At 48.2% G+C, this 72,089-nt stretch overlaps 1 protein-coding gene across 1 annotated transcript; it reads right to left on the bottom strand.

Annotated features, from left to right (window-relative positions):
- Positions 1-13,876: 13,876 nt before the first annotated feature.
- LOC136587444 (zinc finger protein 665-like) lies at positions 13,877-62,918 on the bottom strand. The gene is made up of 17 exons (XM_066586013.1): positions 62,643-62,918; positions 60,995-61,057; positions 54,395-54,495; positions 53,862-53,964; positions 53,645-53,671; positions 49,611-50,407; positions 37,024-37,050; positions 36,834-36,927; positions 34,407-34,477; positions 34,245-34,323; positions 34,096-34,172; positions 32,011-32,128; positions 30,259-30,341; positions 29,597-29,666; positions 28,442-28,512; positions 20,235-20,343; positions 13,877-16,205 (listed from the first exon to the last, which is right to left on the bottom strand). The coding sequence occupies exons 2-17, from the start codon at positions 61,017-61,019 to the stop codon at positions 15,394-15,396; spliced, it is 2,664 nt and encodes an 887-aa protein (XP_066442110.1). The 5' UTR covers positions 61,020-61,057; positions 62,643-62,918; the 3' UTR covers positions 13,877-15,393.
- Positions 62,919-72,089: the final 9,171 nt, after the last annotated feature.

Raw genomic sequence — 72,089 nt, 5'->3', positions numbered from 1 at the left:
GATGAGCGAGCGTACCTGGCCACGCCCCTTTTTCGCCCGAGTACCGCGATTTTCGAGTACTTCCGTACTCGGGGGGCGCCGTGGGTGAGTGGAGGGTTGCAGCGGAGAGTGGGGGGGGAGAGGGAGAGAGAGAGGGCTCCCCCCTGTTCCCTGCTGCTACCCGCCGCGCCGCCACACCTCCCCCGCCCCCCGGCGACCCCCGAATCTTTTCACCCGAGTACTGAAGTACTGGAAGATCGCGGTGCTCGATCGAGTAATTACTCGAAACGAGTACGTTCGCTCATCTCTAGCAAGGAACCATACAAAATGGTGAACATATGTTTTTCCTCGGTATCTCTAAAGTAACCACGACTTCATAAGATTTTCCGTGCGAACACCAGATAAACCCCAGTACCAAATTAACTCGGGCGAAGCCGGGTATATCATCTAGTATAGATATATTACTATCACCTTTGAACAATAACAGGTGTAGTAGGTCCGGGGCCTCATTGTGCTCACATCGCCGCCATAGTGGTCACCGGACATCCGCGTCACACGGGTAATAAAGGGAAGGTCCTTACTAGAACTTATTTTAAAGCAGTAGATGCTAACAGCTACTTAAACTTTGGTAGCTGCCATGAAAAAAAAGTGGAAATGAAATATACCATTCAGCCAGTTTGTTAGGATTAGACGGAGCTGTTCTTCTATTGATGATTTTAGGGAACAATCTAAAATATTAAAGGAGAGGTTCCGCAAAAATGGCTATCCACCAACACTGATAAAAGGAACCTATCAGAAAGCGCTAAATTATAATAGAAAAGGACAACTATAAGAAGCATATAATGATACATCGGATTTTATTACCAACTCTAGTACACAATCTAGTGAGATGAGGAGAAATTTTAGGAAAGCATTGGGGGATAATAAAGAGTGATCCGTTTTTACAATCTAAGATTGCAAAAAAAACCAAATCTGATCTTTTGTCGAACAAAAACTTTGAAGAACACCCCATCACCGTCCCGTCTCCACAAACAGTCTGCATTAATAACAAAAAAGCCAATAGGTAGCTATAAATGCAACTCTAGAGGGTGCAGATGTTGTGCACGGATTAATTATGGAAGAACAGATAACAAATCTAGATAAAAACAATTAAACTGAGGCACAATGTGACATGGAGTTCGACTTCTGTGCTATATTTGTTGGAATGCCCATGTGGTTTAAAACAGGGGTCCCCAACACCAGTCCTCAGGGACCACCAACAGGTCATGTTTTCAGGATATCCTATAGTAAGAACACCTGTGGTAATATCTGAGGCACCGACAATAATTACATCACCTGTGCAACACTGAGGAAATCCTGAAAACATGACCTGTTGGCGGTCCCTGAGGACTGGAGTTGGGGAACACTGGTTGAAAAGATGTGTGTCGTACCACAAATAAGCTAAAAACTCGATTGAACCAACACAGGTTTAACCCTTTCCAATCCACTGTCTGACCTCTGAAGACATTATGACTTAAGGCTGTACAGCTCCGATGTTGGAAGACGTCCATCAGGATTCTCTTACTGTATATTGCCAGCCTCTCTGCTGTCGGAGCCTATCCAACGTGTCACCTCATGCAGTACTGGCTTTAGCCAGCAGATAGCGCTGTTGTATAAGAGCAGAAAAAGAGTAAGCCCCTTAGGAAAACCGGCATACAAATTGGATTGGAAAGGGTTAATGTAAAGAACGGTTTTGCGACGCACAGTGTGTCCCTGCATTTCTTACAAGCTCACGGAACAGACCCATTTGCCCGTTACTTCCCTGAAGCTAGTGCAATCCAAGTCTTTTAATAAATTGAAAACGAAAGATGTACCGGATTTTTAGATTGGACACTCTGGCACCTAATGGAGTAAAGGAGGTTTTGCAAAAATTTTAGACATTTTTTTTTCATATTAATAATGATGCAGCTTTCTGATATTTATAGTATAGTAATTAATGGTTGTCATCACATGGAATGGTCAGAATTTATTGCCCTCGCCCCGGTTTGTCCCTTTGCTTAAATAAATTTTTTTCTTTTTTTTATTATTAATTCAAGAGAAAGTTTTATATGAATTTATGCTGACTCTATTAAAAGTTTTTATATATATACAAGTTGCCAAAGGTGCCGCTTTGAGTAAATTTAGTTATAGAGTAATAACAAGAATAGTAAAAAATATAACTGCGCGGTGTGAAGCTAATGATGCCACAACATAGTATATGAGAACACTTTACCGCATAACACATGATGCATTCCAGATGACACCACGCCGGCACATAAAGACCAGTCCCAGAGGAGTGCGCGCTGCGTTCCACGGAGTAGCCGCAATGACGCAGAATGGGCCACGTCCGTGTTGATGTCCTGTGACCACTATGGCGGCGATGAGAGCACAATGAGTCCCCGGACCTACTACACCTGTTATTGTTCAGAGGGGATAATTAAAAAAATATATATAAATATGGAAAGCTGTATATTTGTTTTATGATTTTACACTTGTTTTTGATAAAGGCGCTATAGGCACAGAAACGCGTTGCACAGACGTTACTGATTATTTTATGTGACTGTTTTATGTTTTAAATGTATTTTTACCCCTGCTGGTGGGGATACTAAATAATATAGATATCAATTACTTTCAGCGTGGGAGTTTTTTAACGCTGCTGAGGCAGTGTCCTTTTGCTCTAAGCTTTCTGGTTTTAAAACTCCTTCACTTGGTAGTGTTGGGGTCTCCCTGCTGCCACCCTGGACCGCTGGACAATGGAGGGTCAGGGACAACTATTGATATCGATAAGCACACCTGGACTACAGGTGCTGAGCGGGTAGTTCCCTTACCAGGGGTCCCCACTCGGTGCCAGGTAAGTCACCTATTGAATTTTCAGCAAACCCTGCTATATAAATAATCAAGGAATGTCTCACCTTCTCAATTGCCCGCTGTGTTTGCAGTCTGTGCCTGTGAACAAGGCATCACGCCGAAACGTGTTCTTGTTTGGATTATGTACCTGATCATACGAGCATGAAAGGAAAATAAAAGCAAAGACAAATCATCCTATGTGTCCGCATTCCCATGTATCCACTATCATATATAAATAATCCACTTGGTGCTTTCCCATTCATTTTATCTTCTACCCATCAAGAAGTCAAGCATTTGGTCCCCTGGCAGGGTAACTTACCATGGGCCCCGGCTCCTACAGATTGAAGGATGGTGACCACACATATGTCAGCTACTGGGTTGCTAATGCCCAGTCGGGCATCAGCTGGCGTCTGGGAGGTGCTAGGCATGGTTTGGGGAGGAGATCTTCATCTACATCTTCGATGTCCTGACCTACCACCGTTGTGGCATGTAATTGCTCCCAGTCGCCCCCTTACCCGCGCTTTGCTGGTGTTGGGCTGAAAATTCATGTTTCTAGGGTGGGGGTTGGACTTCAGCTCTTGTTCCACACCCGCATCCAATAGCTAGAAATATGGTCGTTTACGCCATCTGGAGTGTGCCTTCAGTAGTCCTTCACGAAGAGGCTTGAGCAAGCTCTCTACAATGGCTGAAGAGAATAGTTGCGAGCCTATATAATTGTCAGGACTATAACCCATATCTTGCCATGTCTCTTATACGCTAACATGATACTTTTCTACAGTCGCGCCCTTTTCCTGGGAAATGTCTGTCAAAAGTCAATTGCTCTTGTAACTTTTTCCTCACCCAGTCTTCTAGCCCCGCCCTGTAATGTCCTAAGGTGTCAGATTTTTCATATCGTTGGTCAGTGATTTCCTCTGGTTTCACATAGAAGTGACATACAGCGGTGTGAATATCTGCTGCTTGAGTAAAGGCCCATTTAGATACAATGATAATCGCTCAAACGCCATCTAAACGGACGGCCATCGCGCACTGTTCGTTCACTATTTGTTCATCGTAGACTTTCAGCAAGCTAAAAGTCAGTGATTACTCTTATCAGCGCCGCTGGCTGAGTTCTTAGCGGGATACCAGCTGATAGCATTCTTTCAGCTAGAATCTCGCTTGGAGCTCTCAGCAATAGCTCTGAGAATAAAGCAGCTCCTGCTGTTCTCGGTGCTATAAGCTCAGCGGGATACCAGCTGACAGCTCCAAGAACAAAAGCAGCTGATTGCATATACAAAGCAGCTGCTGTTCTGGGAACTTTCAGCAGTATCCTGCTCTGCCTGCATTTAACTCTTAAGTAGCGAATAGAGATGAGCGAGCACCAAAATGCTCGGGTGCTCGTTACTCGGGCCGAAATTATCGCGATGCTCGAGGGTTCGTTTCGAGTAACGAACCCCATTGAAGTCAACGGGCGACCCGAGCATTTTTGTATATCGCCGATGCTCGCTAAGGTTTTCATTGGTGAAAATCTGGGCAATTCAAGAAAGTGATGGGAACGACACAGCAACGGATAGGGCAGGCGAGGGGCTACGTGTTGGGCTGCATCTCAAGTTCACAGGTCCCACTATTAAGCCACAATAGCGGCAAGAGTGCCCCCCCCCGCACTGTCAGCGTAAAGATCGTTCTCCTCTGCCACAGCAGTAACCGCTGTGGCAGAGAAGAACGATGTTAGCCCATTGAATTCAATGGAGCCGGCAATACAGCAGGTTCCACTGAATGCAATGGGCTGCCGGCGATCGCAGGATGAATTGTCGGGAAGGGCTTAAATATAGAAGCCCTTCCCTGCAATTCATCCAGAAATGTGTAAAAATAAAAAAAAATATACCGTATATACCGGCGTATAAGGCGACGGGGCGTATAAGACGACCCCCCAACTGTCACCTTATACGCCGGGAATACAGCGGAGCAAAAAATAGAAATCATTACTCACTTACCCCGGCGTTCTGCGGCGCTGCTGCAGGATGTCGCTCCCTCCTGGTCCCCGGCAGAGCATTGCTTTCTGGACGCAGGGCTTGAAATCCCCGCCTCCAGAAAACACACGTGCCTTCAGCCAATCACAGCCAATGACAATGATGTCATTGAATGGCTGTGATTGGCTGACGGCGTGTGTTAGCTAATCACAGTAGCTTTCTGCAGGCGGGGATTTCAAGCCCTGCGTCCAGAAAGCAATGCTCTGCCAGGGACCAGGAGGGAGCAACAGCCTGCAGCAGCGCCGCAGAACGCCGGGGGAGGTGAGTAATGAAATTTTTTTTTGACACTTTATTTTTTTTTGTATTACCGGCGTATAAGATTACCCCCGACTTCAGAGCAGATTTTTCGGGGTTCAAAAGTCGTCTTATACGCCAGTATATACGGTATATACTTACCTTGTCCCGGCAGACAGAGTTCAGCGCGGCTGGCCTACAGTGGGTGTGAAGGGGGTGTGAGTCAGACCTGCCCCCTGATTGGCTCAGCGCTGAGTCTGACTCACACCCCCTTCACACCCACTGCCGGCCGCCGCGGCTGAACTCCGTCTGCCGGGACAAGGTAAGTAATAGTATATATATATCTATATATATGTATATTTTTATTTTAACACATTTCTGGATGAATTGCAGGGAAGGGCTTATATATTTAAGCCCTTCCCGACAATTCATCCCGCGCTCGCCCGCAGTGCATTGCTTTCAGTGGAACCTGCTGTATTGCCGGCTCCATTGAATTCAATCGGCAAACGTCGTTCTTCTCTGCCACAGCTGTTACAGCTGTGGCAGAGAAGAATGATTTGTCTTCTATATGTTCTCAATGGGGTCGGCGCTGCTGCCGCCGGCCCCATTGAGCGCATATAGAGAGAACAGGAATCGCAGATCGCGCATAGGTGCGATCTGCGATTTCTATGGCCTTAAGAAGGACCGTTGCGGTTCTTGAAGCCTAAAATCACTCCTAACGCTCTCCCTATAGCAGCTCTGGCATCAACAGCACTTTGCCTGAACTATGTCAGAATGCATCTGAGGCGAGCCGCGGGAGGGGCAGATTTTAATACTCAGGTGACACCTGATCTCGCCAGCCACTCACTGCAGGGGGGTGGGATAGGGCTTGAACGTCGCAGGGGGAAGTTGTAATGCCTTCCCTGTCTTTCTATTGGCCAGAAAAGCGCGCTAACGTCTCAGAGATGAAAGTAAAAGTAACCCGAACACCGCGTGGTACTCGTTACGAGTAACGAGCATCTCAAACACCCTAATACTCGGACGAGTATCAAGCTCGGACGAGTACGTTCGCTCATCTCTAGTAGCGAATTCGCTACTTAAACATTTATGCAAAGAGGATCTTTCAAAACGGTCACTCAAACTATCATTTGAACGATCATTCAGTGTAAATGGGCCTTAAGGTTGGACAGATCTATGCACTGACAATTAGAAGTTGCTTGTATAGTATGCATACTATGAGCAAGAGGAGCAGGGCATTGTTCTGGGTCTGGTAGTTGCTTACACATGGACACCTGCTCTGTAGGAGACAACGGCTTATATTTGTATGTTCGATATTGGATAGTAGCTGGTGGCAGATCAGATCATCCACCTACCACATTTGTTTTAGTGGGTGAGGCAGACGCAGTTGGATTAGGGAATACATGATCCCAAGCTAGAATTGGGTACAATCCAGGACTCATAGGGTGTAGTCCAGGTGCTCCACATGCGAGACAGGTCTTTTGCTGGTCAGGATTTTGCTGACCACATAACTTACAGGTCCACACGACGGCATTGGTGCCACAGGCTTTTTGTTCACATCATTAGAAACTTGATCTTAGAGAGTTCGGCCACCTTAGTCTTAGAACCATCGTTAAAACACTCAGTATCACATTTATACATTAAATGACCATTTTGTTCAAACTCCTTACAGCCTCCTCCAGTCATTTCTTCTGAGACCTTTCTCCACCTGCTGGCCAGATTTGTGAGACCATTGCTGAGATCTACGCTGCTTACTTTTAAACCATTCACATCGATCAACATCCAAACAGCCTTCTGAAATCATTCCTGCATGCTTTAACATTCTCTGACACCCCTTGACTGAATCCTTTCCTTCTGTCTCTTTTACAATTTGCTTGGCCGTTTTTCTCCGAGAGACTTCACCCCCACTTCCAAGTGGGCTTCCCATAACTCACTCTTACCCTTCCATGCTTACACAAACCCCACTTTGGTTTACCTAATTAGGTCATGAACAGGATAGTAACATAGTATGTTAGGCGGAATGAGGACCGTGTCCATCTAGTTCAGCCTGTTTCAACCTCCTTGCTGATCCAGAGGAAGGCAAAAGACCACAAGAGACAGAAGCCAATTAGCCCTTCCGGGGAAAAAATTCCTTCCTGACTCCATAATGGCAGTCATATAGAGAAACTAAATGCTGGCACACTATTTTCTAAAATTATACAGGTCTAGGCGTTGCTCGTCTGCAACCTGCATAAACACAACCTAGGAACTATACGAGTCTAGACATTACAGCTCAGCAAACTTTATAGTGTGTCCTAGATGAAGTGGGCAGTCAGGTTCCCTCGCCTCTGGTAGCAACAAACTGAATGGCCAATATTATTATGAGAGCAATTTCTGTCTCTATTTGCTAAGTGTTCCCTCACCATCTCTCTGCTTACAGATAGGCTGCATTCTTTTATTCCCCCAACAGCACAGGGAAGATCAGCTGATGTTTCATCTATTTTCTGAGAGAAAACAGATACAAAATAGGGATTTAAAAGTTTGGCCTTCTCCACATTATTCTTAACCAATTCACCATTTTCATCTTGTAAACATCCTTGACTTTTCTTTTGCTTTTGACATACCCAGAAATCATTTTTTATTGCTTTTGGCCTCTGTTGCAAGCCTCAATTCATTATTAGCTTTTCTGACACTGGCCCTACAGTTTCTGCAGCTTTAGATATTCCCCCCTCTTTCCATTAGATAAACATATTTTTCTTTGTTTTAACATTTGTGCACGTTCTGTGTTCATCCATCCTGGTCTCTTTAAATGCTTCCCATTCTTCCTTCTTTTAGGGATTGTTAACGATTGTGCTTTGAGAATCTCATTTCACAATATTTCCCAACCTTCTTGGACATTTCTGTCCTTAAGAACATCCAGCCATTGGATTCTTCCTCTTTCTGAGGTCATTGAAATCTGCCTTTCTGAAATCCAACCTTGAGGTCTGAGTTTTCTCAGGTCTTCCTCCCCTTTTTATCCAACATCCAAGGATAGCATGATGACTGCCTCCTAAGGTCCCAACCACTCTTACTTCCTCAACCATTCCTTCCATGTTGGTAAGAATTAGGTCCAAGATAGCAGATCCCCTTGTTTTCTCTTCGACCTTTTGGAAGATAAAGTTGTCTGCAACAGCGGATAAGAATTTGTTGGATCCATTACTTTTACCTGAGAGAGATTCCCAACAAATGTCTGGATGGGTAAAATCTCCCATAATCACTATGTTGGGCTTCTTTGAGAGCTTGGCCATCTGATGTAGAAAGAGTTCATCCATATCTTCTGCTTGTTCAGGTGGCCTATAGTAAATGCCTACAATGGTGTCCTTTCTGTTGTTCTCTCCTTATATTCTCACCAAAACAGTTTCTACAGAATGACCATGCTCTGAAGCTTGAATCTCTGTGGAGATGAATGTTTTCCTAACATACAACGCAACACCTCCTCCCCCTTTTTTAGGTCTATTTCTTATAAATAAGTTGTATCCTTCAAGCCTTGTATTCCAATCATGTGTATCATTGCACCAAGTTTCCGTGATGCCTATGCCATCATATTTCTCTTCCTGTGTTAGGAGCTCCAATTCTCCTTGTTTGTTTCCCATGCGCATTTGTGTAAAAACATTTTAGTTTGTGATCGGTGTCTCTTGCTCCTCCACTCGCCTTCTGAATTTTTTGTTTTTGTTCTTCCCTTCCACTTCTAATAGCAAGGTTCTCAAATGTATTAATTAGCTGTATATTTTTACCTGGCCTTTCACTTCCCTTCCCATATTGTTCTAGTTTAAAGGTCTCCTAATGAGTGAAGCAAGGCGCCCACCAAATATATGCTTACCTGTTTTTGTAAAGTGCAACCTGTAATGTATAGAGATGAATAAGGTGTCCCCCCAGCTGTCCAGTATCAATCAGCTGCCGTTCAGGACTCTATTAAAGTTGAGTTGACATCCTATCCCTTTACTAGGTAGATATTAGATAAATTATTATATATACGATAGATATATCAATAGATAAAAGAGTTAAATGCTTCTCAGCTTCCAGATAATTTTTATAATGCCATTATACCAAGCATATACTATGAGCTTTTGTTCAAGTGAACTGCTCTCCAGGCCGTGGCTATGGAGTTTCATCCTACATTAACAGGCGAGTGCCATTAGACCAAACATAGGCAATGAGCTTTTTGTCCAAGTGGACTACTCTCAGTTTGTAGATTTCCCCTGCTACCTCCATGCTATTCATAGTGTTAGGAGGAGACTGAGGTGTAATCCCACAGAAGCTCATTAGGGATTCAAACCTGCCACCTTCCCTCATAGCCCTGCAGGAGAGGCTCTCAGAGGAGCAGAGATCCAAAGACCACCTCCGCTCTCCTGAACAGGTATCTGGACTGAGTGAGCTTGTACCCCAAAAGGGTGCTCAGTCCAGGCCCTTCTGCAGGGATGCCGCAGGATTTGCTGAAGGTAGCGATCCATAGCCCGCCTCTGCTCTCCTGAGCGGGTACTGGACCAAACTTCTGCGATAAGCGCTTTCTCTGGTATACATGGAGAACTCCCACTATATTCTGTTGGGGCAGAAAGAACACTGAAGATGGATGATGAGAGGTGGCCTTAAGAACTCTCCTCTTCCTTTGCCAACGAGCTCAGTAAGGGCAACCTCCATATGTGCTGTCATGATGGACGTAATGGTAAATACATATTTGGTATCAAAAGTCCGATCAAAGTAGCGCATTTTTTACTCCGCACGGTGAATGTCATCCGGGAAAAAAATAACACCAGAAACGCACTTTCGGTCACCCAAAATGCAATAAAAAGCCATCAAAAAGTCATATGTATTCCAACATGGTACCAACGTAAACTACAGGATGTCTCGCAAAAAATGATCCCTCGCACAACTACTCAACAGAAAAATAAAAAAGTTAGTGTACAGAAAATGGCGGCAGAAAATAACGAAAAAAAATTAAATGTCTTTGAAAAAAAAATTAAAGTACTACAGTAAAAAAAATAAAATAAAAAAACTATACAAGTTTGCTATCGTGCACCTCAGAAATATTGCTAAAATACGTCCGTTCCTAACCACGGACACGCTAAAGACGCTCGTGGTTGCGCTCATCCACTCCCGGCTTGACTACTGCAACTCGCTACTCATCGGCCTCCCCCGCACTAGACTCGCTCCACTCCAATCCATACTTAATGCAGCAGCTAGACTCATTTTTCTATCCAGTCGTTACTCAGACGCCTCTGCATTATGCCAGTCGCTGCATTGGCTGCCCATCCACTGCAGAACTACATTTAAACTCCTCTACCTCACTCACAAAGCTCTGCATGGCGCTGCGCCACCATACATCACCTCCCTACTGTCAGTACACCACCATACATCACCTCCCTACTGTCAGTACACCACCATACATCGCCTCCCTCCTGTCAGTACACCACCATACATCGCCTCCCTCCTGTCAGTACACCACCATACATCGCCTCCCTCCTGTCAGTACACCACCATACATCGCCTCCCTCCTGTCAGTACACCACCATACATCGCCTCCCTCCTGTCAGTACACCACCATACATCGCCTCCCTCCTGTCAGTACACCACCATACATCGCCTCCCTACTGTCAGTACACCACCCAGCCCGCTCACTCCGATCGGCTAACACCCTCAGACTAAACACCCCTGTAATACGAACCTCTCATGCTCGCCTACAGGACTTCACCAGAGCAGCACCCATCCTCTGGAACGCTCTACCCCAAGGCATCCGGACAATTCCCGATGCACGAAATTTCAGACGTGCCTTAAAAACGCACCTCTTCAGGGAAGCATACCAAATCTCCTGACCTAGTCCCCTGCCCCTCCCTATGGTGCTCCACCCTGTTTGCCTTCTGATAAATGATCTGTACATAAAATTTCCTATTGCCTATGTTCCCCAACCCCTGCACCTCCTGTACCACCCTCAACCCATTTGTGTCTAACCCAAATGTACCTCACATTGTAATTGTATTGTTTTGCATTTATCCATGCCTGAAAGCGCTGCGGAATAAGTTGGCGCTATACAAATAAAGATTATTATTATCGTAGTAATCATACTGACCCCTAGAATAAAGTTATGTCATTTTTGATGCACTGAAAAATGGCAGAATGTTTTTTTTTTTTTCATTTTAATTCACTTAGAATTTTTAAAAAGTTTTTTTTCTGTACATCATACGGTACATCATGTAGCACCATTGAAAAATATAACTCGTCCCGCAAAAGACAAGCGACATACAGTGGCAGCGATGGCTATATAAGGGAGTTACGATTTTTTAAAAGAGGGGAAGGAAAAGGGAGACCAAAAAAGGGCCGTGTCATTAAAGGGGTTGTCCCGCGCCGAAACGGGGTTTTTGTTTTTTTCAACCCCCCCCCCCCCCCCACAACCCCGATGCAGGGGTTAAAAAAAGAACACCGCACAGCGCTTACCTGAACCCCCGCGCTCCGGTGACTTCTTACTTACCTGCTGAAGATGGCCGCCGGGATCTTCTCCCTCGGTGGACCGCAGGGCTTCTGTGCGGTCCATTGCCGATTCCAGCCTCCTGATTGGCTGGAATCGGCACGTGACGGGGCGGAGCTACACGGAGCCCCATTGAGAAAAGGAGAAGACCCGGACTGCGCAAGTGCGTCTAATTTGGCCATTAGACGCTGAAAATTAGACGGGCACCATGGAGACGAGGACGCCAGCAACGGAACAGGTAAGTGAAAAACTTTTGATAACTTCTGTATGGCTCATAATTAATGCACAATGTACATTACAAAGTGCATTAATATGGCCATACAGAAGTGTATAGACCCACTTGCTGCCGCGGGACAACCCCTTTAAGGCCTCTGCAATGTTTTTGATGTAACTTTTCTTAGGGCATTACATTGTTCTCTTTGTCAGCAATGGTTTAAAGCTTATTCAGTATGCAAAAAGTATAACAAAATTGCCACATCTGTTTTGAAAAAAGTTTGGTACGGTGTTAGCCGGTAGAGCAAAATGTGATTGTTCCCAGCAAGAGAAACCACGTAATCCTGTAGATGTGAGACCTATTAATGGCCAACAAACGTACATGAAGGGAACGCTCCAACAACCGCTTTGGGCGCTTAGCAGGAGTCTGCCGGCAGATTTGCTTCTACACTGCTGACATTAGACAGGGGAGCAGGGTGGATTCAGACCCGTTTCCACAATTTTATTAGAGAAATGAAGTTTTAATCACCAGCAAGCCAAAGGGTTCCTAGAACGCCCTTACAACAAGGATGGTGTTCAGACCAAATTTCAACGCAGTATGGCTGGACTTGATAACAGCCGTCCTTTCATGAAGCTTGAACAGTTGAAACCATATACACTATTCAGAGGACATTTGCAGGCTACAGTGTACAAGGTTGAGGGACTCAATAAAAAACTCACAGACTAGTTGTTACCATGGGTGAACAAAAGTGTGCAAGTGGGCGGAAGTGTGCAAGTCATCAGCCCTTAAGGCAATGCATGACTGCGGTGGTTTCATGTAAGAGCATGGAAACTCATGGGAGATCAAGGCCCTTGTTACGAATTGGAAAGGAACTTCCAGTAGCACAGGAGACCTCTTGTTGGGGACAGGGCTGTCTGCAGGGGTATGTGTCTTGGAGACAAGTGTGTGGTCACAAACTAACGGTTACACAGTGCATGAAGCAGGGTCCTTCATCAACATCAATGTTGGGTGGAATTATCATCTGATGAACAGAAATTTGGAAGTCTTAAAGGGGTTGTCTCGCGAAATCAAGTGGGGGTATACACTTCTGTATGGCCATATTAATGCACTTTGTAATGTACATCGTGCATTAATTATGAGCCATACAGAAGTTATTCACTTACCTGCTCCGTTGCTGGCGTCCTCGTCTCCATGGTTTCGTCTAAATTCGCTGGCGGCTTGCTTTTTTAGACGCGCTTGCGCAGTCCGGTCTTCTGCTCTGAGCACGAGCCGCTTCAGTGTGCTCGCCGCTACAGCTCTTCTGCGCATGCGCAGACGAGCTGTATGTTCTCGGGAGCGCGCTGGAGCGGCCATTCTGCTACCATCCTCTGTTAGAGGAAGGTGCAGAAACTGGAGCCGACCAGCCGAGGAGCCCAGCGCAGCAGCCCAGCCGAGAAGCCGCCCAGCAGAGCTGCCCAGGTAAGTGATGGGTGACGGACTGCCGCTGTGGCCCCGGAGCCGGGCAGGGGAGCCGGGGCCTAGCGCGGGGGAGCCGGGGCCTAGCGCGGGGGAGCCGGGGCCTAGCGCGGGGGAGCCGGGGCCTAGCGCGGGGGAGCCGGGGCCTAGCGCGGGGGAGCCGGGGCCTAGCGCGGGGGAGCCGGGGCCTAGCGCGGGGGAGCCGGGGCCTGGAGCCGGTTACCTGCTGCCTGGCGGTGGGTGACTGGTCGGCCGCGTTCAATCCCGGGGTCCGGTCGGCGGCTGCAGGGCGTCTGGTTGTCAGGGAGACACAGCTGGTAGCGTCTCGGGAGCGCGCACGTCGGGCTACAGCAAGCGACGGGAAAAGAGCCGGCGGCCATCTTGGGGAAACTTTTTATAAGTTGCTGAAACGCTGGAACTGTAAGTAGAAACCGGCTAGAAAAGTCATTTACAGGGGGGCTTAGTAATGTATGCTTAATTAGGGGGACTGGGCAAAAAAAAATTTCACTGCTTCCTCGAGACAACCCCTTTAAGTCATTCATGAGGGCGGGTTATAACAACTCAGATCGAAAGAAATAAAGCTCCTCCCACGTGTCATCATCCAGCCTTCTAATATCGCATGGATTCAACAGTTCAGAGACATTAGTCTGCAGTTTATCACTTATTCACGAACACACGCAATGCATGATGCACATTTTCTATTTTAAAAAAAAAGGAAAAATTAAAAGGTTACCGGACTTAAAAAAAATAAAAAAAACAGTTATTTGTATAAAACAAGAAGCAGCGTCCTCCCCTCACTTCCCCCAGCAATCCGCTGCCGAGGCTCCTGGAGCGGTATCAATCACACGCTACACTAATGGCATCACCACTGAGTGCCGGGCAGCGGTGTAACCAGACAGACGGGACCGCTAGAGACTCAACACTGGATCACCGGGGGAAACAAAGGAAGTGCAATCTTTTAGTTGGGCGGGGGAATTGTTTTAAACAAACGATAGATAACTCCGTTAAGGAAAATCCATAATAGAAGACGTGACAACAGAATGTTTTTTTTTTATTCCAAAGCCTCAATAATATTAGGGTCCTTTACTACTTATTATTACATTTACTCTCAATATAGATGTCCGCGTGGTTTTAGGTATGAGACACTCCCCGAGCAGTTTCACTCATATATACAGGTATCCATGTACACATAAAGTAACAATAATCCCCATTGGAAGCCCAAGTCGTATCCTGTGTTTTTCTCGTTGATGTCTTGTTCTTCCTGTTTGCCGGGGATGGAGGAGTAGGACATCCCAGATCGCAAGGCACGTAGACAATAGAACATTTCTGGAGCTATGGCAGATGGATATTAAGTTTCTTCCACAGAAGGGCCGTTTCCATGTGTGCGTCTTGAGGATAGTAGTAGAGAGGATTGTGTAACCTGCTGGAAGGTAGGGGGGATAATCCCTCTGATTGCTGGAAGGTAGGGGGGATAATCCCTCTGATCTAGATTGACACAAGAACGGGAGTTTCTTTTTGACCACTGATTTCGCAATAAATTATCTCTACTTAAAAAGTACCCAAATGCTTACGGATGGGACTGGAGAGCTTGGGTCACATTATGGGGCGATATCCCTTCATCAAGCCTGCATCGTGCCTCAGTCTATTCCTCGTTGGGGATAGGATGTAACGCTGTCTTTTTTTTTTTGAAAGTGCAGAGTTCTTATTATTTCTACCACAACCAATATGAGCGGCGGGGCCAAACACATTGCCAAGTTACATGGTAGAGACCTGCTCTCCGATACTCCCTTGTTCTTGCACATTACTACTGTCATACCTCAAGCAGAAGTACTAATTCTATTATATACCATGGTCCCTTGGTCATGGTGGCTCCCTGCTGAGCAATGCGTTCTGTATGTACGGCACAGATGACAAGGTGACAGACTGGCAACTGCTCCCAGCTTATTTCATCATTGCTAAGGTGGTTGTTATTTTCCAAGCCCCTTTAGTAATTCCTCCTCTAGGCCAGAATAAGGACTTGTCCGACTCTTCATACCCGTCCATACTTGTTCTGTGTGATCGTGGTAGAACTCGACAACCTTTTACAAAAGCTCGACTATAATAAAAGTGGGGTTCATGTATTGCAGGTGGAGACAACCTTCTATTATGTATAGTTTTGGCTCTAATTAAACTAATTTCATCTTTTCGTGGATCCTCGTGCGATGCTTATCAAGACTCCCTTTACGAGTAAAAAACTTTCCGCACTCCATACACAGAAATGGTTTTTCTTCTGTGTGAATCACTTTGTGTTTTGCGAGGTTGGATTGGTTGGCAAAGCCTTTGCCACACTCGGGGCAAACATACGGCTTCTCTCCGGTGTGGATGATCCGGTGTGAAATAAGGTTGGAATGGTTAGCAAAGGATTTCCCACATTCTGAACACATATAAGGTTTCTCGCCTGTGTGGATTATGAGGTGGGCATTAAGGCCGGACTTGCTTGAGAAAAACTTCCCACATTCTGGACAGGAGAATGGCTTTTCCCCTGTGTGAATTCTCAAGTGCTTGACAAGAGCTGGATTGTTACTGAAGCACTTCCCGCAGGCCGGACACATCACTGGCTTATCTCCCGTATGGATTTTCTCATGCATTTTCAGATTAAATTTACTGGAAAACAGTTTCCCACATTCGGTGCAAGAAAATGGCTTTTCCCCGGTGTGAACCCTTTGATGACTGATGAGGCTTGGCTTGTAGGTAAAACATTTGCCACAATCGTTGCAGGAGAATGGCTTCTCTCCTGAATGCGACCTCTGATGTTTAGTCAGGTAAGAATAAAGGCTAAAGCTTTTCCCACATTCTGTGCATATAAACTGTTTCTCCTCCAGCACATTCGGATCGTAAGCTCCAGAGATCTTGTCACAATGTGCTTCGAGGCCTACAGCTTTGGATGTTGTGGCTGAGTGATACATGTTTCTGCTGCAGTAATAACTGACCTCGTAACCTGAAGAAAGAGACAAAGCTATGGATTATCTTCTTTGTAATGAGATGTGCGGGAAATATATTGCAGAAACCCAACTGAATGGAACGGTCATTGGAAAACAATGGATAGGGCGCGTTCACACACGGTGGATCTGCTGAAGATCCTCAAAGAAAAAAAAAAGAGCAGCAAATCCACAGCAAAATGCGTGTCAAGTACCGGACCTAGTGGTGTGGACATGCTTGGGAAAATCCACAGCAAATCAGCCTGCAAGTGTGAACATACCCAGAACCAGGTTTATGGTTTAAGAAATTGTGTTAACATTGTTTGCCATTTTAGGGCTCAGTCAAGCAAGCGGATATTCGTGCACCTACAAAAGATAGAACATATGGGTGGCAATAGACGTGGTCATATAGATTTTTTTCCGCACGCAGTGGGATTTTAATTTCCGCGCGGGAAAATGCGCGAATATCCGCTTGTCTGACTGAGCCCTAAGGCTGCCTGTCCACGGGCGCAGGTTTTCATTGCGTTTCCCGTGACGATAATCTGGCCGCGGGGTACACAGTGAAAGCTCTCCATAGCGTTGCTCTAGAGAGCGCTTCCCCCCTGTTCACGAGTGGAGAATCATTGTGATTCTCCACTCGCGGCCAGCAAATCGCAGCATTTCCGTCTGCGGCTCCTGAGCGGCGGCTCGCGCGCTGGAGATCTGCCGCGGGATACCACAATGCCCGTGGACAAGCAGCCTTAGAGGTTTTACTTCTTGGATTTGTCGCCACTAATTATATAAACATGGGGCAAGAGGGGTGTGGTGTCTCCTTAAGGAGAGTACCCAAAAGGGGTGGGGAGACACCAAGAAGGTGAGCAAGGAGACTTTTAAGGCCCATTTACACGAGCAGATAATCGCTCAAAAGACAGTTTGACTGGCAGCTTTGAGCGATCATTTTGCATAAAACTTGGCTACTTAACTACCAATTAGTTGTGCAAATGAAGCCTTCCCTGAATGCAGCTAATAGCCGTAGGCTATTATCGGAGCTCAGATCCTTTGTTCTCCCGCGGAGAACTGCTGATAAAATCAGTCCAACATAAAAATCGTCCCTCAGTTTTAACGATCAGCCGAAAAGCAGACGATGGGCGCACATTTACATGCACCGATTATCGCTAAAACGATCGCTGATTAGCGGGGTTTTTTTAAGCGATAATCGTCCAGTGTAAATGGGCCTTTAAGGCCAGCCAAGCTCCTTTAAGTAACTTATGCAAATAAGGAAGATGGAACAATACCTCTGCAGTGTGCACTTGTCCAAGCCAGAAAACCATCCACAGACAGCTGTTTCGGGGTGTTTGCCCCTCAGATAGAATTGATGCTGTTGAGCCACATTGATGGCTATATTCTAAATGCCTGAGGCGACAGCCGCTGCCGGCCGGCTGACAATTCCTTTGTCTTCTTGCAGCTGACAGTTTGCTTTTTCACAGACATTTAATTTATGTGTCATGTGAATAGATTTGGCACAGAACTCAGTTGCTGTAAGTGTTTAACTCCTAAGTGACAGAACTCATTTTAGCCTTAAGAACCAGTAAATCATTGCGCTCCAGCTTTTTAGAGATGAGCGAGCGTACTCGGCCACGCCCCTTTTCCGCCCGAGTACCGCGATTTTCGAGTACTTCCGTACTCGGGCGAAAAGATTCGGGGGGCGCCCTGGGTGAGTTGCAGCGGGGAGGGAGAGGGAGAGAGAGGGGGCTCCCCCCTGTTCCCCGCTGCTACCCCCCGCGCCGCCACACCTCCCCCCGCCCCCCGGCGCCCCCCGAATCTTTTCACCCGAGTACTGAAGTACTCGAAAATCGCGATGCTCGATCGAGTAATTACTCGAAACGAGTACGTTCGGTCATCTCTAACATTTCTTCTTCTGGCGCTCACAGTGCGCTATAAATGTTATGTTATGGTTAATTACCATTATGACAGCACCACATTTATAGAGGTTTTATTCGGTTTTACCAGTTTTGCGCAATCGAGTTTTTCCATTTTTTTTTTCTTACAAACATCCTCCGTGTAACGCCACATTCCAGGACCGCAGCAGTTTTATTTTCCAGTCCACAGAGGTGTATCAGGACTGTTCTTGTTGGACAACTTGAAGTTTTTATTTAACCATTTTGACGTATATAAAATTTAATAAGAAAAAAAAAATGTTTAAGGGTCGAAGAAAAATGATAATAAATTGGCTGTTTTGGATTTTTTTTTTACATTTTTTAAGGGAATTTTCCATGCTTGATAAATGTATTATTTTATAGTACATATTTTGATGGATGTGGTGATACCAATTACTGTAGGTGGAGAGTTTTTTCCCTTGTTTTAATTTTTTCAATATTTAACCCTTTCCAATCCAATTTGTATGCCGGTTTTCCTAGGGGGTTTACACTTTTTCTGCGGTTATACAACAGCGCTATCTGCTGGCTAAAGCCAGTACTGCATGAGGTGACACATTGGATAGGCTCCGACAGCAGAGAGGCTGGCAATATACGGTAAGAGAACCCCGACGGACGTCTTCCAACATCGGAGCTGTAGAACTTTAAATCATAATGTCTTCCGAGGTCAGACAGTGGATTGGAAAGGGTTAAAGCCTTGTGTAAGGGGAAAAAGTTTTTACATTTTTTTTTCTATAAAAACATTTAGGGCTAATGCCCACGGCCGGATTTCTGCCACGTTTTATGCGGCGGAAATTCGTGGCGCTATGCCGCAGCTACTAGGTTCTATCGAACCTAACAGCTCAATGTTCACGCTGCAGAATTCCGCAGCATGCTCTAATTGCTGCAGGAATATGCGCAGCCGGCTTCCATTGTAGTCAACGGAGGCTGGCCATCACGCTATACCTCCGCTGTAGCACAGCGGAAGTATGGCGTGAATACGCGTCCCCGCCCACTGCATCATCCTGCACTGCCGGCATGTCACGCAGTGAGTGTACTGCGCATGTGTGACGGCCCGCCAGACGGGACGCTACAGCGGCTCCGGAGAGGCGAGTATGGGGTCTTTGGGGGGCGCAATGATGGACTCCGTTGCGATATTCCGCTGGTGGAGTCAGTCATTACCATGGGCACGAAGCCTTTGATGCCCCGGTCAGCAACGACTGTGCCAATCAGAAAACAAATATGCGCTCTGCTTTATGGGGGGGGGGGGGGGGGGCAGGTTATGTGAACAAGAATTTGTTACTTCTAGGGAGCTATACAGAAGAATTACAGAACATCTCTGTTGCGGCTGGCCCCCCCTTTCCCCTCTCCTCTGCGCACGCACACACTAAAAAATGACAGCTGGAAATTCAGTATTCCCAGCTCCACTTCAAACGGCTGCAGCTCCGGCTCTGTAAGTGCTATGAACAGGCTTTTGGTGTCATTTTAAAGAATCTTAGCTGTAAAATGACATCAGACGCATGTTGCTAGCCCTAATTAAACAGCTGTAAGGCCTCTCACGCGGCAGGTTCAGATTCCGCATTGGGTTCCTTTAGCGGAATCCGGCCCTGTCCTTGGTCGGCAAACGTGCGCAACTTGTATATTAAATATTGCGTATGGCCATGGCAGCTCGCCGTCGGTCACGCGCAGTACATATTTTTTTCCAAATGCGTTTTTCCCGCACTGTCGCTAGGCGATGACGTGGGTTGCCTGCCACTTAACCGCAATGTCAATTGCGAATGGGCCACGGGTGGGACAACTTCCACTGAGTTCAATGGAAGCTGTCCATGCACAAGCCGCACGAACATAGAACATGCTGCGACTTTATTTGTACAAGTGGATAGGTCATCAGCAGTTGTTCGGCGGTGGTCCGCCACTCGGGATCCCCACCAATCAGCTGATGTTCATCAGTCCCGCTCAATGTGAATGGAGCTGCAATATCAGGCACTGCTGTTATACATTGTATGGACTGACGTGACAGAGCCGCTATCACTTCAATTTGCCGATTGGTGAGGATCTCTATTGCCGATCTATCCTGAGGACCGGTCATCAATATTTGAGTCCCAGAGACCTCCCTATAAAAGTGCTTGTACAGGCGTGGACCTGTGTTGTACTTGCCTTCATTGGCGTCCTCCTCCTTAATACTCCGGTTAGCTGCCAGGAACATCTCTTCTTCGCTGTCGATTTGTGAAGTGGCCTCATCTGTTCCAACTCCTAAGCAATCTGCCTAGTTGTGGCACATAATAAACATCATAAAGAAGGATATATCCCAATGTCATATACACTACATACAGTAAACGTGCACACACGTGTAGAGGTCGCACTACATAGTTTCCAGAACATTTTTAGCCAAGGAGGAGTGTAAAACTTACAAACCAGTAACACGCCGGCATACGCGGGGTTAAGATTTATGCACGGAGACATTCCTAGAATTCTAACGATGCCTCCTTCATAAATAGAGAAGTCAGCCAATTCTAAACCTATTTTCCATCATACAGTGAATGGAGATGTGAAGCCTTAGCTTTCTCCAAGCACAAAAATCAATCAATTATGGATCAGAAGCGTAGACCAGGCCAACGGTTGGCACATGCATAGGCATCAGCTGCCACCTCCTGGTCAAAGGAAAGAGCCTCCCTCACCGCCACGACCTGCCATCGGTTTACGCCGTTGCTGCACGCTGATCTAACGCTGTGTCACGGATCAGCGCTGCCGACAAAGAACCAGAAGAGGGACAATCTATTCATCAGATCCAAGCCAATGGTTTTTGTCCTACCTAGTCGGCTTTGTGCCGCCACATAGTAACAGTGCTACCCCTTTATGGAACGCACAGTAATGAAGTCCCCTTAGCATCCAATACTGTAACAGTGCCAACTTAGTGCCCCCAGTTACATAATGCCCCCGGTAAGATTCCACCTTAACGCCCCCAGTGTAAAATCCCCCCTTATGCCCCCACACTGATATAATGCCCGCTAACGCTTCCACCCAGTAATAATCCTCCCATCACTAATAATGCCCAGCTTCATGCGGTAAAAAAACAAACAAAAAAAAGACCCCCATTTCGCTCCTCCTCTCTTCCAGGTAGATTGATGACAACTGCTGCAGCCAATCCCTGGCCTCAGTGTCTACGGCCAGGGATTGGCTGCAGTGGTCATATGGGTTTTAGCATGTGATCACGTTACTCGGAAGGACGGATTGAAAGGCTGAGCCTCTTGTTTTTTGTTTCGCGGCGAGGAAACAACTTTGATGTATAAATTCAACCACTGCATAATAAATCCTATTTTTTCATGATTCAGACCAGACACTCGGACATTATTTCTAATCTGCGTAGGTTAGAATTTTAGAAAAACCTATAATTCTATCTTCTGAACATGATAATGGGGCGGCCAACTTGACTGAGCCGCTGTCAACAGCAGCCACCCGACTCATAGGAAGCAGTAAGCCAGAGGGGGGGAAAAAAAAAAGAGACAGTTGACTTCCAAGAGTTATTGGTGGCCACCTCTTCCCAGAGATGCAGAAGACTTTATAAGCTACCTGTAATGTCTGCAACTTTACAACCATGTAACGCTCCTAATGTACGGCCTTCTCTCCCAATCTCAGAGAAGCCATGGTCCCACATTTCAGAGGATTTCATCACTGACCTCTCACATTCTAAAGGACATAATAGCATCCAGGGGTTGCAGACTGTTGCCCACATATAGCAGTCGCCCCGCTCACATTCGGACGCCCAGAGCAACCTACAGCCCTCTGGAAAACTGCCATGCAGACATTATCAACCTGCCTCCTCCATTGCAAGGCTGGCGGCAAATCCATCTAGTCAAGGCTGGCAGCGGGTTCACCCGGTAGCGCCAGGCGTATCTAGTCTGTATGAGAAGCTACCTGGACATGATTTCCTACACTTTCGCAGGATGCCCGAGGCTGAATACAGCAGCAGGAGGACACACAAGTGCATTACCCCATATAACAAGGTGATAACAATGTAATCAGCCATACAGCTCTATTGTAACGGCAGTGTGATGACTAAACAGAAGAGCCCAATCTATGGCGAACCTACAGCCTGTAATAGTGACGGAGGCGTTTCTAGTAGAACTAGAAGCTCCTTGCACTATGAACGCACAGGACAGCAGCGGGGAGATCGGGGTCTTCTATGCCAGCACATGTAGAGGGGTCTTGTATCTTACACCTCACTTCCAGGAATGGTCTTGTATGTGAGTTCAGGAGGTGCAGCTAACAGTTGGAAAGTCCCAAGAACCCCTCCAGCAGATTCTAACGGCTCCGAGCTTCTTCCGCCAGGCCACATCCTCCAGCAGCCACACTGTAAGGGAGGCCATATGGGCCACTACACATTGAATTGGGTGACCACACCTATGCTGCTACCACCTCGCACTACTTGTTGGCCAGAGAACGCCAAGTGATCCTCTCTGTTGTGCCATCATCGTAGACCAAGAGGAAATTAAAGCCACTGAACAGGAAGTAGTTTACATTGCCCGACTTCTCAAAAATTATCAACTCCCCATCTTAAGAATACATATATTTCTCAGATATGCAGCAGCTTGTTCATATCTAAGAAAATAGATGGAAGAGTCCCTTTAAGTACACCGGCTTGTTACAAATGATCTTCCCGATGCGACTTCCATTTAATGACACTCAGATGCAGACATTTGATATCAATGGAAACGGAAAAGTCTCATTTAGCAAAACTAAAAGTAAGACGGTCCGTGTCGTCCACCCCAACCAATCACAGCTCAGCTTTCTTCTCTCAAGATGTTGAGGTAAAATGAAAGCTGCACTGTGATTGGTTGGACAACAAGGACAGTCTTACTGTTAGATGATTTTGCTAAGCGTGGCCCAAAAAGTTGTATTCTTCCATCATCGTCACTGGGGAGATATGAGACAAGATGGCTGCCAACGAAGACAGGAGAGCGTTGTGTCCTTGATTTTCACATCTACAATTCCCTTATTAGTGTGCAATGTCATTTTCGCACAAAGATCCCCCGGTGGGCGCACAACTCATAGGTGGGACTCCAACTTTAAGGAAAAAGACTGCATCTGTAAGTGAAAATCATCCGGCCGTCCACAAGTCAGCATGGAAAGAGCGGAGCGTCCGTGCAAGTATCACACCAAGTGCTCAGAAATCCTCCATCAGAGCGAGCAGAGAATTGGACGTCCCGCCGCCGAGCGAGAGGAAGATTCTGCACAAACGTTTGAGTTGTTATCCCCACCGATGGTCGTTGTTACCGGCCCTGAAGTCAGCCGACAAAGTGCGGCAATGTTCTTCTTCCTGTGAGAGTCTGCTAACTGTAATGGAAAGTGATGGTCTCATGGTGTCTTTAGGGTTTAGTGATGAAGCCGCCTTCCACCATTTGGCCAACAAACATAACTTTAGAATGCGGGGGAGCAGAAAGCCACCTGTCCACGTGGAGCGTACGGACAACTGTCCCAAGGTGAATGTGTTCTGTGCTATAACCTGTAGAGAATCTACAGCCCCTCTTTTCCCATGAGTAAAGGATCCCGGGGAGTTTAGACCTGGACGCTACAGATATGGCTTCTGCCGCACCGGAACAGGAGATCCCAGGTCTCATCTTCCACCCTTCATTATCACAATGAAGTCAGAGATGAGCGGCGACTACCAAACAGATGGATTGGCCATGCAGGGGGTGATGACAATGAACTTCTTCCTTGGCCTCCACGTTCCTTGAACCTTACACCTTGTGATTAGAGTCTACATGCCCCACCCCCACCACCTACCACCCGCCATGATTCGCAGCATCCCAGAAGCCATTGCATCAGTCAGTCGTGATCCGCTACAATGTGTACGGCATGAACTTGACTACAGGCTCCATGCGTGTCAAGTGATAAAGGGGGCCACATTGATCTCCTCCGAGGTGGAAAACATTTTGGATGCTGTGCAACAAAACTTTTTGGGGGTCATTCCATGTCAGCTGGTCTATTCGGGAGAGGGTTCCTGCTCGACCACCGGCCATTGTGCTGACATTTGTACAGAATGTTCCTCCACCGCCTGCATGACGTTCCGCAGCTTCAGCTGGGTGAGGCACTGGAGCCATTTGCATAAAAGTCACTCTTCCCTCGCAGGTCGTTTCAAAAAAATATCAAAGTTTGTGTGTCCGCTGTTCTTGATCTAAGTGAGCGAATTCACAATGTTACAGGCCGGGCGCCCCATCCATTGGTTTGTGGCTAATACGGGCCCAAAGTGGCTGCTAAATGTTGTTGCAACAAATTTTTTTTTTTTAGCTGTAACTTGAAAGGACACAATTATATTATACATAGTATGTCAGGCTGAATGAAGACAATGTCCATCTGGTTCAGCCTGTTTTAACCTCCTACTTGATCCAGAGGAAGGCAAAAAAAAAACAAGAGGTAGAAGCCAATTAGCCCATTTGGGGGAAGAAAATTCCTTCCCGACACCATAATGGCAATCAGAATAATCCCTGGACCAACCTTTGACTGTTCCTACCTGCCTGTAAGACCGGGAACTACAACCCCGCTGGTATTTAAGGTTTATATCCTGTAATATCACAGCGCTCTAGAAAGACACCTAGTCCCTTCTTAAACTCCTCTATGGATTTTGCCATCACCACATCCTCAGGCAGAGAGTTCCACAGTCTCACTGCTCTTACAGTAAAGAACCCCTTCTATGTTGGTGATGAAACCTGCTTTCCTCTAATCGTAGCGGATGTCCTCTTGTTACCGTCGTGGTCCTGGGTGTAAACAGATCATGGGAGAGATCCTTGTATTGTCCCCTCATGTATTTATACATGGTTATTTGATCACCCCTTAGCCGTCTTTTTTTGCGGGGTGAATAATCCCAGTTTTGATGCCTCTCTGGGTATGCCAGGCCCGTCATTCCATGTATTAGTTTAGTTGCCCTTCTTTGAACCCCCTCCACTACTGTAACATCTTTCCTGAGCACCGGTGACCAGAACTGTGCGCAGTATTCCATGTGAGGCCTGACAAGTGCCTTATATAGTGGGAGGATAATGTTCTTATCCTTCGCCCCTATACCTCTTTTAATGCACCCCAAGACTTTATTTGCCTTTGCAGCAGCTGACTGGCATTGGTTACTCCAGTTTAGTCTACAGTCCACAAGTACCCCCAGGTCTTTTTCCATATCACTTTTCTCTAGCAGTACCCCATTTAGTGTATATTGGTGACATCCGTTTCTCCTGCCCATGTGCAGAACCTTACATTTATCCACATTGAACTCCATTTGCCATTTTTCTGCCCAAGCCCCCGGCTTATCTCGGTCCGTTTGTAGCCGCACATTGTCCTCCGTTGTATTAACTATCTTGCATATGTTGCTCTGTTCCATTAGACAGAGCCGGCTTTACTCCAGCAGTTCCTGTCGTTTCACGTTGGGGTCTTTCCACTTAAAGGGAAAATAATTCAGTTAAAGTCGTGTGATGAAGGCCGCAGTATTACATAGTGATGAGCGAGACGTGAATGTTCGCTGGTAACGGTCTGAGGATTGTTTATGTGGCTTTGTAAATCCAGTCCACACTATTCCTATAGGAGGTTATCGGCTGAACATCACAGTGTGATGCAGTTTACTTCATTCAGCCGGACGGTAACGAAGACAACCAGCTCAATGCAGCATTGGCAGTTTTGAGAAGTCGACTTGCCACTTGATGCCTAAAACCAATTAGTGAATTTTCTCCAGGGCAGAACATTTGATTGGTTGACAAAGTGGACTACAGATTGATGGAAATGTCCGTATATGTCACGAAGCTCTGCTTTTACAAGAATTTTACTTTTTACAAAAATCGTGCGGCAATCCTTTCCGTTAATTGATCTGACCTCAGACGATCAGTTGAAAAAAAAAATGACAAAAGGTCAACGTAAAGCCTGGCCAGAAAGTGTGCCCAACATGCAGAAAAAAACAACTGATCCAGTAACTTTCATTTCAGCCTGATCTGATCCAGCCGAAGAAACGCAAATTTCAGAGAATCTGAACCAAAAGTTTGACATTGTTGGAATTTCTCCATTAAAAATTTCAAAAAGTAGTTACAAGGAATACTAAAGGCTGAGCAAAAGGAACGATTAGTGAAGACAGATTGCAGCGGTTGGTGGCCTTAACCCTGAGGAATTAGGAGGACTAAGTAAAAGTAAACAGTGTCAAGACTGCCTGGATCACTATTGATTGCTCAAGGACGAATAGCTGCAAGTGTCCACTGAGTCACAAAAAAAATACTAATTTTACCGCTAGTTCCAGAAAGCTGGACAATACAGCAGACGATGGAGAATGTTGGTGTCTCAGAAAAAATGGCGAAAGCAGCTCAAAAGCAGAAAGTGGAATATTGGCGCTGTCAAAAAAACAAGGTCAAGTCGTCCCAGAAACCAACAAGCAAAAAGTGTTGAATTTTTCCAAAATGAAGAATTTACCTCGGTAAAGAGTGTCTGTGTCAGACTAGATGGACAAGAAGATCCGAAGCAGAAGCACTGGCTGCTGCGCAACGTGAGAGAACTGTTCACAGCTTACAGTGGTGCTTCTAGTGGGTACAACAGGGTCATGTCCACCAAAATGTTACACTGATGGTTACAGACGGTCCAGTTAACAAGGATAAAGTTTTCAGAAGCAACATGGAATAAAAAAAAAAAAACACAAAAAACTGTTTATGGCGCCGTTTTGTAGAAGGTCCTGGAACGGAGGCCCCTGAAGGCAGTGATCCTGAGGACATAGCGGAGTGTGAGCCCCGGGTTCACAGATCGGGACGCGTTAGAAACTAAACAGCGAACGGTTGAAGAATTTCATTTAATTTGAGAACACCATAATTATGGCAAATATGGCTTCCCTTTGCGTAGATACACGACATTTAATGTATTACTGTGTGAAAAATTGGGTCCTTTTAACTACTTGAGCCATGGCATTGCACCTTGTGCCGCCTGTCAATAACATCCACTGAGGAGTCACATCCTTTTCTTCCCATTTGGAGGCCAGCCTCTGTTCCGGAGACACTCATCCCTTTCATGGTGTGTATTCGGTATTCTTTTGTCTGGCACACCCTGAGTTCTCTCTAGCTGGGGTGCTCTTAGTTCCCCCAGTATCTCTCCTTGGATGTCCTTTGGGACAGGGTAACACCAACCATGGGCACCTTTGTTTGCACCTTCTTACATAGCCGCCACAGACCCCGCAACACACGAGAAATCGGCTACAATCAGTTTGGCTCCATACACAGAGGCGCTGTCCAAACTACAGGAAAAGAGAGTAAAGCCTGCTGTCTACTGGCACAAAGCAGAATATAATTGGAAGGGTCCTTTTCAAGTTACAGCTGTAGGAAAAAATGGTAAAATTTGCAAAAATTTTTTTATTTTTTTTAACCAATTTCGGTGGAGGATAAAACAGTAAATATGCAAATGAACAAGAGGCTTTGGTCGGCCCTTGTACGGCCCCCTGGCCAAATCCCTGCGTGTTTAAGCTATATGTTAAGAAGTTAGAGGTTCCTAAACTTGTGGATAATTTTATCGTGACAACATTTAGCAGCCACTTTGGACCTTCTTAGCTACAGACCAACAGATAGGGCGCCCGGCCTGTAACACTGGGAATTCTACACAACAGGTTGACTAAGTCCACCAAGTTTCAGTGAATTGGCTCACTTAGATCAAGAACAGCGGACACACAAACGGGGAGATTTTTTGGAAACGACCTGCGAGGGAAGAGCGACTTTTATGCAAATGGCTCCAGTGCCTCACCCGGCTGAAACTGCGGAACGTCATGCAGGCGGTGGAGGAACATTCTGTACAAATGTCAGCACAATGGCCGGTGGTCGAGCAGGAACCCTCTCCCGAATAGACCAGCTGACATGGAATGACACTTGAGTTTGCTTCGATTGATATCAAAATTCCTGTATTGGAGAGTCATTAAACGGGAGTTCAAATTAGGAAGGTGCTTTGGAATAACCCTGTAGATGATAGCATGGAAAATGAAAATATATGAAATAGGTTTAACATAAAACTTGATTTAATAATGGGTCATTCCTAGAGATGAGCGAGCATTGCCCTTAGCGAGTACCTGCCCGCACGAGAGAAAAGGTTCGGCTGCCGGCGCGGGGGAGCGGTGAGTTGCGGCAGTGAGCGCGGGGGGGGGGGGGGGGGGGGGGGGGGGGGGGGGGGAAGGAGAGATCTCCCCTCCGTTGCTCCCCGCTCTCCCCCGCAGCTCCCTGCCCGCCGCCAGCAGCCGAACCTTTTCTCTCGAGCGGGCAGGTACTCGCTAAGGGCAATGCTCGCTCATCACTAGTCATTCCCTTTAAAATGTTTTGATTGCATAACTGATATTGTAATGGTATTACAGCCACTCCCGGCTTGATAGCTACCTGATAGTCTGGCATGGTGCTGTAATCTTCTGAACAATCAGAATCGGTCCTACCTCTGCTATTGAACCCATCTGCAGAATACACAGAATGTAGAGATCAGTGCCAATATACACAGCCTGTTGTAGTCGAAGCTCATTTCTCAGCATCCCATGAATGAACCTAATCAAACTCAGCAAGAACCCATCATTGGAAGGATTAGTAAAGCCAAGTGTGATGTGACAGTCTAGTAGCCGCTCTGGTCTAGTAGTCAGAGCTTTCCTTGTAAAAACCACCACCCCGTTTATAGACAGATCGATCGGTGTCACTGACCGTTCAAGCACAGCAGATTCCACGAGCAGACTGCATTGTGACATTACTTGGTATTGCAGTCTACATTTGGGCTGCCAGATGGTTCCCCCACTATGATGGTGGTTGAGCTAGGAGTGGCAACATTCATGGCCTTTTCCCCACACGTGAGCCAATTCTAAAAAGGTTTTTCCCAGTAATGACATTTATTTCCCATCCACCAGATAGGGGATAAGTGTTGGATTGGTGGGGATCTGACTCCTGGGATCATCGGCGATCCTGAGATCTATGTACCCCAAATCCTCCATGTGAATGGAGTCACATGCGTAACCACCGCTTCCTTCCCATGGGGCACTCAGATCTTGGGATCACCAGGGGACCCAGCAGTCGGACTCCCAGCTATGCCATATTCGCTATACAGTGGATAGCAGGTGAACCCTCTTAATCACAGCAGCATTAGACTGCAGACAAGACCAAGTGGGGGCACAGCTTGGGTGAAAAGATAAATAAAAGGTCTACAGCTAATTTCACATGGCCAAGTGCGATGCCGGCCGCGAAACTCTGGCTGATGTCATACTCGCCAACCCAACCTGCAACTCCCTGCGGACAGCAGGCAATTGGTGTGTCAAAAAACGCCTTGCATCACTTCAGGGAAGTAGCGATCTTCAGCCGCACCGGAGGATCAGCAAGTATTTCCCATGGTTTGCATTGTGTGCCATGCTGTGCCATGCGTTTCCCGGCCGTACTGAAAGCAATGGACCAGGCGTTCTGAGGGAACGCCCAAAAATAGGGCATTTTTTCCCGTACTGTGATGCGCTATTTTCTCAGCCGCGTGAAAGCAGCCTGATGCACTTAATGGTCATTACCTACCTGGACGGTAAGTGCTCTTCTCTACCTTCGACTGCAGAATGTTCTTTTCATAAGAAGTCAGGTTTAGGGCCTGAAAAGTTTACAGAAGTGGGGGAACAGGAGCGGGGGGGGGGGGGGGGGGGGGGGAAGAAAAACACATAAGTGAAGGACGTTACAATCACAAGAAAACCATGAAGCATTAACCCTTTGGAAGGACCTGGGTTACATCACTAATTAAATGCAGTCTGATTGTTTTTCTATAATTGGCATGTGAACAATAAATCGGTCATGTTTGCTCTACTGAGCTAACGCCCACAGAGCAGGAATCCAGCGCCATTCTTCATGTATTTGGCTGTGTGAGAACTAGTTTTTTCCAGGGCAAGCTGTAGTTTTAATGGATCGTTTTGGGGCACACATGACTTTTTGATCACTTTTTATGCAATTTTTTTGAGAGACTGAATGTGCCGAAAAGAGCGATTCTGACATAAATAGCGCAATGTTTTCATAGTTCAGACTTTTACAAACTGGATACTAAATGATACACAATATAAAAAATGGGAAGCGGGGGGGCGTGAACTTTTAATATATTTTTTAAAAATTATTAATTTTGTTTTTTTACATTTTTTTTTCCAGGGAACTTAAATTGCGCGTACTATATACTGCAGTACTTGTATTTCATCTACCTGGTCCTCCTGCGGTACAATGCAGCTGTCTTCTGTGGAATCCTGCAGCCATCTCTCTGGTATATTCTTCTTACTGTATCCATCTGTAGGAGACACACACCAGCTGAACACACTGGAGATGGCGCCCCCCGGTGGCTGCGCGAGAGCCTTGGGGCCAAGGCTCTTGTTACATTATGTTTTGTGACTTTGAAGACCGCGCTTTTCTGTTCAGTGTAAGGCTGGGTTCACACGGGGCAGATTTGCCGCAGAAGTTCCGTGCGGATTTTCACCGCGGCAAATCCGCCTGCGGCCGCTAATCCCGGGAATAGCCCGCCATGTGGACAAGATTTCTCAGAAATCTCGTCGACACGGGACGGCAAATCAGCTGCGGCTAAGCCGGCAGAAGCTGCCGCTGCGGCGCGGATTTGTTGACCGCAGCATGTTCATTTTTTTTCCCCCGCTGCGGCCGCGCTCTCCTCTATGGGAGCGCCAGCCGCAGCAGAAGAGCGAGCGGCCGGGCCGCTTCAAAACTGCCGCGGGTTTTGAAGCAGCGGTTCTCCTGGCGGAAATCTCGTGGTTTTTCACTGCAGCCAAACCGCGGGAACCCAGCCTAAAAGACTGACAGGTATGCAAACTATGTGAGACGGAGATCAAAGTCTGTTGTGAATACTGCCCTAGGGTGCCGTCCTGGATACAGAAAAGACAGAAACCAGGATGGAACCAGCACCACAAAAAACCTAGAACATCGTTTGCAGTTTTGCCGCACTGAAAAAAACGTAAGAGTTTTTTTTTTTTTAAATCAATGTATTTCTTGCAATTGAAGGGGATTAAAAATGGTGCCGGTTGTCCCCCTGTGAGGTGGAGCGCCGCACTACAAGTCGGGAGATGGCATCCCATGAACAACTGAGAAGAAGCGATGGGTTACGGATCAGGGGGTGGGAAATCTTACATATAAATGTATACAGCCAGGAAGCAGGAAGGTAGAAGACAAAGCGGTCAGTGCTACTCTGTATGTAACTACGCGCTGCCAGGGTCCCGTCACTGAAACATCCGGGCCTGTCTCCACATCAAGACATTATTATTGTTTTTTTCTTTAAAGCTCCGTCTGCAGTCCCAGAGAAAGAAGTCAACCAAACAACCAAAAAAACTCCAATGGCTCCATTCCACCTACAGAAATGGGACAATGCATGCTGAACTGTGAGATGGGGGGGCATGCTGAACTGTGGGATGGGGGGGCATGCTGAACTGTGGGATGGGGGGGCATGCTGAACTGTGGGATGGGGGGGCATGCTGAACTGTGAGATGGGGGGGGCATGCTGAACTGTGAGATGGGGGGGGGGCACGGGTCCCCCCAGTCTGAAGATCAGTGGATGGGCAAAGACTGAGAGAAACATCCCATCACCAGAGCACCCCCTTAATAAACACATTCCCCTTTCCCTCGATGTGGATTCCATACTCTGAGCATCTAAAATGTATTGGCCTCCTCACATTACTAGACTTTTGGGATGGGATTATAGACTTGCTCACATCTTCCTCTCCCAGCCCCTCGTGCCACTTCTCAGTAACTTGGTCCTCTGGGACAGTTTTCATGGGTTCCCTTCGCCTCTTCTCTCCAATTAAGGCACTAGACTCGAGGGTCGGTGAGCATCTCTATACTCTTACCTAGTTTCGGGGGAGTTTGGCCGGCATACTTGTACCCATGATGCGGTCATTGACATGATGAATAGGGACTAACACTGGCGGGACCAACGAGGACAATCCAGTTAGACTCACCCGTCCTAAAATGCAACAAGAATTTTTCCTCCTTGCAGTAAAGGTCTCCACGTGGGCAGCGCTCCTCCTCTTCAGCTTCCACCCTCGTCTCCACTTTCCCAAATCGCAGAATTTCAGACTAAAAGTTTCACAGTAAAAGAAGGGTTTGTGAGGCGGGTTAGAAGTCACAGGTTACTAGCCAGGCGGATCAACAATGGCTAGTGTCATCTAACAGCACTGGTGATGCAGGAGCCCGGCACCGGTGACCATGGAGGGATACCCTCTGCGCTCCAAAATGTAATTCCATCATGGACAACCAGCTCAACATACATAGAAGAGCGATTCAAGTGCAGACCATATAAAAAGATAGTCCAAAAATAGAATAAGGGAGAAATACTTAAAGGGGGATTCCCAGGAATAATACTACTGATGACATATCCTATAGATAGGTAATAAATAGTTGATCGGCTGGGGTCTGCTGCTCAGGATCCTGACCGATCAGCTGACTGCGGTGCTGTCAGCAGACGCACAAATACAAGAGGTCCGAGTGGAAGTCTCTGCTCCGCCCCCTCTGTGTAGTGGCCGGTGCTTGTAACTGCAGGCATTGATTTCAATGGGACCCTAGCCCGCAGTTACAAGCGCGACTACTTCACAGAGGTCGGAGCTGAGGCTTTTCCTACTTCTGTGTAACTGCGGCACGGTCAGCAGGCGCACAATCAGCTGATCGTGGGGTCCCGAGCGGCAGATCCCAGCTGATCAACTATCCTCAGGACGGGTCATCAGTAGGATTTTCCTTTCCCTCAGTTGTGTGGGGTGCCTCACAACATGGTGTCAGGCGTATAGGCCTTCGTCCAGGGTGGTGGCACGGCGGTAATTTATATAAACCACGACCGATGACATGACCGAAATACAGCTGCAATCACTAATAGTTTCTGGGACCGGGGTGTAGTACAGACTCCTTCCTGTTCAGCGTCATGGAGGGTCAGGTGACAGATAAATCACATGACCCCACGCACACAATCCAATGCGTCGGGAAGTATTCGAAAACTGGCGGACTACTTGGCAGCGCTACTCGTTGCACTGAGAGGTGGCTTCTAGCACTGACACCGGGGGGAGGAGGAGATGGGGGGGAGGCAAGTACCCTGTTTCCCCGAAAATAAGACGTGTCTTATATTAATTTTTGCTCCCAAATATGCGCTACGTCTTATTTTCAGGGGGTGTCTTATTTCGCCACGCCAAATCCGTCTGTGGCCGCTAATCCCTCAATTGGCCAGTTTTGTGGACGAAATTTCTCAGAAATCTCGTCCACATGGGACAGCAAATTTGTCACGGCAAAGCTGGGAGAAGCCGGTGTTGTGGTGCGGATTCACCGGCCACAGAAACTGAAAAGCGTGCAGCCAGGTCGCTTCAAGACAAGCGGCTGAGTGCCGTGGGTTTTGAAGCAGCGCTTTCCCGGCGGAAATCTCGCTGTTTATTGCTGTGGCCAAACTGCAAGATTTCCGCTGGAAATACGCTCTGTGAGAACCCAGCCTTAAGAATCACACACAGGTTGCCTGACTCACACACAGAGCCATAAAAAAATAAGGGCTGTAAAGTAACGTACCTGTCTGCAGACAGAAGTTCCTGTACCACTTGTAAGCAGGGATGGTATTGCAGCTTCCGGCCACCAGGGGGAGCTCATCACAGCAGACATGTACAGCAGGAACAGAATGTACAGTATGGATGTTTCCAGCCAGCAAGGGGAGCTCACAACAGCACACTCGTACAGCACAGCAGGGACAGGATAACAGCAGACTGTCTGCAGATCTACCTATACATCTGGAGGTAGGAGACAACGGGGATGGCAGCAGGGGACAGGCCTCTTGACTTGCCTGCACACTTTACTATGCCTTACTATTGGGGGTGCCTTATATTTGGGACTTCTGCAAATTTCAGGGGGTGTCTTATTTTCAGGGGGTGTCTTATTTTTGGGGAGACACGGTATAACACTTCCATCCGCGGACTCAGCAGGCACCTACCGTCAGCCCAGCTAGCTCATAGAACTAAAAGTAGGTGACAGAGTGTCTTTAAGATGTGTTTTTTTTTAATTGACACACAAATCTATACCTTGATGGGTTTCCTCATCCTCTGGGTCTTCTTTGGACAGGGGGGCCTCTCGGGGGTCCTCATCACACTGGAGGAATCTGTAGAAAACACCCAGCGGCTGAATACAAAGTGTGTGGATGGTACTGAGTCTTCTGGTCCCGTGTACCTACCTGCCGTGGTCTGCTTCTTACACTTCAGAAGACCCATCTCGTCTGCACACTGAACTCTTACGTTGGTCATTCTTCTACCCTGAAAATTACAAACCCAACTTTATATAGCTTCACCGCATATACACGGTATACATGAAGACGGGGCGGTAGAGCTCCACCCACCTGACACTCCTGAGGGGTCTGATGGTTTTCCTGTGGATTATCGGAACCAAGACACTTTTTTTTGGCCACATCTGTAGGAAACACACACTCCGTGACTGAATACATGGAAGTTGTTACAAGTATTAGAAATATACAAGATGCCTCCGTTGAGCGGGATGCCTTATACTGGCAGAAGGGGACCTCAGACTCCAGGCAACATACAAGTCCCAGGTGGGACTACTTGGATCCACTTCCAACAAGTGCTGGAAGATATTGCTGAAGGATCCCCAATTCCAAGAGATTATCCTTAAGATGCCAATATGCACACATAGAAGGACCGCATCACTGAAAAGTATCTGGTCAGCTGGGGGATGGTGCAACCTCTATGAAGTAGCAAATGGAAATCTTCTAATATTAAGCACCCTTTACATTGTACAACCAGATCTGTCATACACGTCCTAGAACGCCCCTGCCGACTACAATATGTGGGACCAACGACCCAACATCTCAGTAGCCAGTAGAGATAAAACTCCAAAGGGGTTCCTGGAGTGCAGAGTGGGATATCATAAATACCCATCGACTGTATACCTATTGAGTACACCCTACAGGCAGACGGACGACACCAGACGACGGACACAGCCATATCGGACAATCTGCCTCTTTTATTATTAGTAGCATTTTATGAAGGTTTTCGGACTCGGTTCTATTATTATGTCCCATCACTGTTCTTCCCAGCTGGTGCTTAGTGTGTGTTCTCTGTCCATGATGGGACCTCTGGTAAGCAGGGACCCTTTAGGATGCCTCTAGCTGATGCAGCGGCGGTCATTGGACAGTCCTCTAGACGCTCGCCAGTATTTTACAAGGAATTTTAAGATGTCAAACGATGGTTTTGAAATCTTTTTTTTGCCCATTACTTGGCACAAGACAAAGCTGGAAGCGCGGCCGGGAAGGAAGGAACCCGACCAATGGTGCGTTTTATTGTCCTTCTGTATAGTATTGGGCAAGCAACGCTTGGAGATGGCAGACTCCTCTGGTAAAGGAGAACACCCCGAGCGGGGGCCGCGCCATATCTAATAGCCCCGGATATTTCATATACATGGAGGGGGGCAGATATATACAGGCATTTCTATGTGATAACCTCTGACACCTACAAGACTTTAGTACTGCTCGAAACGAAAAGTAAAGCCGCCCTCCTTGGACACGCTGGTGCCAGACAAGCCGGATATGAAGTTCCAATTAATGTAACGAAGAATTACCCATGAACTTCATTCCTTCATATTATAAATGCACCGAGGTGAGGAGTGAAGATTTGTTACTTCTACACAACCTACTTCATGACGAAGGGAAGAACAGCCATTATTGTTAGCTGGTGTCTTTCGCTGGAGCGGCCGCCAGTAAGCTGGATGATGTAGCGGCAGGAGACGACTTACTGACCGATCTCCTCCTTATGGATTCATGTTATGTAATCTTATTAGAACCCGTTCCTTTTTTGTGGGGGAGATCCGCAGCCATCGAACTGTAGTAATGAGACGACACGGGTCTGCCGCTTGGGTCTCCAGTCTATCAGCTGATCGTTCATCCCGCTGTCAGTGCGGCAGACCGGACGCCGTCATCAGCGGTCAGCACAGGAAGTGAAGTAGCAGCGCGGCGCTCCCACTGATTTCAGGGAAAGTGAAGCCGGTACCCGCACTTCCTGTGCCGTCGACAACGTACGGTCTACTGCACTGACCGTGGGACGGATAATCAGCTGAGGGATGGGGTCCCAAGCAAGGAGCCCCCATCCATCAACTACTAAACCCCTATGCAGAGGATGGGTCATCAGGGAAGAGGAGGGCAGACAGCCCCTTTAATTGAGGAAAGCAGGACTAGGGTGACGTCTACTGGTGAAACTGAATATTACAACCCCATAAGATTAACCGTTCCACTTTGATCTCTTTCTGCAGGGGAAGGATTCCTCTATGAGACGCTTTCTAGGTCAGATGAAATGCGATTCTATATTGTATTATTTCACTAGGACGCTCCAGTATTGGCAGCAGGTCTTTGCTAACCCGTCTCTGGCAGCACCAGCCCAATTTGTATAGGAGTGTGGACATTTTATTGTGGGTCTGAAGAAGACGTTACCTGCGCCCGTACCTGTGTGCTCTACCTTGTGGCCGTGAGGTCCCAGGAGAGGACATGGTGAGAGGACACAGAGCGGCTCGAATACTGTTCACATCGACCAGACATGGACAGAGCAGCTCAGGCCCCGTGACACTTGGCTGTGGGTACCACCCACTTGTCCATTTATTCATACATTTACCTACTGGGCTACACAACAACCTATAAAGATAACAACAGAAGGGGCAGCTGGAAACCCCACCACCTGTAGGATGGAGGGGCAACGGGACTATCTGGAGAGGTGTCCTCTGTACTAGGGATTCTTGGGTGGTAGGATGTATCGAGGCTCACCTGGGGCGATGTCCGCAGCGGTCCGCTCCTCCTTAAACTTCCACAGAATCATCTTATCTACACATTCAGCCTTAATGGTGGTCATACTTCTACCCTAAAATGTACAAAAACACGCATGCAGACCACCCTTAATGACTGAATGTACAGCAAGACCCTCAAGGTATACAAGCGACTACTGAGCACCACCTACCTGATGTTGCTGCGGGATACGGTTGTCCTAAGGATATCTGGAACAAAGACCGCTTTCTAAGAAACCCCGCCACAAGTCACGTGTGGTTCATCAGCGGACCTGCTGGTCACAAACAATATCTCCGTGTCAGGTCACATCGCTTGTGCGGACAGGAGGAAACATGGCGGCCAACAGCCCATGCTGAGCATCTTCAGGATGCACGGGGAGCGCTCACTCCGGCCAACCCTCCCGCACGCTGCTGACAACACGCGACACCTGGAATCCCGTCTACCTGAGGGTCCAAAGTGGCTCTTTAGTCCCAGATAAACCAAGATGGTGGCGTGGCTTCTCTGACTACCTGGTGCATCAGTAGTCAGACACTACACCTGCTCTGGTTGACCAGTGACGCCCATGTGAGCAGCTTGTAGACTCCGACTACCACTACATGCTCTACACAGCGAGCACCAGGTAGTCAGAGAAGTGGTGCCGCCATCTTGGTTGGCAGGACCGGAGGATTACGTAAATAAGCGAAACTTTCCCTCTCCAGACTGACCTGTAGGAGGCGCACACACTGACGGAATAAATGCCAAAAGGCTGTTCAAACAAAACCTCCATTTTGCACCGTCTGTAGAAAGCTCGGCCTTCCTCTGAAGCCAACATATTCTGATTAGAGAGGACCGCTGACACCACAGTCGTCCCACCACAAAACCTAAAGGGGGTCCACATTGTAGCTCCTGTGTAAAACCCATTCCCCAAGCAGTAACATAACAAATAGGCTTATACTCGGCTCCTCCGCACCGTCCCACGCCACGACTTCGAGTCTCCCTGACGGCACATTTACGGGAGGTCACAGGCGTTGTGGCCAATAACAGAGCTCAGCGATAGATCACCGATCTGTGATTGGCTGCAGCGCCTGTAAACACGGCGGGACTGCAGGCCGGCACTGGACATGGCGGGAGAGAGGAGAGGCGAGTAAATGCCGGTTTAGGTTACTCCATGGGGAACGGATTTTACTAGAATTCTAACGACCCCTTTAATGAGAATGCAGACTTCCCATTACCACCCAGGAGCTGGCCAAGATGGCTGACGGGGCTTTAGGATTGTAGTCAGACAGTTTCTGGGATGTGGTTGGGGCCACACAACGACTTGACAGCAATAGGGGTTTCACAACGGTTGTGAAACCCCTATTGCTGTCAAGTCGTTGTGTGGCCCCAACCACATCCCAGAAACTGTCTGACTACAATCCTAAAGCCCCGTCAGCCATCTTGGCCAGCTCCTGGGTGGTAATGGGAAGTCTGCATTCTCACCATGTAGCCCAGAGACCAAGCATCGCCATTGGAGGCGAAAGGGTGACGGTGGAAGTCGCAGGTTGCCTCGTCTGTGGATCGCAAGATATCCACTGAGACCCTACTGACTGTGAATGCAAGGACGCAGCACACGTCTTCAGTGGCACGGCCCGTCACAGCCCAACGTCACCGTGTAGCCCACTGCAGCTGAACAATAATGGCTCACGGTTGTGACACAACCTGATGAGGCTCGTTATGTGACCGCACCACGGAGCTTCTTGGGCAATGTTAGTCTCATCCAAGCCTCGCTCCATCCTGAATAAGGAGCATCAGTGACAGGTCTCACCAGTGGGGCGACAGCGCCAGGTCTGTGGTTCCTCCAGGAGTTACTACTTCAGTCACCACAACTTCATGCATGATGAAACTACAGGTACTGTACCACACAAGCTCTTCACAGGGGGAATGGAAGCACCGTATACTGATGTGCACACAGTTACAATGAAGAAGATGGCAGTTAAACATCCCTGACTGCGTACTTTACTGCTGGTGCAGCATAGAGGAAGAGAAAGCAGGAAGAACTCTAGAAATCAAGATGGTTACTGATAAGTATCATACAGGAGGCTGCACTGAATGGAAGTGACCATAATACACAGAGGAGATCTCCAGAATGTGACAATCAGGTGAGGGGTGCAGTAATGGAAAAATGTGATTTTTGCTGATGTAGCTCCTTTAAGAGTAAAGGAAGGAAGAAAATAATGGCTAAAATAGATGGAAAGAATACTATTATCATAAAATGGTAGAGTTGGAAGGGACCTCCAGGGTCATCGGGTCCGACCCCCTGCTCAGTGCAGGATTCACTAAATCATCCCAGACAGATATTTGTCCAGCCTTTGTTTGAACATTTCCATTGAGGGAGAACTCACCACCTCCTGTGGTAACCTGTTCCACTCATTGATCCCCCTCACTGTCTAATATCTAATCTGTGTCTCCTCCCTTTCAGTTTCATCCCATTGCTTCTAGTCTTTCCTTGTGCAGATGAGAATAGGGCTGATCCCTCTGAACTGTGACAGCCCTTCAGATATTTGTAGACAGCTATTAAGTCTCCTCTCAGCCTTCTCTTCTGCAAGCTAAACATTCCCAGATCCTTTACCCATTCCTCATAGAACATGATTTGCAGACCGCTCACCATCTTGGTAACTCTTCTCTGAACTTGCTCCATTTGGCTAGGTCCTTTTTAAAGTGGAGTGCCCAGAACTGGACACAGTATCCCAGATGAGGTCTGACTAAAGAAGAGTAGAGGGGTATAATGACCTCACGTGATCTAGACTCTATGCTTCTCTTAATACATCCCAGAATTGTGTTTGCCTTTTTGGCTGCTGCATCACATTGTTGACTCATGTTCAGTGTATGATCTATTAGTATACCCAAGTCTTTTTCACATGTGCTGCTGCTTGGCCCAATTCCTCCCATTCTGTATGTGCTTTTTCATTTTTCTTGCCCAGATGTAGGACTTTGCATTTGTCCTTGTTAAATACCATTCTGTTATATACAGACACTGAGGGCAGACAAAAACAGAGAAACCCTGATCATCAAAGCTGTAGTCTGCTTCTTTTTCCTCACAACCCAACGCAATGATCGTCTGTCAGCACACATTTCTGTCCACGCTGGCGTTTCCTGGATGCAGTCATAATCTTGGATACTGTGCCTTGCAATACAGCAAAACCTTCCGCTACCTTTGTTATGGAAGCGCCCACCACGCACCGATGGTCTGACCGCGTTGGAATTCCGTCAGCTCTGCCATGATTCCCTCACTTTGCAGAACGCTGTCTCGAAGATAAATGATGCTTACCACATGTTGGCACTGTTCTACAGATCACTAAATAAAGGTGGCAAGAATACACAGCAAAGCTGTACGCAGGCAGTAGACCAAGTCAATCAACCAGCTAAGAAGTTCTAACGGAACAAGAGCCAGATCTTCTGGAGGAGGAGGTAGCCTGGGCTATGAAACAACTTCTGAACAGGAAGGCCCCGGGCGTTGACCACATACCAGCCAAGTTACTTAAACCAGCGCCAATCCCAATGGTAACAATGCTTTGTCAACAGATCTGGCAGTACAAATCATGGCCCAAAGACCGAACACAATTCATTTTTGTCCCACACATAAAAAAAAAAAAAAGGTGGATATACAAGAATGCCGCAACTATTGGACCATCGCACTCGTATCGCATGAAGGCAAAATCCTGCTCAAGGATTATCCAAACACGAATGAACTCATCTGTTGGGAAGGAGATCCTGGCCACCAAGCCCGATTTCGCACACGAACCGGAGATCAAACTGCAAACGTGCGGTGGATCACGGAGAAGACGTGAGACAATCAGAAAGACGTGAACAGGAGCTTCATAGACTACAGCAAAGCATCGGACTGCAGTGAACACAACAGGCTGCGGGAAGGTATGAAGCACGGGGGCATCCCGGAGCATCTGGAAGAGTTGGCCGAACCAAGAAGCCGCAGTACGGACAGCAGCTCGGTAACACTGATTGGTTGGAGAGTGAGAATGTTGTCTGACAAGGCTGTGATCTATCACCGGCCCATTCCAATCTGTACGTCAAGACAATCATGAGACGATGCAACCTGGACGGATCAACAACTAGAGTGAAGAATCGGTGGAAGGAACATCAACAACCTTGGATATGCCGATAATACATTACTCACAGAAAGTGAAAAGGATCTGCAATATCCGATCTGAGGAGGTAAAGAAGAGAGAGCATGGCGCTATACCTCAACATAAAGAGAGCAAGGGTAATGGCGGCAACAAGTAATGGGGCCGCCCACGTAATTGGGGCAGTCCGCGTAATGGGGCCGCCCGCGTAATTGGGGCCAGTCCACGCAATTGGGGCCAATCCACGCAATTGGGGCCAATCCACGCAATTGGGGCCAATCCACGCAATTGGGGCCAATCCACGCAATTGGGGCCAATCCACGCAATTGGGGCCAATCCACGCAATTGGGGCCAATCTACGCAATTGGGGCCAATCCACGCAATTGGGGCCAGTCCACGCAATTGGGGCCAGTCCACGCAATTGGGGCCAGTCTACGCAATTGGGGCCAGTCTACGCAATTGGGGCCGTCCACGTAATTGGGGCCAGTCTACGCAATAAGGGCCGTCCACGTAATTGGGGCCAGTCTACGCAATAAGGGCCGTCCACGTAATTGGGGCCAGTCTACGCAATAAGGGCCGTCCACGTAATTGGGGCCAGTCTACGCAATAAGGGCCGTCCACGTAATGGGGCCAGTCCACGTAATGGGGCCAGTCTACGCAATTGGGGCCAGTCTACGCAATTGGGGCCAGTCTACGCAATTGGGGCCAGTCTACGCAATTGGGGCCAGTCTACGCAATTGGGGCCAGTCTACGCAATTGGGGCCAGTCTACGCAATTGGGGCCAGTCTACGCAATTGGGGCCAGTCTACGCAATTGGGGCCAGTCTACGCAATTGGGGCCAGTCTACGCAATTGGGGCCAGTCTACGCAATTGGGGCCAGTCTACGCAATTGGGGCCAGTCTACGCAATTGGGGCCAGTCTACGCAATTGGGGCCAGTCTACGCAATTGGGGCCAGTCTACGCAATTGGGGCCAGTCTACGCAATTGGGGCCAGTCTACGCAATTGGGGCCGTCCACGTAATTGGGGCCAGTCTACGCAATAAGGGCCGTCCACGTAATTGGGGCCAGTCTACGCAATAAGGGCCGTCCACGTAATTGGGGCCAGTCTACGCAATAAGGGCCGTCCACGTAATTGGGGCCAGTCTACGCAATAAGGGCCGTCCACGTAATTGGGGCCAGTCTACGCAATAAGGGCCGTCCACGTAATTGGGGCCAGTCTACGCAATAAGGGCCGTCCACGTAATTGGGGCCAGTCTACGCAATAAGGGCCGTCCACGTAATTGGGGCCAGTCTACGCAATAAGGGCCGTCCACGTAATTGGGGCCAGTCTACGCAATAAGGGCCGTCCACGTAAAAATAAACAATGAGGAAATTGAATCAGTTAAAGATTTCCTCTTCCTCGGATTCCAAAATTGACGGCAATGGAAAATCAGGACCAGAAATGAAATGAAGAATTGCTCTCGGCCTCAGCGCAATGCAAGGAATGGCAAGGATATGGAAGATTCTAGCTACTAAGATCCGACTGATAACTGCTATCGTGTTCGTGATCACCATATACAACTGTGAAAGTTAGACAGACATTCAGGAAGGCAGATAGAAGGAAACTGATGCTTTCGAGCAAGAATGCTGCGTATACCGCGGACGGCAATGGTCACCAACAAGATGGCCCTAGAGCGTATCAAACCAAAAATATCACCAGAGGGCAAAATCAGCAAACAGCGGCGCTCGTACTCTGAACACATCATGTGAAACAACATTGGTGCTCCGCGTAGTTAGTGGGTCACAAAGAAGAGGACGCCAAAGAACACGCTGGCTGGACGCAATCAGGGCGGATACAGACAAGAACTGAAAGAAGCGGCCAAGAATAGGAAACTATGGAGAATGATGATCCATAAAGTGACCAGAGGTCGGCCTCGACTGCGGAGATAATCATCACCAGATCCCGGACCTTTAGGAGGGATCCGCACGGGATATTAGCTGATCTAGGTAAGATAGCCTGGTAGTGTTGTGAAATATGGTTTAGAATCTCGTGTAAGTGAAGGCATGCGTTTGATGTTTCCATATTTTTGTCCACCCCTGTATATATATATATATATATATATATATATAGAGAGAGAGAGCTTCTTACTGCAGCTGCTGTATAACAGCTTGTAGGTCCCAGTTACCGTCCGTTCAGAACTAGCAGAGCAGCAGCTGCCGTTTGGGCTGAACATCCCTAATATATCACAGTCTGCAGCCCTCCCAACAGGACAGGGACCCCCGCACATCCTGAGCCCGGGGGTCCAGCAGGAGGCCGCACATGAGCATGCTGCTGCGATCATCCCACTGACAGCAGTGCAGACAGCTGAGCGCTTGCAGGTCGTCCCGGCGATGAGCGTTGCTGTAGTTTTGCGCAGCAGTGATCGCTGGCGGCAGAGCAGGTCGGGGGTCGATCCGGCCTCCATTCACAGTGAACAGGCAGCCATACGTAGATCATCCCCTGCCTGTTCACACGGGTCGATCCTCGCTCATTGCAACCTGTGACTGGTGGTCAGTGGGGGCCACACTACACGGCCCGGGCTGGGGGGCCGCAGCTTCTGCGGGCAGGTTTGATGCAATGACCTGAGCCAAAGACAAAACTGTCTACAAGGAGAAGACGAAGAAGGAGGAGCCACAGACGTCCGGCTGCCCCCTGCCAGTGCGCCGCTGCACCCACGGCTGCCCCCTGCCAGAGCGCCGCTGCACCCACGGCTGCCCCCTGCCAGAGCGCCGCTGCACCCACGGCTGCCCCCTGCCAGAGCGCCGCTGCACCCACGGCTGCCCCCTGCCAGAGCGCCGCTGCACCCACGGCTGCCCCCTGCCAGAGCGCCGCTGCACCCACTGCTGCCCCCTGCCAGAGCACCGCTGCACCCACTGCTGCCCCCTGCCAGAGCGCCGCTGCACCCACGGCTGCCCCCTGCCAGAGCACCGCTGCCCCCACGGCTGCCCCCTGCCAGAGCACCGCTGCACCCACGGCTGCCTCCTGCCTGACCACCGCTGCACCCCTCTTGGACTTCCGCTGCCCCCTGCCAGAGCACTGCTGCACCCACGTCTGCCCCCACTGCTGCCTCCTACTGGACCCACTGATAGCTGCAGCTAATAAACTGCATCGCTACCTGCTTGTCCAGCATGAAGGGCTGAGAAGACCCCAGAACAACATGGAAGCTTCCTGCTCTGTCCCCAGGCTGGAGGGGTCCTCCATCACCAGCAGGTGTCATACAACGTCCCGCCCCTCCCCAGGCGGCTCCCCTCTCCTCCTCACCCGTATCCCACTGTCTTCGGTCCCTCTGCTGTGTAGTATGTCGCCCTGCTGTTACGTCATCGGTAGCCGCCTGCGAGCGGGGCATGCCGGGAGCTGTAGTTCTCCCGCATGCAGCCACGCCCCCCGCGCTGCGGCTTCGGCTCCTCCACAGGCGGCGCGCACACTTGCTTCCGGCATCAGCGGCCGGCAGAGTGACAGAGAGCAGAGGCATGGCGGAACCTCGTCCAGATTGTGGGCCGGTCCCCGGCTTCATTCAGACTGCAGTGTATTATGTAGGCGATGCAGTGTATAAATGTCTGCCAACGGCGGCGCGCCAAAGACGTGATGATGCTGTTATAGATCTGCTATGGAGTAACCATGACGACCGGCAGGAGAAAAGACTAACAGACACTTAGTCCCCCCCGGGGGTTCAGGCAGTAAGGAAGCGGCTCCTGAAATTGTCTGGCACAACTCTGATGGGAGAGCGCAGACATGGCGCCCGGCGGGCGAACAGCACACCCTGACGGGGCGAATCCACGCCAAAATACGGGCGTCACGTTATTCATACCGCATGCGATAGGAGCGCCGCACAGATCCGGCACATCCAGCTGGAGTGCTGGTGGGGCGCGGACCCTATTTGGGGGCTTCCGCTCTAGCGCAGGGGCGCTGCAGATGCAACATGGCAGCTCACCCCCACCTGGGGTGATACAAGCCCCCTCTACGCCCCTGGCTGACCTTCGGGGGTTCCCCGCTGCCTCCATGCCTCAGGGCTCTGCCAATAGGATATGCCATTCAAAATGATGCCAGCAAACCCTGCGCCCAAACCTCCGAATCACCGTGAGCGGGTCATACCCTACAGGGCTATGAGGGTTAGGAGAACCCCAATGTGGCTCCAGGTAGGTGTAAGGGCTCACGCCCACGAGCGGCCCCAATGTGGCTCCAGGTAGGTGTAAGGGCTCACGCCCGCGAGCGACCCCAATGTGGCTCCAGGTAGGTGTAAGGGCCCACGCCCACGAGCGGCCCCAATGTGGCTCCAGGCAGGTGTAAGGGCTCACGCCCGCGAGCGACCCCACTGTGGCTCCAGGCAGGTGTAAGGGCTCACGCCCGCGAGCGACCCCAATGTGGCTCCAGGCAGGTGTAAGGGCTCACGCCCACGAGCGGCGCCGGACACGGCCGCAGATTTACACCGCAGGAGCACCGCGTTTAAAAACAAAAAGTTCCTGCAGGCGATTACGGGATTCCACGGTCTCCATAACGCTACAAACAGAACATGCCGCCATTCATCTCCCGCCGTGTTAGAAGGCCGCAGGTTGACATTGGCAGGCAGAAAGCTAATCGCTGCGGAATTCACACCCAGGAGCCGCGGTAGAGATCCGTCCGTGGACATTCACCCCATTACCAGAGTCTGAGAGGGGCCAGAGGGTCATGCCAGCGTATTGCCAGCAGCCGGGCACTTCTGATCAGACTGTAAGCAGACATCGAGACCAGTGGATGTGTGAGGGCACGCAGACATGGCGGCTGAGCTCAGGACGCTCTCGGCCACTAGTAGAGGAGGATCGTCTGATCTGCAGTGTCTAAACGGTTCAACGCTGGGGATCTACATTTCCTTCAGTCCTTGGTGTTAGAGAAAGTGTCATCCACCAGTGGTGAACCCGCCGTCCTTGGAAAGGGAGACTCATGCCGGGCATCTAATGTGGCGCTGCAGAATAAAGCCACTTGACAGCCGCCGTCCAAAGACATCGGGGCGATTGTTAAAGGGTTAAACAGCAAGTAAACCCTTCTCAGTTCTTGAAGTTAATGTGTCGGAAGCAGAAAATAAAAATCATAAGAATCTGAGCAACCTTGTTATGCTTTTTTTTTCTTGTATATCATTAAAAGTTAATAAGAATAGAAGGGACCAATAGGAAAGCGGTAGATAAAAAAAAAAAAAAGGTGCAGAATAGAATATAATCAACTTAAATAAGGGCCAAATTGTGACGTCTAGGCAACTGGACGTGGTCGGAGCGTCTCCAAAACAGCAGGTCTCGCGAAGGGTCTTGGGTATGCACACCTACAAAAAGTGGCCCGTGGAAGAACTATTGAGGCACCACAAGCTCCTAGTGATGTGGGGATCAGAGGCCAACCGTCTGGTCAGACCCAACAGAAAGCTACTGTACACAAGGCAATGCTGGCTCTGATAGAAAGCGGTCAGACTAGAAAGAACAGAAAGCTCGCTAGAACATCATGTCTACAAGATGACTTGGTTTCTCTTCCAACACACAATGCATCACACAGTGCCCATATGGGCCCATGCCCATTGCAGAAAGAGCCCACAATAAGGCATATGAACTTGTGGATTCATTCCATAGCCGTCTGCAGTACCGGCTACACGGAGGCAGGAGGGCCGTGAAGAGCGGCTCAAGACCCCGTTCCAGTCCTCTGTAGAAGGCCCAGCAGTCTGGCCCAAGCAATCACATTTATGGTCCATCTTGTGGACAGCTGACAAAACTCTTTAGCTGAAATTCCCCCTTAAAGATACGACTGACTTGGTGCCCGTTACCACAGGACACTTTACAGGCCTTGTGGAGTCCATAGATCAACGGCTCAGAGAGGACTAACACAATGCTAGGGCTTATTCACCGACGCAGCATTTTCACTGCATGATTCATGCCCATTTTAATCTCTTTTTGCTGAATGTATAAATAGGCAGGGATTACACACAAAAAAAATGCAAGAAGATCCAATCCATTTCTCCTTCCTTCCGGCGAATATGCATGTATCAGGAGTATTTATGCAATCCATGGACTTCAATGGGCGACTTCAGGCCATAATACAAACTAAAATAGGACATGCTTCATTTGTGTTCACGCACGTAAATGGGAGCATGAAAAACAAGTCTGAGCCCTCCAGTGCAAATCATTGGGGTTTTAGCGATGGGTAAAGACGCGTGTGTTAACCCCTTAGTGACCAAGCCTGTTTGCGTCCTAATGACCAGGCCAAATTTTGGAAATCTGACATGTGTCACTTTGACATGGAATAACTCCGTAAAGGTTTTGCATATCCCAGTGATTCTGACGTTGCTTTTTTCGCCACATGTTGTACTTCATTTAGGTGATAAAAATAGACCGATAGAAATTGTATTTATTAAAAGTGCCAATACTGGAAAACTTTTGAAAAAAGTCATTTTTCATATTTTAACTGCAATATCTCAAATGTGTCCAAGAATACTGTACTAGTTTTTGCTAAGATATACATTTCCATCTGTTTACTGCATTCCTATGTATGCTGTACAAAAAAACTTTTTAAAATGACACAATTGCCAAAAAAATGAGAATCATATTTTTTTTCCCTTCTGCTTTGCTTAGATTCATTCAAAAACTGTGGGGTCACTTGTGGGGGTTCTCTGTTGTTTTGGCTGCTCAAGGGCTCTACAAGTGGGCAATGGGGCCTAAAGCGCCTTCAAGCAAAATCTCTGTTCTGAAAGCCACCAGCTGCTTGCTGCGTTTGGTTTGGGCTCCATTGTGCATACAGATATAATATTAGGGCCACAATGGAATGGGGTATCCATTTCGGGGTGCAAATCCTCATTTTCATGTGCTTTATAGAAAAAAAATGCCTTTAAAATGACATATTTGCAAAAATATGAAAGTATTTTTTCTCCTCTAAATTGCATTAACTCCTGAAAAGAAACTGTGGCGTCAAAATCCTTTATCCAGCGAATACAATGAGGGGTGTAGTTTATAAAATGGGGTAATCTGTGGGGGTATCTATCATTCTGACACCTAGGAGCCTTTGCAATCTTGGCTTGGTGCAGGAAAACAAAATGTTCCTCAAAATGTTAACAATCGGTATTAAATTTGTACGTCTCCTAAATGGTTAAAAAAACTAAAGTTTTTCCAGTATGCGTCCAGAATAAAGTAAACAGATGGAAATATATATCTTAGCAAAAACGTATACAGTATTCTTGTACACATTTGAGATATTGCAGTTAAAATATGAAAAATGACTTTTTTCAAAAGTTTTCTAGTATGAAGATTTTTACCCCCTTGTGGCCCTAATCTTCTGCCTGTATGCACAACAGGGCCCAAACTGAACGGAGCATCAAACTTCAACTGTCTGTTAGCTTTAACATGATCGCCATTATTCATTAGATAATGGCGATCACAGGACCAAAGACCGCGGCCCCCCATGAAATCTCCAGGCTCTTGACTACATTTGATAGCTAGGAGCGGGGAGATTTTAAATTACCCTGGAAATCCGCGGCTTTTGTGCATGTGTCCGCCGCTGGTGACGAACGTGAGCGATGAAGCCGGGGTGAGCTCTGCGGATAAATCTGGGGGCCTTAGGTACGTAATTTCATCTCCCCTCACGGATATTAAACAAACTTTTTTTTTTTTTAACTTTTACATGATTAGGGAACGGGGAACTGCATACAGCTCCCTGCTCTTGGCTACGCATACTAGCCGAGAGCGGAGTGATTACATTTCCCGGGCCTTACGGCCTTCTGCATGTGTGCGTGATGAAATGACATCTGGTGCACAGATGCCAACGTCTGGTCCTGCAGGACCAGAACACCGCGGGACATCGGGGGTGAGTATTCTCAGTTCCCCTCCCAATCCATGAGGGGGGTTGAAACTCTAACTTTGTATTGACTTTAAGGTGTTGCTGCTATCTGGTGGATATTGGCAATCATGTAACCGGGAGGGCTTCCTGCGGCCCCACATAAAAAAAGCTCCAGGTTGTCGGTAGCCGTCACGTCCACAGCCTGCAGGGCTTTAATCCCAAGGGTCAGCATGTTTTTATGACCCTGCGGATTAAAGCCCAGCCAGAGCGGACATAAAACGTCTATGTGGTAGTCACTAAGGGGTTAATAAGCCTTCAGAAGGTCTTATTGTTGGCTGATCGGTGTATATTTTTTTACAGACAACAGGAGTTGGATCCCAACAACTTCACAAAGCAATCAAAATCTTTTTTTTTCCCCAAAACTTTTTTTATGATTTTATAATTCAATGGCTTGAAAACCCTTTGATGTTTACAAGGACCTTTAGCCATAACTTACAATTAGACATTATTCATCAGACTTCGGAGCCCCCGGAGCAGTCCACCTCCCTCATATAACCATTGAGAAAATGACTAAATATACCGCATACACATACCAGATAGTGTTATAAGATTCCTATATACACTGCCCCATTATATATATATATATATATATATATATATGCTTTGCATCGCAGGTTTAGTGGCCCCTCAGAGCCATAAGTCTGTAGTTCTGCTTTTCTAACCTTCATGGTTGTCAGGTATAAATCTAAAAATGTCCCGTTCCAACAATCTATACATCCCTGTATATATATATACTCTCGTAGTGTTCACCTACAGCAATGCTAAGATTTCCCATTCTTTTAACCACAAAAACCACTTTTAAAATTCTAGTTTTTTCTTGTGTATTCTTTCATAATGCTTGGAAAGGCCGTCTTTTCTCGAAAACACGTTGCCGCATTCTATGCACACGAAAGGCTTGTCGTCGGTGTGCGTTAACTTGTGCTTTGCAAGATTTGATTGGTTGGCGAACCCGCGGCCGCATACAGAGCATACATACGGTTTCTGTCCTGTGTGTATTATACGATGGGAGATAAGGTTGGATTGGTTGGCGAAGGCTTTCCCGCACTCCCCGCAGACATACGGCCTTTTTCCGGTGTGAAGAACCAGGTGGGCATTGAGACACGACCGACTGGAAAAAACTTTTCCGCATTCAGTACAAGTGAAAGGCTTCTCCCCGGTGTGTATCCTCAGGTGTTTCACCAGGGCCGGGTTATTACTGAAGCATCGCCCGCAGGCCGGACATTCCACCGGCTTCTCACCTGTATGAACTTTCTCATGGGCTTTCAGGTTGAACTTACTGACAAAAAGTTTTCCGCATTCGGTACAAGAAAAAGGCTTTTCTCCGGTGTGAACCCGTTGGTGAGTTACAAGACTTGGCTTGTAAGCAAAGCATTTACCGCACAGGGTGCAGGAGAACGGCTTCTCCCCCGAGTGAGACCTCTGGTGCTTGGTGAGGTAGGAGTAGAGGCTGAACCCCTTCCCACACTCCGTACAGATAAACTGCTTGGCGGTCTTTGTAGACTGTCCGTATTCATCCGTTTCCCAGTTCTTTTGCCTGGGCTTTGCTGGAGGAAGGTACGCTGTTTGGGGGAGATCTTCGTCTTCAACGGGTAAGACACCTTAGGAAAAAAAGAGGAAAACAGTTGGAAACCAATCCCCTCAGAGCTTGTACAATCACTAATGTATCTGGAGACGCAGGATGCTTGGAACGTCCCTCAAGGAGACCATTGGGTATCAGCAAAATACTCCGGTCCCAACAGACACCGCTCGTCCCACAACCCATTAGGAAGGCTGCAGCATTGATCATCAAGTGCAAATGGACCGTCTGCACTGCAAGTCAAGTTAGCTTGTGGATTTTTGCAGCGTGGAGGGCCGACGCTCACCCCCGCACCCACGGCCGATGCATAAATTAAAGGTTTTCCATTGGTTTCTCTATTTTTTGAAAATCCATTCAAATCAATAGGGAAGAAAGGGTAATGTTTATTCAGTTTTCTGCTCGAAGGAGCCCTGAAGGAGCCTCGCCCGGCGCTTGTAGAGCGATACGCTGCAGCATTTACACGGCATGTGAACTTACCTCCAGCCTGAGAACACAGCATGCATGCTGGATGGGCCGCACCGGCTCCCCACACTACCGTCTTCTTGGATTCAGCGGCTACCGTCAAGCTCTACCGATTCCCTCATTGAATAGGTAAGAAATGGCGCAGCGCCCCCCCCCCCCCCACTAATCTACAGTAAAGGAGTAATGCCGAGCCCTTGTTAATCCAGGGACGGCGCGGAATTAACCCCGCTGGTTCCACTGTAGATAATGTTGCTCAAGAAATTCTTCTTCATTTAATCCATTTAAAACCCACTTGGTGCCGAAGCCGATCCCAAACCGGAGACTTAAAGGGGTTATCCCATTACTTAAAATTGCTTCATAAAGCCTTGCCTGCAGCAGCGACTTACCTGAGCCAGTGATTGGCTGCAGCTGTCACATGTCCTGGTCAGCAGGAGGAAGGACAGAGAGGTCTGAAGCAATTCTAAGTCATGGGAAACCCCTTTAAGCCTGTCAGACAGATATGAAGAGGTATTTACAAGCCTTCACGAAACAAATCGCAAGCGAATTAAAAGGGTTTTCTGATTAAAACCATTGGTGGCTGCGGGGAACAAGAACATAATACTCAACCCTTCGCTGCCGCGGTCCTCCTTGGTGCAGCGATCGTGTGGTTGTTTACCCTTGTGACAATTGCATCCAATAGAACACTGCTAGGGCTTACATTAGGTGGCCATGGGCCAGGTTTACGGACATGACTGCGCAGGAAGACTAGGTGACATCATCGGTTGGATGCTGTGGAGCGCCGTGGACACGATAAGTACATCACTACAATACACTTTGTCGCAGGAGTGGTCTGGGCGCTCTCTTCCAGCATTGACCCCTCCGTATGGGCTGGAGATGCTGTGCGTTCCACACACTGCGCACGTACCGCCCTTCTGGAATCGGCCCAAGCAATTGACATCAGCTAGTCAGACGGCCACTGTAGCGCCGATTCCAGAAGGACAGCATGAATGCAGTCTGTGGAAACATCAGTCAGGAGCCGCGCAGCGTGGTTTGCGCCGATGGAGGGGAACAGAGCCCAGAGGAGTCGTGGAACTAAAACGCCATTGAAGCAGTTGTAACTTACTCATACAGCGTGCGGACGTCAGAACCGCAGAATGGCTGCAAAGTGAACAATTGGTATGTTCCGCTTGTCTGCATATCACCATCTTCTGTTCATGATATTAATTCTACATGACTGACTTCCTTTAACCCCTTCCCGCTGCAGGGCGTAAGTTTACGTCCTGGCAGTGGGGTACTTCCCGCAACAGGGCATAAACTTACGTCCTGGAGATAGCGCGGGATCACATATGATCTAGCGCTATCCCGCAGCGGGAGCCGGCTGTCAGTCACAGCCGGCGTCCCGCTGCAACAGCGGGGGGGGGGGGCATCGGAGTTGCGCCCCCGCTGTTAACCCCTTTCCTGCCGCGATCTAAGTAGATCGCGGCAGGGAAAGAGTTCACAGAGGGAGCGCGGCTCCCTCTGTGTCTCCGGCCGGAACTCGCGATGTCATCGCGAGAGCCCGGCCTGTCACCATGGCAACAGGACGCCAGACACTGGCGTCCTGTATTGCCTATGCCTAGGATCGCTGTATAAGCGATAAGGCATGGGAGAGCAGTAGCTCTGCCATGCCTTATACCAGCGATCATCAGGGCAGTGGTTCAAGTCCCTCAGAGGGACACAAACAGTGTAAAAAAAAACAAAGATTAAAAAAATGAATAAAAAAAAAAATGTAAAAAAAAAAAAGTAAAAAAAAACATTTTTTTATGCTTTTTCTCAGATTAGCGTAAAAAAAATATAAAACCCCACATATTTGGTATTGTCGCGTCCGTAACGATGCGTACAATAAGTAGCACATGCTTTTGACTGTGCACGGAAAAAAACGCTTTAAAAAACGCTAAAAAACTGAGGCAAAATGCTAATTCTTAGCATTTTGCCTCACTAAAAACGCAATAAAAATGATCAAAAAAGCCGTATGTACCCCAAAATGGTACCAATAAAATCTACAGCTCGTCTCGCAAAAAATAAGCCCTCATAAAGTGCCGAACATCAAAAAATAAAAAAGTTTTAGGACTTTGAATGCAGCGATTTCGAAAAAAAAAAAAGATTTCCAAGAAAAAGGGTTTTTATTGCAGAAAAGTGGGAAAACCTAAAAAAAATGTAAGAATTTTGGTATCGTTGTAACCGTACCGACCCGCAGAAAAAATGGAATGTCTCATTTATGCTGCATGAGTACCGCTGTAAAAAAAAAAAAAAAAATCTATGGCAGAATTGATGCGTTTTCTCTCCCTGCTATCATTAAAAAAAAAAAAAAAAAGTTTTACAATATAGTCTATGTACCGAAAAGTGGCACCGATAAAAACTACAGCTCGCCACGCAAAAAACAAGCCCTCATACAGCCGCGTTGACGGAAAAATAAAAAAGTTATGACTTTTGATAAACGGAGAAGAAAATCCGCCAAAAATTGTTGCGTCCTTAAGCTCAAAATAGGCCGTGTCATGAAGGGGTTAATGACCGGCGATTAATAATATCAGATATGGGTTTCCCTGGTGGCAGCCAGCAGGGGGCACCCTGAGAGGTTCCTTTATATGGATGGCTAACGAGCGCATCCATTACCTATAGGCTGTAATGGCATTCCTAAAAAGCTTGTGATGCATCTGTTAAAGCGGATACCAAATGTGATGTGGATATGGCCAGCGCGGTCTCAGAAAAGGTGTCCTTATTACCCTAATCTAGGATCTGAAATATTCCCTACAGACAGAGAACACGGAGAACGTCTTACCGGTTTGGTATCCCAGCCAATTGTTTCCTGCAGTGAAATAGAGAAACGTATTATCCTTTGCCCATAAAGCAGCCGTCACCCTGGGGGAACTACAAGTCATTAAGTGGAGGGTAACAGTCATATTTTGGGGTCTAGATTGCAAACTTTTGATATAAAATAAGAGAGTTTTTGTATCTACAACCAAACTATGTGGCGAGCAGAAATGGGCTCTACTCACCCGCATTGCCATCAATAGGAATTTCCTCAAATTCTTCCTCCTTGACTTGCAGGTCCGGTAAGATGTGATCCGTCTGCGTAGATGCGTCACCCCGGGACACCGCCTACAGATCACAGAGCAGGTCATGTAGGGTTTTCTTAGGAGATGGTGAAGTATATCCACTTTACTTGGTGATCCATCAGATCCCTACTCCAAAAAAAGGCTCTTTTAAACCCTGCATAGCTGTATGTGATCTGACTCCCCAGATCAATGGTGTGATCCCGGCATGCACCGCCCCAGCCTGGGCGCCCAACTGCTGCGGACAAAGCCGGGTCAGTGAAAGAAATGAAACGTTGCCCTCTGACCCCATTTGCTGCTGTGATGCATGCTGGGATTGCAGAATCAGGAAGTTCAGACTTCTGTGGGGAGTCGGTTCATTTGCAGCTTTTTAATGACACATGCTTAGGTTGTTTATTTTGGGGGATCCAGTGGATCATCAAATAAAAGTGATCTTACTTCTGGTGATGGGTCCTACAGAGGTCAGCGTGTTCTACCTGCTCATCCAAGGAATCCCTCATTTCATTCCTAATGGTTGAAGCGTGAGGACTGAGCGGTGGCGGGGAGCTCTCCGGCGTGGTGGAGGTGCTGGATTCATCTGGAATAGAGAGGAGATAATTCACTTATTACCTCGGAGGATACATTGGCCGTTATTTAGTAGCCCAGCATGTCTCCGAAGAAGAGGTACCACGAAGGATCATTAGCATATCAACCCGCTGCGCATCTATGGTGACAAAGCACTTGAGGAGAACCTGCCCCAAGAACTGAAAAGGTCTTCGTTTTAGTATCATGCAGGCAAATATCCTCCTCTTCAGATATTAGGTTGTACATGATAACTGGGCAGGTCTGTTCCAAAGGGTCTCTACCTATATCCTTAACCCTTTCCAATACAATTTGTATCCTGGTTTTCCTAGGGGGCTTATTCTTTTTCTGCTGTTATGCAACAGCACTATCTGCTGGCTAAAGCCAGTACTGCATGAGGTGACACGTTGGATAGGCTCCAACAGCAGAGAGGCTGGCACTATACAGTAAGAGAACCCCGACGGACGTCTTCCAACATCAGAGCTGTACAGCCCTAAATCATAATGTCTTCAGACGTCAGACAGTGGATTGGAGAGGGTTAAGGGAAACGTACAACAAGCAGGCAGAGATGAGGACAGGCATAGACTGCGGTGAGGGCACGGTATTCCATGACGCTCTCAGCACTGTACAAAGTGAAGCGTCTTGGTGTTACAACCACTAGGGGGAGCTCTGGCAATATGTTTAGCAGAAAGAAGCAAAGAAGTCAAAGAGAGAAAAAAGAGGATAAGTGAGATATGCGGTTTAATTTCCATTTTGTCAGAAGTGAACTAGGGGTGCAGTGACGAAGGGTTTAAGAAGAATTCCCTTTAACCCCTTCCCGCTCCAGGACGTAAATGTTGGGGTATTTATGAAGAGAAGTCGCTTACTACACCTGACACCTGCGAGCAATAGCTGCAATCGGCCGATTCCAGCTATTAACCCTTTAAATGCCCTGAACAATGTTGAGATCGAGGGAGCCGTGCAGGTGTCATGGCAGGCGGGGGCCTTCTGAAAGGCCCCAGATCTGCCTTAGGAGACTGCCTATCAAGCCATCCCCGTGGGGCGGCTTGATAGGCTGCCTGTCAAATAACAGCATGACGTAATGCTATAGCATCACATCATACTGCAGGAGCGATCAAAGCATCGCATGTTGTAGTCCCCCAGGGGGACTTAAAAGTAAAGTAAAAATAACAGCAATAAAGTTTTGGGGCTTTTTTTTTTTTTTTACAATTAATAAAAGAGTAATAAAAGTTTAAATCGCCCTCCTTTTGCCATATAATAAAAAAAATAATCTAAATCATAAAAGAAAAATACATATTTGGTATCGCCGCGTCCGGAAAAGTCCGATCTATCAAAGTAATGCATTATTCACCCCGCATGGTGAACGTAGTCCAAAATAAAACTAAAGAACGCCACAAATGCAGTTTTTCAGTCACCCTGTCTCCCAGAAAAAACGCAATAAAAAGCGATCAAAAAGTCGTATGTATTCCGAATTGGTACTAACGGAAACTACAGGACATCCCGCAGAAAATGAGCCGTCGCTGAACTACGTTGACTGAAAAATCAAAGTTATTGCGCGCAGAAGATGGCGGCAGAAAATAATTTTTTTTTTTAAATGTCTTTGAAAAAAAGAGAGTAGTACAGTAAAAGAAAAAAAAACCAAAAACCTATACAAGTTTGATATCGTAGTAATCGTACCGACCCGTAGAATAAAGTTATCAGGTCATTTTTGTTGCAGTTTGTGCGCCGTAGAAACAAGACGCACTGAAAGATGGCGGAATGTGTTTTTTTTTCCATTTTACTCCAGTTTTTCAGTGCATTATATGGTACTTTATATAGCACCATTGGAAACTACAACTCGTCCCGCAAAAAACAAGCCCTCATACAGCGACGTCGATGGATAAATAGAGGAGTTATGATTTTTTTTAAAGAGGAGAGGAAAAAAAGAAATAAAAAGGGGTCCGCGTCATTGAGGGGTTAACCCCTCACCCTTTATGACAACACCCATTGCAGACACAAGTACTTCCTAGGGAGGGACAATTGAGTGTAAACGTTTTCGTCTAAATGCCATGTCTCCGTTGGCCAAAATGATCAGCCTGAAGTGCTTGACAGAGGTAAGAGGGTTTGGCCGGACTGTTCCAGAAGGGCATCGATGCCCCTCGGCCCTGGTAGCTAGGATTAGGGTTGGAGGAGGCTTGTCCTGCGATCTGCAGGCTTCTTCGGCACACATTTCATTCAGTTTAACAATGTGCTTCTTGCCTCTGAACGGAGTTCTCTCTGTGACCTCCAGATCTTGAGGACCTGCTGGCATCTACAATAATGGTTTCTTCTGCTTCTGGTGCCACTACAGAATGAAGGAAGAACAATGTCCTGATTTATGTGGAGCTCAGACAGCCTTTGGTAAACATGATGGAGTTAGTTGTAAGAGGGTTTTATCATCTAGTATTCTCATAAAGGGTTCTCTGATGGATATAGCCTGTATTTTGTGTATACAACGTAGTAGAGCCCAACAGGGCTGTAATTATTCTCTACACTCATTAGCAGGTCTAATTGTAAACACCGCCTTGATAAGCCTGCTGACTAATCTTCTGTTAAAGGAGTCCCCAAAGAAAACCAGGTATGGCCGACGCCTGAACCTTCAGTGTTCTGCGGTGGAGACTTCTGTCCCGTCCTTGTAGGAACTGGAGAATGGATGATATGTGTAGCTCTTGTCGGTGTGGGTCCTCTGAACCGGTCCAGGTGCAAAATTTGGACCAACGTCGAAGTATTTCATCTTTGGTGGCCATTCTCCATGTTCTACTCTCGAGTGTATGGCCCAGATGAAATGGGCTGAATTTTCCACCCAGGTGAATATTTTTGGTTTGACTTTGTTCCCTCTTGATGACAAAGAAATGGAACTGTTTAGTTAGAAATTTTTCTATGGCGATTTTGAAGATAATCTTCCAGTTGCTTCATGGATTCAAATCATGTCCTATGAGGAACTGTTAAAACATCTGGGAATGTCAACACAGAAGGCTGAGAGGAGACTTAATAGCTGTCTACAAATATCTGAAGGGCTGTCACAGTGCAGAGGGATCAGCCCTATTCTCATCTGCACAAGGAAAGACTAGAAGCAATGGGATGCAACTAAAAGGGAGGAGACACAGATATTAGACAGTGAGGGGGATCAATGAGTGGAACAGTTTACCACAGGAGGTGGTGAGTTCTTCAATGGAAGTCTTCAAACAAAGGCTGGACAAATATCTGTCTGGGATGATTTAGTGAATCCTGCACTGAGCAGGCGGTTGCTCCAGATGACCCTGGAGGACCTTCCAACTCTACCATTCTAGGATTCCCATGCTCTATCAGCTATCGATAGATTGAGGACCTGCTGGCAATGGTTTAGGACCAGTTGCTGCTGCCGACCCCATTGAAAGCAGTGGTTTTTAGGTAACTCCCGCAGCAGGATTTTCAGGGAAGGGCTTGAAATCTAAGCTCTTCCTTGAAAAATCATCCCTATCTGGTAAAAAAAAAAAAACAAACAAAAAAAAATAAAAAATTACTCACCTCTCCACCGCGTCCTCCAACTGGTTTCCCTGCACTGCTGTCCAGCACCTTAGCTAATAGCTAAGCGCTGCCTGTAATTGGCTGAGCGCTCAGCACAGCCCTTTCAGGAGGTGGAGATTTTTAAATCCCCGCCTGCTTAAAAGTGCGGGGGAGCCAGCAGCAGGACGCATCTGAGCGGCAGAGAGGTGAGTAAAGAATTTTTTAGTTTTTTTTTTACCAGCTAGGGATGATTTTCAGGGAAGGGCTTATATTTCAAGCCCTTCCCCGAAAATCATGCTACGGGGGTTGCCTTAAAAACCACTGCTTTCAATAGGGCCGGCAGCAGCAGTGCCGACCCCATTGAAAGCAATGGGATAGCATCCTGGACTTCTGCCACAGCTCTGACAGAGGATTCCTTCATCCCTGCGGGGATGAAGAAAACTCCTGTCGCAGCTGTGGCAGAAGTCAGCGATATACTCCCTATGTTTGTGATGGGGCTTGCACTGCTGCCGCCGGCCCCATTGTAAACACTGAGCGATATCGCAGATTTCTTCTCTGCAATGCGAAGTTCTACTGAAACATCGCAAATGAGTAGAAAAGAGTGAAAATCATTGGTTTCATAATCATCGCAGGGAAAACATCGCAAGTGGGTGTGAGCCCTTATAGGGACGGCCCCACGCTGGAACCCAGGGGCCACATGCACTTTTCGTAGGTGGATACAGGGAACATCTAAAAACAGGCGGTAACAACTACAGGCGGCATTGGCGATGGCAGAAGCAACTCCGATATACAAGTAGTACACCAAATACTTAACAGAATCAGGATGACAACAGGAAGTGTGGACTCCACCAACTTCACCACAAGAGACGAATAATCAGCAGAGGCTGGAATATATAACCCCCCCCCCCTCAAAGAGACAGACCACCGAGGGAAATCTCACCATACGACCCTGAAAGACCCTCTGTCAACAACAGGGAAACCGAAGGGGATAACAAACATACAACCACTAAAATATCATAACATGGCTCAGACTGACCTAGTGACGCCAGGCCGCTTCCGCCTAACGGCCGGGATGCTGCGGTTCTGTCGGGGCTGTTGAGCCAAGATAGAAACTTCAGTTGCTCTTAGCACTGAAGGTCTGACTCCAACAGGTCTGCTGGAAGCCTATTCGTCAGAGAGGGAAGACGGTCCAATTTCTGGAGATCCAGCCTAGCTTCCCCTAACAGGTCTTGTACAAACTGTAGACTCACTGGTCTGCCATCGTAAGGTTTGAGAGCCGATTCATCCAGGATGACTATGGAACCCCAGTGTTTGTATGGATAATTCCTTGAAGAGGCCTTCCAAACTTTTTTTTAAGAGGTCAGCCTTTTGATCAATTAGGTCCCTGAGCTGAGAACAATCTTCAAAACAGTCGAGTAGTGAGTTTCACTACCATACCCACTTGTATAACAATTTTTTGAATTTCTTCTCAGGAGGAAGAATCTTCCTCAAAAGGTAATCTAGTTTTCAATTCCCTAGAGACCATAAGATGCTTTTCTACCTTCTTCAATTCACCAAGGAGGAGCTCTTTGAGATTGGATGGACCGTGGCCTGTTTACTTCTTCCATGTCCATAGTCGGGACATATTTTCTAAATCGAGGTACAGGGTGGCCTCAGAAAAGTAGCCTGCCATCAAATGCTTATGGAAAAAAAAAATAAATCTGTCTGTGTTGCCATACCAACCAATCACTGCGCAGCTTTCATTTCTTATACCATTGAGGTAAGATGAAATCTGCACTGTGATAGGTTGCTACGGACAACAAAGATCCTCTTTTAGACGGCTTTCCTATAAGTGTGCTGCTGGCCGATTTTGCCTGGTCTACATTGTGACGTCAGAGTATACGTCAATCTCATCTTCTGAGTCTAGCACTTCCAGATCTTCCACCTCATTGGAGGGGGAGCCGTGTTACCCTGGCGCATTGTTTAGTTAGTTCGCTGGTTGTAGAGGAGCAGACATCGGACACTTCACTCACTGAAGCTTGAACTTCTCCTCCTCCAATGGATCTGACATCTTGGTGTGATGAACGTTCCCCCTCCATGATCTGGACTATGCAAGAAGGACAAAGCATCATCTTGTAGGCCATGAAGGTGGCAGAGGAGTATACCCCCCCTCTAACCCATCATCACCAACCCCACAATGTGATCATAGGATGCTGAGGAGTTGCTTTCGGCAGCAGGGTCAACCACAAGGGTCTAACAACGCCCCCACGTGTGCCATCTCAGTACACCTATTGGGCACCTAGAGTGCGGCATTGTATTATACAAGTCACCCACTAGCGTTTCTAAAACCAGGCACCCCTTACACTCCATCGTGGCTGATCAGAACCACGGACAATGTCATACTTGTTTAAGCGAGATTTATCGGGTCCGTGGCGTGTTTTTCATGCTACGGATCTGATTGACATCAACTGAATTAAAAAATAAAAATTCTCATATTTAGGTCAAACTTATCTGGAGCATGCAGTATTTTGAAAAACATGAGACGGACCCAAATAATGCCGAAATGTAGAAAAACACTCAAGAAAAACAAACATTGTCAGTAGTGCAGTACAAGCAGCGCCCACAGCGCCAGGGAACATGAAATGTAATATTATATGGATGCCGGCGGCACTCAGGACAAGGGGCATCGTCCACAAGTAGCTGAGGCCGGGATGCAACAAGCGCAGGGCGCTCATGTAAATATATAAATGATCTAAAAGTCAGTCTGCAGAGACAAAGCCCTGGAGCCGTCAGGGTTACGGAAGCAGTTCATGAAAACTAGAACTTCTGGCAGATGGGGATGAAATAAGGAAAAAAGTGCGGAGCTACAAAACACGGAACGGTCTGCAGTGTGAGAGGCTATAAGAGCGGTCTGAGGAGGTAGTCAGTACCCTGCGCAACCGCCAAGCATTAAAGAGAAACCACACAGGCATCCAACATGCCTCCCACGGGAAGAGCTCTTCCTCTACAGCCCATGATTAGCAGATACTTACCCTCAGACTTTGGTTGGTCATCCATCCTGGAAGGTGATGGCAATTGGGGAGTTTTCTTAAAACCTAAAAGAAAGAGACGGAAAGCAGTTAGGAGGCCGGAGAGCGGCGGGGGACAGAGGCCGGAGAGCGTAGGGGGACGTCGGCGGAGACAGAGGCCAGAGAGCGGCGGGGGACAGAGGCCGGAGAGCGGCGGGGGACGTGGGCGGGGAGCGGCGGGGGACGTGGGCGGGGAGCGGCAGGGGACAGAGGCCAGAGAGCGGCGGGGGACGTCGGCGGGGACAGAGGCCGGAGAGCGGCGGGGGACGTCGGCGGGGACAGAGGCCGGAGAGCGGCGGGGGAAGAGGCCGGAGAGCGGCGGGGGACAGAGGCCGGAGAGCGGCGGGGGACAGAGGCCGGAGAGCGGCGGGGTACATCGGCGGGGACAGAGGCCGGAGAGCGGCGGGGGACGTCGGCGGGGACAGAGGCCGGAGAGCGGCGGGGGACGTCGGCGGGGACAGAGGCCGGAGAGCGGCGGGGGACGTCGGCGGGGACAGAGGCCGGAGAGCGGCGGGGGACGTCGGCGGGGACAGAGGCCGGAGAGCGGCGGGGGACGTCGGCGGGGACAGAGGCCGGAGAGCGGCGGGGGACGTCGGCGGGGACAGAGGCCGGAGAGCGGCGGGGGACGTCGGCGGGGACAGAGGCCGGAGAGCGGCGGGGGACGTCGGCGGGGACAGAGGCCGGAGAGCGGCGGGGGACGTCGGCGGGGACAGAGGCCGGAGAGCGGCGGGGGACGTCGGCGGGGACAGAGGCCGGAGAGCGGCGGGGGACGTCGGCGGGGACAGAGGCCGGAGAGCGGCGGGGGACGTCGGCGGGGACAGAGGCCGGAGAGCGGCGGGGGACGTCGGCGGGGACAGAGTCCGGAGAGCCGCGGGGGACGTCGGCGGGGACAGAGTCCGGAGAGCCGCGGGGAGGCGGTGGATGTTCCCAGGGACAGATGGTCTCATCTGATGGGCAACTTAAAGGGGGTGTCCGGACATGGTTTCTTAAACACGCGTTACTCAAACAATAGTCCCCGGGGCCCTGCAGCTCCAATGATGCAACGCTGTCCTCTGCACCCCGTCTGTCACAGGCTGCTGCAGCCAATCAGTGGAGGTCTGGGACCGGCTGCTTCTGTAAACACAAGTGAGGCGGCAGTGGGTGGGGGAGGGGTAAACCGCCGCCGCACGTCATTGTGACGGGTGAGACTGGTTAATGAGTGCTCAAACACACGAAAACGTGGCAGACAGCACTTGAAAATCGTGGCGTTTGAACCATCGTCCGCCAAGCCCAACTGAAACCAATGGAGGCGCTGCACCACATTTATCGCAACGTTTTTAACGCCGTGCTGAACGCTGTAAGAAGCGGTGAGTGCGAGAGCGACCGTACGGACACACGGGGCAGCTGCCACCGAACATCACAGGAGACCCGGTTAAGTTTGGGCTTTTTGCACTTGCTGGTTGCAGTAACTTGTGGGCGCCACCAAGTGGCAGGCTGCAGTCCTACAACTACCATACCGCACCAACTAACGGCTGCCCTCCCCCATAGCGGTGTGTACAGGGACCACAGAGGGAGCACTACACCAGCCGCACTGACAGGAGGGTTTACTGAGTCTGGGGCGCACATCACCTACCGGCACCCTGCTGCCCCCCGGCGGGCTCCGCGGCCCCCGCAGCCCAATGCACGTCAGCTAGCGTCTAGAGTGGAGTGGGATAAAAGAGGTCTGACGTCAGTGGGTCAGGTGACATTCCACGGTCACATGACTGGGGCAGAGGCGGGCTGTGAAGAGACAGTCCCCGGAGGTCTGTTATAGGCAACTGCAACATGTCGTATGCAGCAGAGCTGAGTGTGTCTTCTGTATAGTTCCCTAGTGATGCACACACCGGGGAGAGAGACAACCTCAGACTCTGCCGGCACCGCCGGATCTGACTCCCCCCTCACGTGACCGATCACATGCTCATGACGTCACATAAGGTCCTTTTCGCCAAGGGAGTCGAATCAGACAAGCCAAACAACCAATCAGGTTGCTTGAATTGTGAATCAGAACCAATGAGGTTGCTGAATTTGCTCCATAGTGCCGAACTTGAGTGTAATATAGATATATGCAGGAGAGGGGAAGGTGAGAGAGGGGGCGGGCCGTAATGGTGAGGGAGGGGGCGGGCCGTAAAGGTGAGGGAGGGGGCGGGCCGTAAAGGTGAGGGAGGGGGCGGGCCGTAAAGGTGAGAGAGGGGGCGGACCGTAAAGGTGAGAGAGGGGGCGGGCCGTAATGGTGAGGGAGGGGGCGGACCGTAATGGTGAGGGAGGGGGCGGGCCGTAAAGGTGAGACAGGGGGCGGGCCGTAAAGGTGAGACAGGGGGCGGGCCGTAAAGGTGAGACAGGGGGCGGGCCGTAAAGTTGAGACAGGGGGCGGGCCGTAAAGGTGAGACAGGGGGCGGGCCGTAAAGGTGAGACAGGGGGCGGGCCGTAAAGGTGAGACAGGGGGCAGGCCGTAAAGGTGAGAGAGGGGGCGGGCAGATGATGTTCTGGGGAACACGCTGAGTGCACTGTAACATAACGGCAGGTGTCGGCGCCTCGTCCTGCTGCAGCAGCATGTAAGGCACTAGAAGGATGGATCAGCAGCACAGCTGGGATCCCATCTAATCGTGGGACGTGGGGTCGGTAACCTCCTCCTGTGCTGGTGGGCCGGGAACAAGTCCCATCGTATAGTGGAGCCACAGCTGTCATATAATCCCCAACTGCCGCCGTGCTGCTGAGCTCAGCCATTAACCCCTTCCTGACAGCCACTGTCCACGTACGGCATGCAGTAGCCGGGGGCTCAGCCGCGGTCCTGCTCCAAGCCTAGGGTCGCCACTTATGTTATGAAAAAATACCGGCCACGGTAAAAAGGGGCGGGACTTGGGGCGTGGCTTATCGCTGCATTTATTCCCTCCTTTATCTCCTGGATCCAGGCCAGCGTGTTCTCGCGAGTAGATGATGTTTAGTGTGATTCACATGTCATCTACTCACGAGTACACGCTGCAGACGCTCGCATCGCATGCAATCTACACATATATAATTATATACAGGAGATCCCCAGGTTACCCCAGCATGGTCCATATCACTATATACACGAGATATAACTCCCCTGTATATAGTGATGCTGATGTAAGGTAGATATGTCCTGTATGTAATTATATGTACAGCTGATATAACGTATACCACCTAAACATACAAGATTACATGAAGTACATGGTGCATACCTCGTACCGCATGTACTGCTCCTCCGCTCCCCTCCTCGGGTCCCGACACTGTCACTGCAGGGCCAGCTGGACATCCACCCTGACCACACATCGCACACACAACTCCACTACATCCATTCTGATCCCCCCCCCCACACACACAGCTCCGCTACATCCATGCGGATCCCCAGACATCACACACACAGCTCCACTACATCCATTCTGACCCCCACACACATCACACACACACAGCACCACTACATCCACCCTGACCCCCACACATCGCACACACAACTCCGCTATATCCAGTCTGATCTCCACACATCACACACAGCTCCGCTACATCCATTCTGATCTCCACACATCACACACACAGCTCTGCTACATCCATCCTGATCCCCAGACATCACACACACACAACTCCGCTACATCCATTCTGATCTCCAGCCTTCACACACACACAGCTCCACTACATCCATTCTGACCCCCACACACATCACATACACACAGCACCATTACATCCATCCTGACGCCCACACATTACACACAGAGCTCTACTACATCCAACCTGACCCCCACACATCACACACAGAGCTCTACTACATCCATCCTGACCCCCAGACAAATAGAAACAAAACAGGAAATATTAAAGAAAGAAAGAAATCAATTTGTAACAAAAAATTGTCATCAATTACAGGCGGATATAAATGTAATAAGACAAAATGCAAATGTTGCAACCATATGGCTCACAAACAAAATACAATAACTAAAGGGGAAGAAACCATATAAAACAAAAAATCACTTGTAAAAGCAAAAATGTGGTATACCTACTAGAATGTCCCTGCGGACAACGCTATGTGGGAAGAACAACAAACTGTCTCAACATAAGAATAAACCAACACAGATACAATGTAGAGAGAGGCTATACAAAACATAGCAACAAGAGTAAAGGGTTAAAACTAATCCCACTAGAAGTAATTAAACTGTACTCCATAACAAAATTAAGGAGAAAAGACAGGGACCGGATCTACCGCCTGAATGCCAAATGGCTTAAACCAGGTCCTAGAAAAATGTAGGCATTTACTTTAAAAATTATTTTTTAATATATAAAAAAATTCCTTACAGATAAACAACATAAAATAGATCAGAAATAATCAATTAACATAAATAAAAATATTGTAAACATTGTTTATAGCTTTAATTGATAGATGTAAGAACAATAGATTTTCATCGTTTCATAGATATTAAATAATTAGTTCACTACAGCCTGGAAAATAAAATGCATACATGCGGCAGTCTAGAGCAGTGGTCCCCAACCTTTTTGGCACCAGGGATCGGCTTCCAGCAAGACCATTTTTACAAGGCCCGGCAGGGTTGAGCGGGACATGGGCGGGGCTTTGGTTATATGGGGTGGGGTTATGAAGGGGGTTGGAGTTTAGTGCATTCTTATTTAATTATGACATTTAGAATGTCCTGGCAGTACACACATAGGGCAGTATATAATCTACCCCCCCCAGCACACACATAGGGCAGCATATAATTTATCTCCCCCCCCCAGTAATAGACAGCCCCCACCCCTCAGTAATTAGCAGCCCCTCCCCCTGTAATAAGTAGCTCCCCCTGAGTAATAAGTAGCCCCCCTCCAGTAATACCCACCCCAGTAATAAGCAGGTCCCCCCCCCCCGTAATAAGCAGGTCCACCCCCCGTAATAAGCAGGTCCACCCCCCCGTAATAGGCAGCCCCTCCCCCCCAGTAATAGGCAGCCCCCCCCAGTAATAGGCAGCGCCCCACCCCCAGTAATAGGCAGCGCCCCCAGTAATAAGCAGCCCCTTCCCCTGTAGTAAGTAGCCCCCCCCAGTAATAAGCAGGTCCCCCCCAGTAATAAGAAGTTCCCCCCAGTAGTAAGTAGCCCCCACCCCCCCAGTAGTAAGTAGCCCCCACCCCCCCCCAGTAATGGGCAGCCCCGCGTAATAGGCAGCCCCCCAGTAATAGGCAGCCCCTTCCCCTGTAATAGGCAGCCCCCCCAGTAATAAGCAGCCCCTTACCCTGTAATAAGTACCCCCCCAGTAATAACCAGCCCCCCCCCCCCCGTAACCAACCCCCCCAGTAATAAGCAGGTCCCCCCCCCAGTAATAGGCAGCCCCTTCCCCTGTAATAGGCAGCCCCCACCCCTGGTAATAGGCAGCCCCCCCCCCCCAGTAGTAAGCAGCCCCCCCCAACCCATATACTTACCTCCTCCCTGCTGTCGCTCTCTGTCTGCTTGCCCTGACGTCAGCCCGGAACGCTTCCTCCCGAGTCCTCTCCTGCGGAACTAATGAGCAGGGGATTCGGGGAGGAGAATCCTGGCTGCACAGACGTCAGTGTGCGCCGGGATCAGCGCGATTACCAGCGGAGAGCTGCGGCGCCCCCGCTGGTAATCGCTTCAGTGGTCAGCGGCGTCCGCACGCCGCGGGCCACAAAACACAAGGCAGCGGGCCGGATTCGGCCCGCAGGCCTTGTGTTTAGAGCAAAATTTTCCCGGCTGTGCCACGGACCGGCGCTAAACACCCAACGGCCCCGCCCCGGCATGCGGCCCGGTGGTTGGGCACCCCTGGTCTAGAAGACCTAACAACACAGTGAATACATAGAAGCTGTAAATGGATGCAGATAGAGAGGAACAATAAAGTTGTTTTAAACTTTGCGTTCCAGAAGAAATCATGTGACAGGTCATGTGAGAGTAAAACCCCTCCCACTAAAAATACGCTCCACCACGAGACTCTCGAGCGTCAGTGTTACGGCACTCTGACCCCCGAGCGCCAGGTGGGGTGCCCTGAACTACCCCGCACCCCACTGTCCCTGCCTAATTGCCTCGGCCCTGGCTAACCCTAGGCGGACAACTGGGCGGCGGTCCCTGCGCTGGCTGACAAGAAGAAACTAACTGATGGGGGGACAGAGTGCCGACAGAGGAGCAGATGGAAAAGAGAAAAACAGAACTTACAAAGCAAAGCAAGGCTGGAGATGGAAGCTGACAGGCAAACTAGAAGGAGACTGACTAGCAACTAGTACTGACTGAGACAGGCTGACTAGATGCAAGCAGAACCAATAACTGGCAGTGAGCTCAGGTCACTGCCACCCTTATAAACAAAAGACTCCGCCCAGGGGTGGAGAGTGGGAGGAGCCACCCCCCCCCCACTACTGCACAAGAGAGGTGGAGGAGTGCGGGCGGCGCCCTACGGGTGGACACGCCCACACTGCCGCACACCAGTTGACCGCGGGACCCTGCGCCGTCCTGCATGCTAACAGTCAGCCGCTGTAAGTAACTGTGTTAGATATATATATATATTGTGTATGTACCCATTAGCTTGAAAAAGACAATTCTACTGTCGAAACGCGTAGCTATTAATAAGAGGATTTTCTTTCACGGCGCGGGTTTTTTGCACTGCACCACATTGGTTCTTTTGCATCGTACCGCAAGTAACCTCAGAATAGTTCCCAAGTGTATGATCCCTGGCTAGCCGGCTGCTGGGACCCCCAGCAATCATTACCGACCCATATAGACAGGTGACTCGGGAAGTGCTACGAAACAGGACAGACCACCAGTCATCACACATTATCACCTAACCTCATAATAGTTCCCAAGTGTATGATCACTGGTCAACCGGCTGCTTGGACTCCCAGCAATTATTATGGGAGTCATTTGGACAGGTGACTCGGAGAGTGCCATGATACCGGACAGACCGCCAGCGATCATACATTATCACCTATCCTCAGAATAGTTCCTAAGTGTATGATCCCTGGCTAGCCGGCTGCTGGAACTCCCAGCAATCATTACCGACCCATATAGACAGGTGACTCGGGGAGTGCCATGATACCGGACAGACCACCAGTGATCACAGACTATCACCTATCCTCAGAATAGTTCCCAAGTGTATGATCCCTGGCTAGTCGGCTGCTGGGACCCCCAGCAATTATTACCACCCCATGTAAACAGATGACTCGGGATCACACATAATCACCTATCCTCGGTTATGTAGCGGGGCTCTCCATGAACATTGGTGTCTCCTGGAGTCTTTATTCCACAAGAAGATATAAAATTCTGTTTGCCAAGTAGAAAATCCATTTTGCTCTTAATTTCACGGAGTTTAGAGAAAACTACTGCATTATAAGTTCCTGGCCTATGGTGGGTTGTGAGCTACAGGTTTCCAGTGTTTCTTCATGACACACTGGGATTACATATAAAAAGAAGTACAATTTAAGGGGGTTTCTATTTTTAAAACATGACTGTCAACCAAAATTTTGTGAAACACTTTCTGGCATGCGGTAAATATCTGGCGCTTGGTCCTTGGCTTTAATCCCGGCTGATAACAAAACAATGGTGCGGGATTAAAGCTTCTGCTCCCGCAATCAAGCAGAAGCAAGTCGGGTTGTCAGCTGTCAGACACAGCGGAGGATTTGGAGGAGAAGGCAGAAGCAGTTTTTACCCACTTGTGCCTTCTCCTTTCCCGGGTACATAGCACTCAATGAGTGCTATGTACTAAGAGGTGAAAGTGTTTTTTACACTACGTGAGCCGGCGGTAGCGTAACTGCCGGGAGCCCCGTTACAGCAAAGCTGCAGGGTCCTAGCAGACCCTGATCAGCTCTGCCAGTGATTATTGGCACTACAGGGGGATGTTTTCCCCTGTAACTGGGGCTCCTATGTATGCGGCTCCTATATATGCCCCAGCTACTGTCGAAAAGTGTCAGATGTTATAGTAATGATATTTGTATGCTATATATCATATATTACCTCGTCATGTGTTTCTTATATAAACTAAGGTTAAAAAAAAAAAATATATATATATATATATATATATATATATATTGTGAGGGATTAGCGTCTAGGATCGGTAGCAACCTGGGCATAGGCAGTCAGAGACAGTGACACTTGCGGTAAAGTCTTTAGTCCAGGCGTTGCCTGGGTTTATTTCCAAGCAACAAAAGCAAAATACAGGCCTTAACATCAGGCAAACATGACGTAAATCCTGCTCGTCTGAGCACTTACTATACATGTAGCGTCCCTGTCTACACACTGGTAATCAAAATAGCTCCTGCACACAGCCAGCCAGGACTCTCAGACCTGCAGAGGTCTCAGCTCTCCTCTAGGCCCTGTAGGCCCAGGCTTTATATGGCCTGGTACCAGCCTCACCTGGTACGTGGGAGTGACCATCCCACCCTTCACTCTGGTCACTCCAGAAAAGCCGGCCCGGATTATGTGGCTTGGAGCCACTTACATACTACAACGTGTTAGTGGCTTAATGCTACTAACACTATACTGCCGGCTTCCTCCACCGAGCCCAGGCTGCTCGGTGGCACGTATCTGCCCAAGCGCTCCCCAAGGCAGCATAGGAGAGTATCCTAGGTGACACATACCTGCCCTCCAGCACCTTGCCGGTCACCGTCTCACAATATATACACATACACACACACACGCACACTGTTATATCTACCCTCTTAGTAAAAAGCTAGCAGTTAAACGTGTTCGTGTGCAACATCAGAATGTGCTAGAATCGTGTGTATGTATCCTATACATGATTCTCACAGAGCAGTTGTGTATTCTGATTGGATAAGCTGATCCCTTACAGATAACATTACTGTATACCACTGTAAATTCTTTCACTTTTGATACTTTGCTAACATGTGAATTACCATATTATCGTATTAACTAATCCTGTACGAGCACAATATCTCTTTTTGTACACTCCTACCTACTCCGGCCTGACACAGAGCATTGTGTCAATCTAATACCTTCTGTGCACAAAACCTCTGAATACCTAATTTGGCCCACACAGTGAATTTAGAGGAGCCCTATTGACTTCGACAACACAGATTAAAAAAAAGACCATGTGAAGGTCCCCCAAAGGTCCTACATGACATCATGGGGACATAGATACCCTGGGTAGTTACAAAGGTAAGTTTAAAAAAATTACAGAATAAAATAAAAATATATGCATAAAATGGAAAAAGACCCAAAGCCAATGCCAACCAAAACCGTTGCTGTATGCATCCTGTAATTAGAGGAGCTCCAATGACTCAGACAACAATTCTGGCACTTCCGAACAGGGATGAATTGTCTGCAACCACAGATCCAACCAACTGGCACTCGGGCTAGCAGACATGGAAATCAGAAACCAGCTACAGCAATAAGGTAGGATATATATATATTATTCCTACTCCTCATTGTACGTTCTGCTGGTTCTAGTGCTGTGAGTCGGGTTGAGTGGATCCTAACGGGTTCCTCCTTTTTTAATCAGCTCATCTATAAGACAAAGAACCCTATGCGACTTCAGGGTGAAGTCACACGAACGTATATCGGCTCGGTTTTCACGCCGAGCCGATATACGTTGTCCTCGTGTGCAGGGGGGGGAGGATGGAAGAGCCAAGTGCAGGAACTGAGCTCCCACCCCCCTCTCTGCCTTCTCTCCGCTCCTCTGCACTATTTGCAATGGGGAGAGGTGGGACGGGGGCGGGGCTAATTCTTGGAACTTAGCCCCGCCCCCGCCCCGCCTCTTCCCATTACAAACAGTGCAGAGGGGCGGGGAGGAGGCGGAGCGGGGTTCGGGAGCTCAGACAGACCGTAAAGAGTTTCTCTCTAGCCATAAATAACGCTAAAGGTAAAATTGATGATAATGATGAAGATAAGATGTTCACAGCAGAAGAGATACTGCAGACTGGTGCAGGTAGAGACAAATAGAAAAAAAAGTGATGGTAATTGGGAAGGGTTTAGATGAGGTTTGAAAAATGTGTTAGAAGATAATGAAGGAATTTCGGCTGATAGACGATTGCTCAAGTTTGCAGAGACCTGGTGAAGAATGTTTAACCCCTTAATGACGCGGCCCTTTTTTTAATTCCATTTTCGTTTTTTCCTCCCCCCTTTAAAAAAAATCGTAACTCCTTTATTTATCCATCGACGTCGCTGTATGAGGGCTTGTTTTTTGCGGGACGAGTTGTATTTTTCAATGGTGCTATTTAAAGTACCATATAATGTACTGAAAAACTTTAAAAAAATTCCAAGTGGAGTAAAATGAAAAAAAAAAAACGACATTTCGCCATCTTTTAGTGCGTCTTGTTTCGACGGCGCACAAACAGCAAAAAAAATGACATGATAACTTTTTTCTATGGGTCGGTACGATTACTGCGATAGCAAACTTGTATAGGTTTTTTCTTACTATACTCCTCTTTTTTTTTTCAAAGGCATTTAATTTTTTTCAATTATTTTCTGCGGTCATTTTGTGCGCGCAATAACTTTTTTATTTTTCTGTCGACGTAGTTCAGCAAGGGCTCATTTTTTGCGGGATGTTCTGTAGTTTCTGATAGTACCAATTTGGAGTACATACGACTTTTTGATCGCTTTTTATTGCGTTTTTTCTGGGAGACAGGGTAACTAAAAAAGTGTATTTCTGGCGTTCTTTATTTTTTTTTTCGGATGACGTTCACCGTGCGGGAAAAATAATGCAATAATTTGATAGATCATTTATTATTTAGATTTTTTAATAATAGATATGTCAAAAGGGGGGTGATTTAAACTTTTGCAACTTTTTTTTTTTTTTCAATTAAAAAAAACTTTATTGATTCTTTTTTTTACATTGCTTTGAAGTCCCCCTGGGGGACTTTAATATGCGATGCTTTGATCGCTCCTGCAGTATGACGTAATGCTATAGCATTACGTCATATTGCTTTTTGACAGGCAGCCTATGAAGCCTCCCCACGGGGACGGCTTGATAGGCAGTCTGTTAAGGCAGCTCTGGGGCCTTTCATTAGGCCCCCGGCTGCCATGATACCTGCACGGCTCCCCCGATCTCACCGCGGGGGGGCCGCGCGGGACCCCCCGAACATCGTTCGCGGG

The sequence above is a fragment of the Eleutherodactylus coqui genome, chromosome 13 (genome assembly GCF_035609145.1).
Source record: "Eleutherodactylus coqui strain aEleCoq1 chromosome 13, aEleCoq1.hap1, whole genome shotgun sequence".
NCBI lineage: Eukaryota > Metazoa > Chordata > Amphibia > Anura > Eleutherodactylidae > Eleutherodactylus > Eleutherodactylus coqui.
Note: the sequence above shows the minus strand (reverse complement) of the source record. Positions and strands in the feature narration are given on the sequence as shown.

Coding starts and splice junctions, on each gene's coding strand:
- LOC136587444 (XM_066586013.1), bottom strand. CDS start 61,019: ATGGATGACCAACCAAAGTCTGAGG. Junction 54,496..60,994: donor TGACCAACCAAAGTCTGAGG/GTAAGTATCTGC, acceptor TCTCTATTCCAG/ATGAATCCAGCACCTCCACC. Junction 53,965..54,394: donor GGGATTCCTTGGATGAGCAG/GTAGAACACGCT, acceptor TGTGATCTGTAG/GCGGTGTCCCGGGGTGACGC.